Source organism: Phascolarctos cinereus, unplaced genomic scaffold, assembly GCF_003287225.1.
Source record: "Phascolarctos cinereus isolate Bilbo 61053 unplaced genomic scaffold, phaCin_HiC Scaffold_9;HRSCAF=440, whole genome shotgun sequence".
Lineage (NCBI taxonomy): Eukaryota > Metazoa > Chordata > Mammalia > Diprotodontia > Phascolarctidae > Phascolarctos > Phascolarctos cinereus.
This window is the reverse complement of record NW_027556402.1, coordinates 75,116,074-75,188,162: the sequence shown is the minus strand read 5'-3', so window position 1 is coordinate 75,188,162 and position 72,089 is coordinate 75,116,074. Positions and strand designations below refer to the sequence as shown.

The 72,089-nt window shown below is 36.4% G+C and overlaps 1 long non-coding RNA gene across 1 annotated transcript; it reads left to right on the top strand.

The window, feature by feature from the left end:
• Window positions 1-27,150: 27,150 nt before the first annotated feature.
• Window positions 27,151-60,271, top strand: LOC110215968 (uncharacterized). The gene is made up of 2 exons (XR_002326657.2): window positions 27,151-27,300; window positions 60,081-60,271. It is a non-coding gene; the product is annotated as an uncharacterized LOC110215968 (long non-coding RNA).
• The last annotated feature ends 11,818 nt before the right edge of the window (window positions 60,272-72,089 follow it).

Below are 72,089 nucleotides of genomic sequence, written 5' to 3'. Positions count from 1 at the left end.
TAAAGTGCTCCAAGTCTGGCTTTCTTTCCACTATGCTATGCTGCCTATTAAGATAAGCAAATTGGATCAGATGATCTCTAAGGTCCCTTCCAGCTTAAAAATTCTGTGCCATTTTAGATAAAGGCTATTTTGGTAGAAAGAAAACTCTTTATTTAGACCTTTTTCTAAAAGTATGAAGGTTGTCTTGCTGCCTTTTGACTTAATATCACAGTAATTTCTGGACACAGAATTCCCTCTACCCCACAAAAAAAAATAACCATGTCCATTTCTAAGGAGTATATGTCCAAGATCACATCTTAAACAACTGTGGAATTTTTCACTATAAATATAAATAATTTTCATTGTTAATTTCTGAATATGTCACCCAGGCATCTCCCATAGAAATGGAATAGACTGTGGCACATAAAGGGAAGGATATAAACATTTATTAAGTAGCTACAATTTGATCCTTGCAATAATCCTGTGAGGTAGGTGCTATTATTATCCCCATTTTACATTTGAGGAAACTGAGGCAAACAGGTTAAATGAGTTGCCTGGAGTCAACCAACTAGTAAGTGTCTGAGGCCAGAATTAACTCAAGGCTTCCCCCCTCCAGCCCAGAGCCCTATCCACAGTGCCCCTAGTTGCCTCTAGAAAGATCACATAGCCACCACAGTGGGACATATGGAGCCCTGGATGTGGAGTAAAGATATTTAGGATTGAATCTTGCCGTAGGTATTAGTTGTGTGACCATGGAAAAGTCACTTTACTCTTCATACTCTGTTTCTTCATCTGTGAAATAAGTATCATACTTGTATTATTTATCTGATCCTGGTTGTTGTGGAGAAAGGCATTCTGCAAACCTTAAAGGTCTCCAAAAAATACAAGTTCTTATTGTCATGTGGTATGATTTCAGGGATTCTGAGATGGACTTCTCTTCCTATCCAAGAAAATACTCCCTTACTTGTTCACCAATGCTTGAAAAATCCCTTTCAAAGGAAGATGAAAACTTTACATGTATAACTTTAAATACATATATATAGAGAGAGAGAGACACATGTATACGTGTCTATATATACATATATAGACACACATAGACATGTATATATATACATAGACACACATATATGTGTGTGTGTCTATATATATGTATATAATGTATATATATATACGTATATATAAAGAGAGGGGGAGAGAGAGAGCTGACAGTTTGATTCATATTCATACTTAAGGTATAAATGATTGATATCAGACATGGCTAGGCAATTTGTAACTTACTAGATACCTGAAACATGTGCATGTATGTATGGGGCAGGGGGGAAGTTAAGGGGTCACAATAGGGAGTGGAAAAAGGAAATATATGGAGAGAGACATGCAAAAAAGAGCATTTCATCATTTTATATTTTGACCTAGGGCTAGCAAGTCTGAGCACTCTCAATTACAAATGTCAGATTTTCACTTGCAAAGGATTTTCAGAGTGATATTGAAAAAAATTTCTAAGTCTTCTTTCTTTATTCTACTTCTTAGATTAATGGGCATTTTCACTTCATGATTTACAAAGTTTGCTAGCTACAATTTTAAAAGACCTAGTCAAACTTCTCAATCTCTCAAAACACTTTTTTTGAATGGCTTTATTTAAAAATTAATCTTCATCATTCCTCTACACTTTGGTTTTTGACAACATAAACATGATGTTATAAATAATAAACTGTGGTATAAGGAATCAGAAATGTGTATATAAACAGAATTTTCTTTGAAATGTCTAAATCAAATATATGTTGTATAAATAAGTGTTATGGTTCTATACCCATCGAACAATAAAAAAATTATCATTAGGTATCCATTAGAAAAAAATTGAAAATAAAGCTATAAAATAAATCAAACAACAAAATGAATAGAGTACAAAAAATACACTATAGTTCAGAAATGACAAAAGTAAATTTAGTTATTTTGAATCAGAGACCCACAGAATGTCTCACTTTGGCACTTTGTTACAGTTATTAGGCACTGAATTCTTTTGAGAGGAAGTAAGAATGCAGCTAGGCAAAGATGCTCTTAGAAGGAGAATGTGTTTAGAAGTAGCAGTGTGCACATGAGAGACTAAGATTACATTCCACATACTTTTCGTATTGCTCAAGTATTTACTAAGAGTTTAGGGGGATATTTACCAATTGTTGCCTGTCTATGTCTTAGCCTGGCTGACTCAAGTGACATAAAACATAACAAGGAATAGAAAAATGGGATACAAAGAAGCTTTTCAGTGTAAATTCTCAGGCTCCAGAGTTCTTGGGGAAAGATATATTTACCTAAATGGCACCTAAAGGGAGAGGAAATAGAGAAGAATTAATGAACACAAAATGACCTCAAGGCCATAGGGGTTAATTTGGTTCCATGGTGGAGATTTGAGGGAGGGGATGGGAAAGCATACAACTAAACCACTGAGGACCCAGAGTTTGAGAGCAGAACACTGGTGCCTGTGGGAAGTCTAGCTCAATCCCATTTCCCAGTTATTCTGGAGTAAGATGTGGCAGTTCCCTAAGGTAGTGAATCGAACCAAACATACAGGACTAAACTCTTGGGTTAACTATAAGTTAATTATAATTATTCCTGGTGTCCTTCAAGACTCAGTTTGAATCATCCCTTCTACAAGAGGCCTGTGCTTATCTCAGTCCCAATTTCCCCCTCCTATACACACGTACTCCCCCACCATCTGTGCCTTTTCTCCTTCAATTTATCTTCAATCCATCTTGGATGGACACAGGTCTTCACTTTGTGCCTTCTCTGAGTTCCTTGAGATCAAGAACTATATTTCCCTTTCTTTATGTCCAGTACATAGCACTGTGATTGGCACATAGTAGGGCACTTGCTAAATGCTTCTTGACTTGATGAGATTTTTAAATTTTTTAAGGCCATTAAAAATATCACAGTCTCATTAGTACGTCATTAAAAACACCATCATTCACCCTGTTCTATCTGATGAAGGTGAAGTTTGTTGTTCTGTTGTTACTCTTGTTAGGGATTTTTGTTTGTTTTTAGCAGCTACATATTGGAATGAGTGAGGTGAAGGTGCAGCGACATTGGACCTTTTGCCAAAATTTTGTGTTCAGTGTACTTAACCTATTTTTCCTATTCTACTGAGTATTGTCATTATCTGTGTGCCTTATGTATAAGCCCCATGAAGATAAGGACTATATCTTAGCAAATTTTTTTTATCTCCCCTAGTACCTGGTACAGTGTACTGCACACAAATGGCATCTAATGTTTATTGGATTAAAAAAAAAGAGAAGCTTCAAGTAATGGACAATATGGATGAGACTGGACTCTAAGTCTTACATAAGATTAGCAAGGAAACAAATTTCTGCTGGCTCCCCATAAGGACTTGCTTTGGTAAAATGTATTCGCTGCCAAAATACCAAGCTAACTATTTCCGTATTAATTGGTATAGCCCATTCCTCCACTTCCTAGAACATGAGCCTCTGAAAGTTACATCCAATTTCCAGGCACATTGGGTCAGCATCTACTCAAAACCATAGCTCATGAGGACTCACTCAATTTTTTTTAATGAGACAAAACCAGAGCATGCATTAGTTCAAAAGATAGTTATTTAATTAAGCAGAAGATTCAAAAATTTAAATGCATCTATAATCTCCTTGACTTGGGAAGTTTTCTACAATGATGTAGTTCACAACCCATCCATGCCTGTCCCATCCTGGGTAACTCTTATCCATATCCTCACATAAGTTTGAGACAGGCTGACAACCCCAAATCCTGGGGTCTTTCTTACTTTCTATACAATGTTCAGAGCCTCCAAAGAGAGACAGATCAGACAGGTATAGGTTTGGGTTCCAGCCTTTTCCTTCACTTACTCAGCCACAGCAGTCTAGAGCCAATCCAGATTGATTTGACTGCTTGTGCAGCTTGGATGAAATGGAAGTCACCCATTTTATTTTTTCCTGTGAGATAGAGGACCATCAATCCATACACACTGACTCTATCGTGTGCAAGCCCCAGCACTGTAATCTGACTTACTAATTCAATAGTCTTGAGTCTTGAGCCTTGCCTTCCACCCCTCTCATGCAACTTCAGGACTTCAGAGTTCATTTGCCGCTACAATTGAACTTTCTTTTATGTGCTACCTCCGCAATCTCACTGTGGGTTCCTTGAGAGTGGAGACCAGTGTGCTATACCCAGATTGTTCAATGTTCAGTGTGAACATTTGTACTCCAGAAATCAGAAAGCCCTATAAATCAGGGTTTGATTTATTGCTTTGTTGATGATCTATATTTAAGAAAGTGATAGAGAAAATTAATAATGTAGAATAAACTTACAAGTGTGTTACTTTTTTTTCTTCAGAGAGCCAATTGTTAAAAATTTACTAACACACCATTGTCAGGAACTATATTGTTTTATATGGCTCCTCAACACAGCACACAGTAGGCACTTTAAAAACCGCTATTTTTCTAAGGCAGCTAGGTGGCACAGTGGACAGAGTACCAGCCCTGAAGTCATGAGGACCTGAGTTCAAATCTGATGTCAGACCAAACACTTGACATTTACTAGCTGTGTGACCCAGGGAAAGTCACTTAACCCCAATTGCCTAAAAAAAAAACAAAAACAAACCCCGGCTCCCACTATTTTCCATTCATTCATTCAAACCAGAAACAAGCAGGGGATAGTATTTTAACCGAGTGACTAGAAATGCAGTCTAAATATATACAACAAGAGAGTGGACCCACACAACATCTCAGCCATGGTGTCACTTCATCTCAGGACAGTGGAAATCTGCTCATGGTCCTGGTTTAGGTAGCCTCCTCAGTATGGGAAGATAGGGACTATATCACAACGCTCATCAGAGTGAGCAGAGTGAATCAAGGATCTGTAGGTGCTGTTGATTGTAGCAAAGGTCAAGATCCTCTGGGAAGCCTTCACAGTTCTTACTCTTGTCCTCTGTCCCAAGTTATTATCCACCCCGGACAGTGCACATGAAAAAATGTCACCCCTAATCTGGTTAGAACAGTTGCCTTGCCTTAAGACATTCTTCCTGAATTCCATGGCTTTGCCTAGTGAGGAGGTACATTTTCTTGTTCCTCTTATTTTGCCTTTCTTTGCATCCTCAGTATTGGGGGGCACAGATCCTGGCACATAGTAGGCACTTAACCAATGTTGTTTGACTTGATGACATCTTTCTCTTTAAAGATTTTCGGAATAAACACACTTTTCTAGAAGACAATCCAGATTTTTTTATGGAGGGAATCCTGGTACAATGAACAGTGATCCTATAGGGGAAAGCACACCACAGATTATTAATGTGGGTCAAAAATATGCATTTCTTAGCGATTTTGCATCCGATCCATTCACAACATCTAAAAAAAGTAGTTTGCTCCATGAAAACATTGTTGGCTCTTACATAAAAACCGATAAATCCAAAACACTATGCTGTCAGTATGTTTGATAAGATGTTCTACCCTTTTTCTTTCTTTTGCAAGAGAGAAGCAGTGTGTCAAATATTTCTTTGAATTCCAAAGGATGTTGCACAATACCAGATACCCTGAGCTTACTCCAAGCTTGATTGGAAATGATGTCTGGAATTCAGGGTCCCGCCAGTTTTTCACATCTTGAAGCAATATGGAACATAGCAGCAGAGAGATTATCTATCACAATATTCAAGTGGCAATTCAGCATATGAAGGAGGGTGGTTTTAAGACCTTCTTCCTACTTGCAGATTTAACATAATTTGACAATCATGTATGCTATTGAGAGAATATAGCATAATGGATAGAGTGCCAAACTCAGATTTGGAGTTAGAAAGAGCTGGCTTCAACTACTTCTGCAGCAGACATACATCCCAAGGAAGTCAAAGAGAGAGGGAAAGGTCCCATAGATAGAAATATATGCATGTGTATATCTATATGCATACACATGTGTACATATACGTATATAAATTCATAGCAACAGTTTTGTGGTAGAAAAGCACTAGGAACAAGGTGGATGCCTATCAATTGGGGAATTATTGAACAGACTGAGATATATCAACATGATTATATTGGAAGAAATTACAAAAATAAAGAATTCGGGAAACATAAGAGATCTTATATGAATGAACAGATGTAGAGTGAAGGAAACAAAGCTAGTAGAAGAGTTAACACAGTGATTACTGTAATATAAAAGAAAACATAATTCAAAGATATCAGAATGCTGAGTAATGCAGAAGCTAATCGTGACTCAAGTGAACTGTGAGTGAAATACACCAAATGCTACCTCTTAACAGAAAGGTAGAGTGCAGGTGTGGAATGAGATAGACTTTTTTCAGACAGGGCCAGTATGGTGCACCCTACTTGTTTGTACATCTTTCTTTTAAGAAAGGGTTTTATTGGGGCAGCTGGGTGGTACAGTGGATAGAGCACCGGCCCTGGATTCAGGAGGACCTGAGTTCAAATCCGGCCTCAGACACATAACACTTACTAGTTTGTGTGACCCTGGGCAAGTCACTTAACCCCATTGCCTAGCCCCAAAAAAAAAAGGGGGGTTATTAGAAAAGGATTCATTGGTAAATAATATCAATGTTTTAAGAACCCTATGCCATTTATTTAACTTTTTAAAAAAATATTTAGCTGTATAGATTAAAATTCTACTTCTGACACTATGTGTGTGGCCCTGGGCAAGTCTGCATCTCTCCAACAACTCCCTAGGATTTATCTGTTAATCTTAGATAATTGTAACTGAATCAGTGGAAAGAGTTTCCTCACTGAGAGTTCTTCACACTGGAGAAATCATAGATTAGAATACATGTCATAGAATGATAGAGCCAGAAGATATTGAAAGTTGCTAGATTCCACCATAATGTACTGCCTATCCAGTGGGTAGCCTATTGTCCTAAGGAACTGTAAAATATACAGAAAACACATTTTCTTATGTGTTTGGTTTTATTGTTTTGGCATATAATATATATAGGGCTTTTTTGTTTGTTTTGTTTTTACCAGACTTGGGATTTTATTTGTTTAGAGAACTTCCGAAGAGGAAACCCTGCCCATCATACAAATCTACACCTGTTCTGAAGCTTAAAATCTTGTAGAATTTCATCTGCACTAAGAAATTAAATGGCTTGTCCAAGTCAAAGAGAGGACTTGTACCCTGGTTTCCTTGACTAAAAAGGTTTCCCTCTATCTATTGTGTCATACTGCCTCTTTATGGTACATTATTACATCCATGAACATAAGGTGTCTCATTTAAAAGAGGCCTTTTTAAAGTCATTCTGCATGAAGTAACCTGGTTTGGGAGAAGAAAAAGTTGGAAGAGTGCCTTTCAAAAACTGTTGGTCCATTATTTTAGAAGATAGACACTACTATAGAACACTAACGAAGAACGGTAATAAGAATAATCAAAGTTCACTTCTACTTTTGGATAAAAGAGTTTGAACTGGAAGGAACCTCAGAGACTACCTAGTTCAACCACCTAATTTTACAAAAGAAGAAACTGAGACTAGTAAAGTGCCTTGCCCAAGATCACATAGATAGTGTCAGATTTGCGGTCAGGTCCTCTGACTCCAAAGTTAGCATTCTTTCCCGTGTGCTCCTATGTATGTGTAATTTGTCAGAACATTCAATTTCACCAGCCTCAGTATTAACAAAAATAAGTACAGTAATGAACTGGAGGCAACTTTCATTTGAAAACTCTTTTTTTCACCACGTTCAAACTTGCCTAAAACTTTCCTTTGTGGAAAAGGGTATTCCCATGTTGGGTTTTAGCCCCTAAGTGCATTTTCCTGGAAAGTTCAACAGCTTTTTCCAACTGTTTGTGAGATATAATCACAAGAAAAATTGTTGACATTTGTGACAATTTGCCATTTTGGGTAGCTTGAGAGAAGGCCAAAAAAAGCTGAAGTCACTTCCAGTTAAGGGTCTCCATTGAGAATTAGAGTAAGCTAAGAATCCAGAAAGATGTTTTTTTATGAGTTAATATGTGCTAATTTTCAGAAAAAAAAACCGTGAAGATTTAGTATCTTGTGTGTGACGAGACTAGGAAGCCATGAACATCCTTCATGCTTTAGATTTCAGCTGAGGCCATGTGCACAGTGAGGATTACAAATAAAATGGAGAGCATTTATAGAATGGACAAATGTATCCAGAAATTGGAGTGTCTAAGATAGTTTTCAGCTTATCCCCTTTATCCTCTTGCAGAAGAAAAAGGATCAAGCGAACATCACCTGCTACAGGCAACTTTTCCTACCAAAATGATCTGATCTGCTCCAGTAGAGGGAATTTCCACACCAAGAGTTCTCCACATAGATGAAATCATAGATTCGATCTAAAGGACTAAAATAATCAAGGAACATGGCAGTAGCAAAAGTTTTACTATTGTTGGATTTTTTATTCAAGGAAAAGTTTGGAAAGATCTCCTTTTGAAACAGCCTTATGTTCAAATCTTTATTTTGGATTCAGCTAACCGCTAGGGATTAGAGTGGGAAATATTTCATTTCCACAATCGGAATGAACCAGAGAGTTGGAGATACTATTCTGTTTAATTAATAGGGGAAACAATTTGGCCTTTCCCTAAACTGCACTCTTCTCACTAATAATAACTCACATTTCTATAGGACTTTTAAGGTTTCCCAGGTGCTTTCCTTACAATAACTCAATGAGGTAGAATAGGCAAGTATTATTATTTCCATTTTATGGATGACAAAACTGAGGTTCAGGAAGATTACCATATTGTTTAGAGTTGGAAATTGAATCAGGAATCATCTAGTCCAACCCACTCATTTTTCAGGTGAGGAAATGGAGAATTAACCAAGTTCATAAAGCTAGTAAACATGAAAGGCAGAGATTCAAAAATAGGTCTGCTGACTTCAGAAACAGCCTTCTTCCCATTATACCACTGTTGCCTCTCTTCTTAAGCAGGATAGCTGTCTATGTAGTCAAATGTTCTCCCCTCTACCTTACTACTAAACTCTGCCGAATAAGATAATGTATATAAATCACCTTTTAAACCTCAATGTGCTACATACATTCAGATATCAGTATTGTCATTTTGTCATTGCTCCTGTTATTCCATATACGATGCTACTTCCACTAGCTCTCCCATCACTCTACATATTTTAGAGATTTTGAGAGTGTTTACTGACAGAGAGATGGAGACTCAGGCATTAGCCTTTATAGAGGAACAGAGTCGAGCAAACATCAATTCAATATGGCAATTCAACAGTGCTTCCAGCACTGTGCTAAGCACCACAGAGGCGCTATGATTTCTTCCTAACCTCAAGTTGCTTACAAAGACAATTTGTCCTCTCTCCCATCCTAATCCTCAGAATAAGGAGCTCCCATAGCTTTTTAGTTCCCAGCCTGCTTACTATTCCACCCTCCCTCACCTCAACTCAATAAACTCCTGAATCAAATACAAAATCCTCTGTTTGGCATTAAAAACCCTTCATAACCTGACCCCTTCCTATCTTACCTATGCCAAGCACTATGCTAAGTGCAGGGGATATTTAAAAAAGAAAAAGGAGGCAAAAGACAGTCTTTGCTCTCAAAGAGTTCACAATCTAATGGGCAAGACAGGAAGAAAACAAATACATACAAACAAAACTATGTATGGGATAAGTAGAAAATAACTGAGGGAAGGCATTAGAATTGAGAGGGGTAGGAAAATGCCTCCTGTAGATAGTGGTATTTTAGCTTGGACTCGAAGGAAGGCAGAAAAATCCGGAGGTAGACATGAGAAGGGAAATCATTCCAGGCATGGAGGACAGACAGAGAAAATACTCAGAGCCAAGAGATGGAGTGTCTTATTTGGTACAGCGAGGAGGGTAGAGTCACCTCATTGAACAGTATGTAGCAAAGTAGGCACTCAATAAATGCTTATGGACTGACTGATTGCCCCATTTCATTTTGCTTAAAGAATCTAATTTGGTCTGAAATCAAACAAGATCAGTAGCAGAACCCAATTATCTTCAGATTTTCTTCTGAGAAGACCTGAGAAGCTTTCAGAATCTTCTAAAGCTCCAGTAGAAAATAATTGTTATCATAATGAATGATTTTATTGTTTATGTTCTTGTCATAATTTCCATCACAAAGAGATCAATGCTATAGCTTTCTAAAATTTCCCAGTATTGGTTATGAAGATTACATTATCTTTTCTCCTAGTTAAATTTAAATATATAACATTCCTCACAGTCTAATTTTGGATTATTTTTACTTGAAATTCTCCTTATTTTATCATGAGATAGATAAAAGTCCTACAATGGATCTACCTAGAACTATAGGATAAAAGTCAAATCAAGTCAACAAACTTTTATTAAAAACATCTGCTGTTTGCCAGACTATGGTAAGTACTAAGAATATGATAAAAGTCAAACAATACACAAATAGTTCTGTATAAGTATATACAGCATAATTTGGAGATATTCTCAAGAAGGACGGCACTAAGATTAAGGGAAACCATCAAAGCTTCTTGCAGAAGGTAAAACTTTAAAAAAGGCTCAGAGGAAGCCAGAAGATGGAGATGAGGAGGGAAAGAGTTTCAAGCACGGGGGAAAGCCAGAGAAAATATCAGAGTCAAGACATGGAGCACCATGTGCAAGGAATAGCAATATTGTCCAACAGCAATAGCAGCAGTGAAACTTATTCCATTGATTACCATCTTTTCCTACCATGCTCATTAAATACAAGGATCTTTTTTTTCCCATTTTTCAATTCTTAGTCACTCAAGCAAGTCATCGTGGAAAGTGTGCATAGAGTCTGAAAAGTTGCTAGTTTTGCGCTCACTATTGTGTATCCTTAGGAGAGTTACCCTTAAAGCCTTGGTTTCTCTATTTGTAAAATTAAGGGATATGGGGTAGGTGAGGTCTACATCTTTTCTAACTTCAAGCCTATGAGTCCAAGAAATTACATATTACCTATTTCTTGCATTTTTAAAGTATTTTTAATGAATCTTACCACTCACTCCCTTTTAGTTTTCTCTGTAATACGGTAGAAATCATACTTGTACTATCTTTGTCAGAGGGTTACAGTGAGGATCAATTGAAACAAGGTGTGTAAAAGGCTTCATAAAGTAAAGCCAAAATGTGAGCTGTTATCATTATTGTATTTAAAAGTAGAAGAGTCATGAAAAACACTTATTATGGCTGACTTTGCAGAGCACTGTATCACAACTTGATTAATGTACCTAGTTAACATCCGGCCCTGTCTTAAGATAAATATTTTCCTTGTTTACTGCCCGCATGCCCCTAGCCCCCAGATTCATTTATTTGAGTGCCAAAAACTCCCACAGACATCATTGCTAATGCCTGAAAATTCTTGTTTCTGTTCACAAAGCACAATGAACATTTTAATGTGATATGTACGCTGTGTAGAAGCATTGCAGCAGTTTTCTTAGCTTTGCAAAACAAAACAAAAAAATAACTAAAGCTGATTCTATTGTGGTGGTTTCAACAGCACAAAAATCTAGGTTTAATTAATAAGAAGGAGCTGTTCTTACAGTGATTAAGTGCAAGGGTTCTATTTAAGACCAGCCTAGCAAAGGAAATTGGGTTTTTAATTGTTATTCAGGATGGGTGTGTAGATCCCTAATGACTTCATTTTATTGTCGATAAGAAAATTATACTAAAAGTTATTATCTGAGTGACTTGCTTTCTATGACAGATGAATCATTAAAAAATAAAATTAAATTAATCAGATTTCATGGTAACTGGTGCTCTGTGAAATGTGATCTATAGTGAGTAGGGTTATGTGAGTAGAAGGTTTTTGCTGGTGCCTTTATAGTGATGTTGCCCAGATTCAATTTTGTTTGTGTTTAAGAATGCATGAAAAGCTCCTAGCTCAATGTAAAAAAAGGTTTATTGGAAATAAAACCAAGATTTAAAAAAATAGAAACATTGTAGAGCAGAATTTAAGACTATCTCCATGACAAATTTTAATTCCAGTCATGACATTTGCTATGATTTCCCCTCAAGTCATCATCTGATGCCTGTGGTATGGAAATGACTCAAAGGCCTCTTGCAAGTCTTATTATACAAATAATCAACAAATACTTACAAAGTACCTACTTTTGCCAGGCACTGAGGATACCAAGGTATAAGTGAAACAATCCCTCCTTTTGAGGAGCTTGGAATCTCTCTGGGGGGAAACAACATTTACACATACAATTTAAACACATAAACAAAACTTACACATCTATAAAAAAGATACAGGCTAATTTGGGGTAGAAGGCAGTAACATCTGAGGGGATCAGAAGAGGTTTCTTACAGAAATGTCAAACAAAGGAATTTATATTTGATCCTATAGGTAATCAGGAGCCACCTGAGTTTATTGAGTATGAGAGTGACAATGGTCAGATCTGTGCTTTTGGAAAATCACTTTGACAGCTACCACATGATGTTTGGAACAGAGATAAAATTGAGATAGAGAATCCAAATTAAGATACCATTGCACTGCTCAAATAGAACTTTAAAAGAGGGTCTTGGCAGTTAATTCTACATCAGTCATCTGAGGACCAGTCTATCTAAGTTTGGATATTCTCAGTATTAAATTAAATACTAAGTGATGCATTTTTCACCCATCACAACTTATGAAGACCCATACCAAAGCATAATGGGCTTAGGATATTCGTGATTGAAGGGAGCTCCACATTAATGGAATGATGAACCTTCAAAGTACTGGAAAAAGAATTATATTTGTCATAAAACTCTTCTTTTCTTGTAAAGATACTTCAGTTATAAAATACATCCTCTTGTGGGGAGTCGGGATAGATCTTGATTCTTAAATATACATATACATGCTAATTTATTCTGCATATCAATAGGTACAAATCAATTCAACAAATAGCTTTTAGTATATGCTATTGGGAAGGCATCTCTTTCTGTTTCTCAAATTACTAACCAACATAGGGATCATCCACTTTGGTATAGCATCCTTCTTTGAAGAAGAAGATATCATTAGAGTCACATGAGTCAAAAGAAAAATAAATTCCCAAAGGGCTAACTTTAAAGAAAAAAAAATAGAATGGACATCATATTGAAGAAAGCAGAGAGACATCTCTACCAGTACAAGGAATATGTGGATGGACAAATATGACACAGAGGGGAAAAGAAGGATAAGAATCCCTGATCCACTTAAGTCATATAAAAGTTGTACTTTTTCCAAAAAGGATAGATCTTGATCTATCAGAAAAGAAATAACATTGGATTATTCAACCTAGAGTTTGTGATAAAGAGGAAACTTATGGAAATACCATGGCAAATATCCAAGATTTTTTGGGTGATTGGGTTGAAATTAGCATTTTCCTTATGGCTGACTGCTAAAAGGGAAATTGGCTCAGGTAGCGCAAAACCAAAATTTTGACAACATGATTCTAAGAGATCTGTAGCAATCTATAAACAAGGAGATCTATAAAGATAGCAATGTCATAGTGTAGGAGGTGCCAACAATGAATTTAGATTTAAAGAAAAAATGTACAAATTATGGAAGAGAGATCATGAAACAGAAGATGAATATTAAAGAAATAATAAGACTCTGTAAGAACTGTCCCAGAGACTGAGGTCTAGAAGTACACCAAGGTTTGAGAAGAATGCCGAGGACAATAAGAAAGTGGCTTTAAAGTGCTAGTGGGCAAAGACAAGAAAAAGGAAGAAATAGAGCCACCGTTTCTATTTGAGGTAAAAGGAAAGATAATTAGCAAGACTACTTGGTGTACATTATTTTGATTCTCATTTTCTTTCTTTAATATATATTAGTGTTCAGACTGAGTTGGATAGAAAAAATTATTAAGAAACAATTAAAACTCAAGATAAACTAGCTGCATGACCCTGGGCAACTCATTTAACCCCAATTATCTAAAAAAAAACACTCAAGTTAAGTAAGGAACTGATAAGAAAGGATATACCTGTACTTAGCGAGTTAAAGTCACCAGGACCTGAACTAATTGTGTCCTACACAGCAGATATGATTAATGACTATGAGCTAGAATTTGTTGTTGTTGTTTTTTTTAAAAATGTGCAGTATTTATTATGTAAATTTTCTTTAAATGGAAATTTATTTTTTAATTAATTTATTTTGATTTATCAACAATCACTTCCATAAGCCTTTGAGTTTTAAATTTTTCTCCCCCTCCCTCTCCACCTCCTTCCCCAAAATGGCACACAATCTGATATAGGCTATACATATACATTCCTATTAAACATATTTTCATATTTGTGATATTGTAAGTAAGAATTAGAACTATTAGGAGGAACCACCAGAAAGAGGAAACAAAACATAACAGAAGAAAAAAATAGCAAATAGTATGCTTCAATCTGCATTCAAACTACATAGTTCTTTCTCTGGATGCGGATAGCATTTTCCATCATGAGGCCTTGGGAGATCCTTGTATTGCTGAGAAGGGTTAAGTCTATCAATATTAGTACCCAACTAATTATGTTATTCCCTTCTTGAGCCAAATCTGATGAGAGTAAAGTTCAAACAATGTTATGAGCTAGAATTTGTAAATAAAAAACAAGAAATACTTAGATTTGTTTTTATCTGTGTAACTATTACACTGCCCCAGCAAAATGTAAGTTTCTTGAGGACAGGGAATATTGCATTTTTGTTCTGGTAGCCCTAGTGCCTAGCATAATTATTTATCTATATAGAAAATGCTTGTCAAATTGAATTAGTATCTTCTTTGACAAGATATAGAGAAATACCAAGGATGAGAATAAAGATATGTGCATTCAGAACTGAGTGGCCATACTCCAAAATTACTGATTAATGTGTTGGTGTCAGTGTGGGACATGGTTTTCAATAGTGCATTGCAGGCCTCATTCCTTAGGCCTTTTTCTATCCAAAATTTAAATTAATCACTTGCATAAGGCAAGTGATGCAAAGATTAGAAAGACAGCTAATATGCAGAATGAAAGAACTGTGATCCAAGAAGAATCCAACCAACTTTAGTAATGGGGCAAAATGAATAAAATAAAATTTAATAAGGACAAATGTAAAGTCTTACATTTAGGTTTAAAAAATAAACTCTACATATACAGGATGAGAGAGACTTAGTTCCAGTAGTGATGGGGAACTTCATCTGCACAAGCATGTGCTAGAGTTCTATTTCTGCCAAAAGCAGAGTAGATGATAAATTTTTGACTTGCCTTAATGATAAATTCATTCATCAAAAGGTAGAGGAATAAGGAGAGATGCTTTTCTGAACCTGATTCTAATCAATAAGAGAAAAATGCATGCTGAAGTGGACATCATGGAAACCTTAAAAGGAAGTAGCCAATCCACCTTAGCATGCATGAAAGTGGTAAAGAAAGTTAGATATAGTTTTACACAGCCCTACAACTGGGTACAGCAAGTTTCAAAGATCACAGAAAAATGGATAGGCAGGTTACCATAATAAAAAATTCTATCGGAAAATCATGGGGATGGGAACATTCACTAGCAATGTTGTAGAGATAAAACACAAATAATTCCCATGAAAGAGGGAACTATCTAAACTATATGCTTAAGCAAACACATCAAACAATTTGTATTTTTGTGGGGGTTTTTTGGTTTATTTTTTAATTTTTTAAATTTTTTTTTTTAGGCAATTGGGGTTAAGGGACTTGCCCAGGGTCACACAGCTAGTAAGTGTGAAGTGTTTGGTCTGAGGCCAGATTTGAACTCAGGTCCTCCTGACTTCAGGGCCGGTTGTCCACTGTGCCACCTAGCTGCCCCAAACAACTTGTATTTTTGAAAGATGTGCAAAAGATAGAATTCAGAGCATAAGCTCTGAATGAAATGAAAGTGTCAGTCCTACAACAATAGTGGCAGACACAATAAAGTTCAGAATGAGTTGATGCTGGTATGAATGCTAAGAATAAAAAGGGCATTTTCAACTATAATAGTGGAATAGGAAGGATCAAAAAAAGAGATTATACAACAACTTAGGGAGTATGGGAAAAGGATTAAGAAAAGATGAAGGGAATGCAAAACTAATGAATTATATTTTTTGTATGTGTTTTCTATATCATGGAGAATGAACTTTTGACTGGCAGGATATTAACAAGGCAAATAAAGAATTGAGAGCCAATATGGTAAGATAATACCTACCTTTCCTCAATGAAGTCAAAATGCCATGCTCAGATGGGCCACACTTCAATGTACTAAAAGAACTTTAGGACCCAAATGCCAAGTCACTGTCAGTGATCACACAATGCTGTGAGATTGGTGTTATTACTGTCTTCAGTTTTCAGATCTGGGTCACCTACCTGGTGTCTGACACTTGATTCAGACATAAGTTTTCTTAACTCTACGTTTAGTACTCTTGTCAACGGAATGAAGAAAGAAATAAGTTATGGTGTTGTTGTTGTTGTTGTTTTTAATGTGAATTGGGTAGAATATGTAAGCTATAGAAGTGTAAGTTTGACTTCAATTCCTGAAAGAATTTGAAGAGTTTGAAAAAGATACTTTGTGGCCACTGGGACAAGGAAATTGTATTTACTAAGAGGTGGTATAGGGGCAGCTAGGAGGCGCAGTGGATACAGCACTGAGTTCAAATCAGACCTCAGACCAAACACTTGACACTTACTAGCTGTGTGACCCTGGGCAAGTCACTTAACCCCAATTGCCTAAAAAAAAAAAGCTTCGTTAAGAAAAGGTCTTTCAAGTAATAATTCAGAAACAAATACAAAAGAAGAAATTCTGAAAGAGAAAAAAGAATAACTTGAAAATAAAGACAACTGATAAAGGAAAAACTGAGTCAGTTTGTTCAAAGGGAGAAAATCAAATTACTCAAATGAATAGAGGAAATAAAAACAATTATCAGAAATTATTATGCACAATTATTGCTTAAAAAGAATTTAAGAGAAATAGATGAGAATCTACAAAGATACAAAACACCCCAGTTAACAAAACAAGAAATATAAATCTTAATTAATCCAGGCTCAGAAAATGCTAATCAAACTACAAATGAACAGCTAAAGAGGTGAAAAAATAATACCTGTTCTACAAAAATTATTCTCAAAATTGGAAACATTCTATGAAACTCCTTTAATGAGGTAGATGATCCTGACACCTAAACAAAAGAGAGGCAAACAAAAGAAAGAAAATACAGACCAAGTTCATTGAGGAATATTGATGCAAAAATTCTAAATAAAATCCTTGCAAGGAAAAATAAAAATTATTTTATTAAGATCAAATTGGATTTACAACAGAGATACAAGGATGGTTCACCATCAGGAAAACAATTGTCATAATTAACTATATAAAGGACAAAAATTATATGATTATTTCAATAGATGCAAGGAAAGCATTTGACCAAAAAAAAAGCACATTCATTTAGTTTTAAAATTCTAAAAAGCATTGAAAGGCTTTTCATTAGTATGATCAATAGTATAAATACAAAATGAAGAGCTAACTTTTTCCTCCAGTGGAGATACGGCAAAAATTTTCTAGTATAAACAAAGTTGAAGTAAGATGTTCCTTTACCACACCATTATTTGAAAGAGATCTAGAAATTCTAGCTATAGCAATATGAGAAAAATCACAAAATTAAATTTCTAAAAATTAGCAAAAATGAGACACAATTATCTATATTTTCTGGTGGCATGGTGATATACTTAGAAAAACCCCAGAAAACCAGTGAAGGAATTGAGGTAATCAATGGCATCAGTAAATTATTAGAATATAAATTAAATCCATGAAATTATCAGTATTTCCATGTAGTACTACAAAAAAGAAATAAACAAGAAAAAGAAAAATTCCATATAATACTATGTTAGTTGTGGTACTATTATAGTACTAAATTTCCATATAATGCTACACAAAAGAAATAAACAGGAAAAAGAAAAATTCCATTCAAAATAACTTACAAAAGGTATTAAATTTATCAGAGTTAACCTAGGAAGGTAAGGAAGGCTTAAATAATTGAAGAGATATGCAGTGATCAAGAGTGGGCCATGCCAATATAATGTAAATGATGATATTACCTAAATTGATTTATTGACTTATCACAGTGATATTTTATAGAACTAGACAAAGTAACAAAATTCATCCAAAACACCAATAGGTGTTTTCAAAAGAAAGAGGATAAAAAGTACGAATGAAGGCTTAATAACATTTCTAAACCTCGAACTATGTTTGGTACTTGTTTAAAATGTATAAACACGCACACTAAGGAAGAGAAAACATATCCCATTAAGAACAAAAATTCAGTATTTGATAAACACAAGAATATAAATTACTGTAAGAAAGATGCCCTGCTGGAGAAACTAAAATGAAATTTGGCAGAAATTAGTTTTAGATAAACAACTTATACCATATACCACTTTAGTTTAAAAAAAAAAGATATCAACCTGAATATAAGGTCAAATTGTAGAAAAATTAAAGGAAAATGGAATTAAGAACTTTCATAAGTATGACTAGCAGAACAATTCAAAACCAAGAAAGCATAGAGAAGTTCCCAAAAGACTAAAAAAAGAAAAAGGGCAATTTCAATTGAGCAAAATTTTAAAGTTTCTGCATGAACACTATCAACGAGACTAGAATGAGAGAAATACTTAAGTGGAAAATTTTTGCATATGAATATCAATGATAAAAATCTGATAGCCAAAATACAAAGGAAATTGACACAAATATATAACAGTAACAGCTATAGCCATTCCCCAACAGATGAGTGTTCAAAGTGTTTGAACAAACTATTTTCAATAGAAGGCAGCTAGGTGGTGCAGTGGATAGAGTGCTGGGCCTAGAGTTAGGAAGACTCATCTTCCAGAGTTCAAATCTGGCCTCAGATATTACTAACTGCGTGATCCTGGGCAAGTCACTTAACTCTATTTGCCTCAGTTCCTCATCTATAAAATGATCTGGAGAAGGAATGGCAAACTACTCCAGTATCTCTGCCAAGAAAACCCCAAATGGGGTCACAAAGAGTTGGACAAGACTGAAAAACAGCTGAACAACAACAATTTCCAAAAGAATAATCATAGACTATAAATGATCATTTGAAAAGAAACTGAGGGTATTTGTCCTGGACAAAAGGAAGCAGGGTAGTTGTCTTCAAGTATGTTGTGGGCTGTCTGGTGGAAAATGGATTAGACTCGATCTGCTTTACTCTGGAAGGCAGGGCTAGAAATAATGTGCAGAAGTTGCAGAGAGAGATCTAAGCTCAGTGGGAGGGAAACTCCCTAACAATTAGAACTGTTCAAAAAGGAGGACATGGTTTACCCCTAATCATTAAGTTTAGACTGGATGACCCCTTGACGATAGTAATGATGATGATGATAATGGCGATAATTTTTTTTATCCTTGCAAAAACCCTGGGAGGTAGTTTTTATTATTATCCCCATTATACAATTGAAAAAACTGAGACAGGTTAAATTACTTCCCCAAGGTCACACAAGTAGATAGTCTGAACTGGATTTGAACTCAGGTCTTCCTCATGCCTTACTTCCTTACCCCAGATGACACAGAAGGGGCTGCTGTTTAGTTAGACTAAATGGATTCTGCAGTTTTTTCCAGTTCCGTGATTTTACTATTTTCTGAACTTATCCTCCAACCAAGAGTTGCCCTCTGATGTCCCCTCTCGATCTAAAATTCTATGAGTCTCCTTATTTTACTTCAGAAACTCTGGTACAGGCCCTTCCATATAGCATCAATTAAGATGTTCTTTGCTGATATTGTGTAGGTGTTTGTGAATATGTTTTATAAATTATGAGCTTCCATAATTTAACTATGTACAGATTCCTCCAATAATTAATTTTTCTAAAGCCTATTATCTTAAAAGAATTCTAGAAAAATAAAATTATATTCAAGCTGTAATAGAATTAATATAACTTCTTAGGTGATAAAAAAAATGATGCAACATATTACACAGCACATCTTGAATTTTCAATTCACCCAATTTTGATGAAGAATAAGTAATTTTTGTTAGCCAATTTATATGATAATAAGGAACTTTGATCTGTGCAGTTAATCTGCGTACAATGTATTTACAGGTCAAGCAATTATCATATTAAATTTAATTGTACCACAATAAATTTGACATTTTAATCATTTATCTTCCCATTTTAATTTTATTTATATAATCATATTTTTAATTTTGTAACCATGAGCGTAGAGATGACAAAGTTAATTGTGGATTTGTTTTTTACAGTGACAATCTAATTTTGCATTGTTTGCAGAGTAAACGTCATCTTTCCAGGAAGAAAACTTTTCAGTGACTATATATGAACAGAATCGTGCATTTGAATGAATTGTCGATATCTTTGAGGGTGTATTCTGCGATATATATGACTCTTTACAGTTGGTTTCCATAAAATCTATGAACTCTTCCTGAGCAACCCTCCATCTACTCCTCCCCAAAATCACAAAGTCAGAGAATGTAAAAGCTGAAAATTATTTCAGTGGGCATCTAATAACAGTCATTACCTGAGCAAGAATCCCTTCTTTACTATCTCTTAAAGTGTCCACTCAGCCTCCGCTAGAAAACCTCTAATGGAGAATCCAGATGATCCTATTACACTTTTGGACAGTGATGATTTTAAAGAAGCTACTTCACACTTGAATCTTGACTGCAGCCATAGCTTAAATGGGACTTTCTTTAGCTTTCCCATACAATTCTTCAGTAAGAGACAGAACCCTATATTACTTCTGTGGTTTTACCAAGGAAGTTTAGCATAGTGAAAAAAAAAATCTGACTTGTTTAGTGACATTTCCTATAGTGAGCAACTCATTTAACTTCTCAAAGCCTCACTTTCCTCATGTGCAAAATAGGCTTACTAATATTACATTTCCTATTTAACAATGTTGGGAAGAAGGTGCTTTATTAACCTCAAAGCCTCCTGTATTCCAATACTAAGTGCTGGAAATATAAAGACAATAATGAAGCAACTGTCCCTTTCTCTCAAGAAGCTTACCTTTTATCAGAGAGAGGAAATATGTGCTCATAAAAATATATACGAAATAATTTTGGATGACTCAACTTAGGATGGGAGAAGATAATAACAAGATGCTTCATGTAGGGGATATCACTTGAAATGAACTTTGAAGAAAGTGTCACCTGGACCAAACCAGCCTCTAACTTGTGGATGGCCAGAGCCAGAGCAGGCTAGAGACAGGCGAGTCAGGAATCAAACAGAAGTTTAATTTCAAAGTGAGGGAAATGGCTTGCCACCAAGGACACGTGTGCTGGGGCCCCTCCTCTAATAGATGAACCCTCCTTAGTGTAGGCAAATCTCAATACTTATAATTTTGGCTATGCAGTGAGCTATAGCCCTAACAATGAGGGGAAACAGTAACAATGAGACAAATTTGATTCACAGCAGAATTTCGTGGCTGCTTGTCTGACATTGTCCAGTGCTTGTCCAAAATCAGGAACACCTAGCGCTGGTCAAAGCAAGACAAGAAATACGTGATTTTGCCAGAGGGTGAGATCATCCAGAGGGTGAGTACAAAGGATTGTTGTTATGCCAAGCTCAGGACACAGCCCATTTATTTGTTGGGCCTTAGCTCTGGAAAACAGAGTGTCTCCAAATATCTTAATATTTTCCCCTTTTGCCCAAAGGGAGGGGTCTAAAAGAATCCCTACCCTCTAGCCAATAAAAGAGAGGTATGTATAAGCCAAGATACCATGAGAGGCCATCTGGGCCAGGAGGAGATGTTGCCCTGTGGGGTTAGTTCCTCGATGGGACCTACCAGGAAGTGTGTCCCAGGCATCATTGCTAGCCATTGTTTTCTTGCAATCAGAAAAGAGAGGGGGACCACGGATGTAGAGGGAGAAAATGCCAACATACACTTAAATCACAGCCTTGGTGGTTGGGCATACAACAAAAAAAAAAAAATTAAGATAGTATACTTAGCTCTCATCCAGAATCTTGGGACAGTTGTCTCGCCTGGATGCTGGCTGCTTCTGGGTCTATACTAGATGAACCTTAAGTTCCCCAGAGGGTTCTGCAATCCACTCAGGAGCAGAGGCTTTCTTCAGGTGATCCAGGAGTACACACCCACAAGTTTGACGGCTGTGGGAGTAGGCAGAAGGACCTGGTAGGGGCCCTTAGAAGATACGTGGGTTGAAAATTGTGAGAAAACTCTTTGTATCGATCTTTGGATCTGAGTTTCTGGTCAGCATAACATAGGCCCTTGGTTAAGGATCTCTAAACAGCACGTAGAGATGGCCCAGTTTCCCAGCCATGTAGGGCTAAGTTCAAACAATGCAATAAAGTTTTCTCAAAATTCCCATAATTACATTGTCAAATACAAGTCAAACTACTTAGAGGGCTCACAGTGGACTAGTTTTGAGAAAAGAGATTTACATGTCACCAAGGTAACCAAGAAAACTTAAACATAAACCATGCAAAGCAGTATAATAATTATCACCAATGTTAACTAACATCAAGTGTTCTTGTATCCTAGTAATCCATTCTCAATATCCATTTAATTAGCACATTTTGAGTTCCAGACATCTCAGGTAATTATCTGGTCCTTAGATATCTTTTCATGGACAACAGGCTTTATTCTCGGGACAGCTTTAAAGGGAGTTTTCCTTCTTTGGTTCCAAATCTAGAGGTTCTTAGATAATTCTAACTTAATATAATTCAATATGATCACTTAAATCTGGTTCTTCAATCTCAAAACTTCAGAGGCTTTCAGTTTATATACCGTTTGCTGTTTCTATCCTTACCTGAATATTGTATCTGATACAAGAATCTTTTAAAAATTTACTAGAGTCCAGCTGCAAAATGAACTCTTCTGCCCTCTAAGATGATCAAATCCCTTAAAAATGGGAAAATAATTTCATTTCTTTTTACCATTATCAACACAACTTATGTATAAAATCCTTAATCCAATTTTGAGAATTTATTACTAAAACATTCTCAAAGCCTGAATTTCCATGATAGACAAATTTTGAAAGCCAATCATATATATCTCTATATACTTCCTAGAGAAAACAATTTAACTCTGCTGCTCTTCTCCAAATTTACTATTCCATTTATTTAGAAAACTTGTTACATTATACCTTTGTCATCTTATTACATCTAATCATTTCCCCCTTAGGAGGATATCATTCCTATATTATTATTATTTGATCACAAATACAGGTTAAAATTGTAAAATGTTCTTCTTTGCATTTTATTATAGTAACTTAGAGATGTTCCAGTATCAATCTATTATTTAATATATTTAGTACAGTACTTAATAAAACTTCTTGATTATAAAAATTTGCTATAAAAGGAAAAAAGAGGAACAAAGTTATAACAATGTTATATATCACAACAGAGGAAAAAACTCCCTTAGCTCTGTTCAGTTCCAGTCATGAGTCATATCTGACAGCCAGTCATGTAGTCACAGGATTAACCAGGTGGGGAAATTTCTTTTTCAGAAAGGTAATATCACAATGGGGAAATAAAGTCATGAGGATCCTATGTTGGGCCATGCCAAAGTTTTCCGCAAAACTTTTCCCAGGCACATCCACCTTTACCAGTTCCCAGAGTGCAGCACATGTCATTTTCTACTATTGACTTCATGACAATTCAGACAACTGTAATCATAGCTAAAAAAAATAGAAAATTACAGTCCCAGCAAGTTTTAACTTAAATAGCAGGGCTTGAATATCTTTCCTGATATTTCCCTAACAGTTAACATTTCATTTATCCTTTACTTATAAATTAAAACTACCCATATTCTGGGGCTTCAGACATACAGCAAATCCCTGATAGTTGACTCACCATTGATGTGTTGAAACTACATCTTTAAACCACCATATATACTTTCATAATAGCCAAAACTTTCAAATGATCATTTGCTATTATACTTAACTTATAATTATTATTATTATATTGTCTGCTTTACAACAAAATATGCCTCATTAAATATTTAACAATTTTCAAATATTTATTTATTATCACATCCTTTTTAAAAGCCTAATTCATATGTAACAGCACCCAAATTAAAAAGTTGTTTTGACTAACAACATTTCTGTTACAATGGTCTCTCAAATTTCACAATATAAGAGAATTTATAAATACAATAAACACAAACAATATCATGTATTTAAAATATGAAACAAAACTTCAGATAACATCAACTACATTTCCAAATTACCCCATATAAAAATCATTAATCTTATTATGTTTGGCATTTTAAAACCATTTTAAAGTTATCAGTTATGGAACAATTACATTAAATTAAAGAAATAATAATAATGTAGTGCTTAGCATATGCCAGTCACTGTGTTAAGCACTTTTCAGTAATTATATTATTTTGTTCTCACAACAGCTCTTGGAGGTGGGTGCCATAATTATTTTTTTCTCTTTACAGATCATGAAACTGGGGCAAACAGAGATAAGATAATTTGCATAAGATTACACAACTAATACATTTCTGCAACTGGAATGCAATTCAAGTTTCACTATATTTTTCCAGCACTTTTTTTTCAGCACTTGCATTTGGGAATCTGATTTGAGATGAGAGGAATTAATAGGGAGGGGAAGAGGGTCTCTGACAAAAAGAAATCTTTGTCAGCATTTCTATATATTACCAACAAAGCCCAACAGCAAGAGATAGAAAGAGAAATCCCATTTAAACTTACTATAGACATTATAAAATATTTTTGGAGTCTACCTCCTGAAACAAACCCAGGAACTCTAGGAACACAATTACAAAACACTTTTCACACAAATAAAATCAGATCTAAATAATTGGAAAAACATCAGTTGCTCATGGGTAGGCCGAGCTAATATAATAAAAATGACAATCCTACTTAAGCTAATTTACTTATTCAGTGCCATACCAATCAAACTACCAAGAAATTATTTTATAGAGTTAGAAAAAATAATAACAAGATTCATTTGGAAAAACAAAAGGCCCAGAATATCAAAGGAAATAATGAAAAGAAATGCAGGGGAAGGTGGCCTAGCAATTCCAGATCTTAAACTGTATTATAAAGCAGCAGTCATCAAAACTGGGTTGGTACTGGCTAAGAAATAGGGAGGTGGATCAGTGGAATAGGTTAAATATGCAAGATACAGTAGTCAATGACTATAGTAATCTATTATTTGATAAACCCAAAGACCCCAGCTTCTGGGATAAGAACCACTCTTTGAAAAAAACTGCTGGGAAAACTGGAAAAGAGTATGGCAGAAACTAGGCATAGACCCAAATCTCACACCATATACCAAAATAAAGTCAAAATGGGTTCAGGACTTAGATATAAAGGCTGATACCATAAGTAAACTGGGAGAACAAGGAATAGTTTACCTATCAGATCTATGGAGAACAGAAGAATTCATGACCAAACAGGAGATAGAGAACATTATGAAAAGCAAAATGGATAATTTTGATTACATTAAATTGAAAAGTTTTTGCACAAACAAAGCCAATGCAACTAAGATTAGAAGGAAGGTAGAAAATTGGGAAAGAATTTTTACAACCAGTCTTCTGATAAAGGCCTCATTTCTAAAATATATAGAGAATTAAGACAAATTTATAAGAACACAAGCCATTCCCCAATTGATAAATGGCTAAAGGAATTGAACAGCAGTTCTCAGATGAAGACATTAAAGCCATCTATAGTCATATGAAAAAATGCTCTAAATCATTATTGATTAGAGAAATGCAAATCAAAACAACTATGAGGTACCACATCACATCTATCAGATTGGCCAACATGACAAAACAAGAAAATGATAAATGTTGGAGAGGATGTGGGAAAATTGGAACACTAATACATTGTTGGTGGAGTTGTGAAATGATCCAACCATTTTGGAGAACAATTTGGAACTATGCCCAAAGGGCTACAAAAATGTGCATACCCTTTGATCCAGCAATAGCACTTCTAGGGCTATATCCCAAAGAGATCAAACAAATGGGAAAAGGACCCACATGTACAAAAATATTCATAGCAGCTCTTTTTGTGGTGGCAAAGAATTGGAAATTGAGAGGATGCCCATCAATTGGGAATGGCTGAGCAAGTTGTGGTATATGAATGTAATGGAATACTATTGTTCTATAAGAAATGATGACCAGGCTGACTTCAGAAAAACCTGGGAAGACTTATATGGTCTGATGCTGAGTGAAGTGAGCAGAACCAAGAGGACTAGCAGCCACATTATGCAATGACTAAAAATGTTAAACTGAACTCTTCTCAGCATTACAAGGATCTAAGACATCTCCGGAGGCCTCAGGATGGAAAATGCTGTCCACATCCAAAGAAAGAACTATGGAAGTCGAATCGCTCTCACTTATTTTTACCTTCAGTTGAGTTTTGTTTCATCTTTCTGATGGTTCCTCCTATTGGTTTTAATTTTTACTTATAGCTTCACTAATGTGAAAATATGTTTAATGGGCATGTAAATGTAAAGCCTATGTCAGATTGTGCGCCGTCTAGGGGAGGGTGGGGGGGAGAAAAAGGGAGAAAAAATTTTCAACTCAAAAGCATGTGGAAAAAAAAATTTTTTAAAAAAAAGAAATCTTTGGCTTAAACATTCTTTTTTCTTGATTAGACATGTCAAGAAAGGGTTAACAAGAGGTTGCTATAAGGTACAAACCATTTACCTATGTTTATTTCTTTCTTCACTCTGGGATTACTTCCAAATTAGCTGTCTTCCTTTATTGCCCTAGAACAATGAAGCTATTAATCTTGCAATTTACATTTAAGGCTTTTATAAAAATGTAATCCTTATTTTTTTCTCAAAATGAATTCTACAGAGTGGTACCCCAAAACTTACTAAGATATTTCAGAAAGAAGTGAGTTGGAATTACCCAATATCTCAGAAGTTCACTGTAATCCTAAAAAATTATAAATTTTCAAACTCTTTAGTGATTAATCTTCAAACCCTCCAGAACTTGCTAAGATGTTTTCAGCAGTTCTACAAATTTTGATTATCTGACTTTTTTTCTTTTTACCTAATCTCCCATGGAAAGCCTAAAGTGGGAGTTAGCACTGCTTACTGGGACAATTGCTTCAAGTATGAAAGTTCATTAATCTTTCCTGGTGTTCTAAACTCTTTGGCTATAGTCCTCATAAGTTTTTCTAGCTGGTTGCACTGTAAATCTTTCAAGGTAACAGAATCTAGTTTGCAACACAAACATGACACAGACATTTGACATTTTACACAGACACAAACACAGACAAAATGACAAGACAGATAAAAATAGACACAAACAGTTTTGACAAAGCATGCAATTACAATTCTAATTTTAACTAGTTGGGCAGAAGCACACAGTTACCAAGGCATGCAGTATAAAAACAGCAGAGGCATGAAGAGAGGCCAGTTAAGAGAGGTGTGCAGTTTAAGAAAGGATATTATGACCAGAGAGATCCAAGATGAGCTGGATCACCAGAGAGGTCCCGAAATTTTCCTCCCAAAGAATGGTAAGTTTGACCAATGCAGGAGCTCAGAGATTGGAGCAGGGACAAGGGCAGAGGCTCACCAGATGAGGGGGTACCAGACTCAGGAGAAATAAATCTCCAATGGCACCTGGTCTATTCCTGCTGGTACTGGAGAATTCAATGGCCCAGTTCCATGTCCAGTCTCATTTCTGATGTCAATTAATGTCAACAGGCCTGAACCAGCCTCTAACCTGTGGATGGCCAGACCCAAACAGAGCAGGCTGGAGACAGGAGAGTCAGGAACCAAACAGAAGTTTAATTTCAAAGTGAAAGGAACAGCTTGCAACCAAAGACACATGTCCTGGGACCACTCACCTAGTGGGGGAGCCCACTATAGTGTGGGTAGATCTCAATACTTATACTTTCGGCTGTGCAGTGAGCTGTAGCCCTGACAATGACGGGTAATAACAACAATGAGACAAGTTTGATTCATAGCAGGGCTTCATGACCAGAACATAGGTACTTGTCCATCTTGTCTGGTGCTTTTCTGAGCTCTGAGAACACCTGGTGCTGGTCAGAGCAAGACAATAGTTATATGATTTTTGCCAGAGGGTGAGATCATCCAGAAAGTGACCATGAAGTATTGTTGTTATGCCAAGCTCAGGGCACAGCTTGCTTGGCCTTAGCTCTGGAAAACAGTGTGTCTTTTAATAACTTGACAGAAGTGAGGAATTCTAAAATGCAGAAGAGAAAAAGGAATGAATTCCAGGAATGTGCTATGGAAGACAGGAGATGGAATGTTGTCTATGAGGAAGAGTAAGAAAACCAGATTAGATAGGGAAGTGCATAGCGAAGGAGAATTATACAATAAATCAGAAAGGGAGGTTGAAGAAGGATCATAAAGGGCCCCAAATAGCAAACAATAAAGTTTCTATTTGATTCCATAAATAATAACAGGTAAACCACCCTGGGTATAATTGAGCAGAGGAATGACATTGCCATAACTGTGCTTTGAGAATATCTGTTATAACTTGAATATGGTTTTGAAAACCCTTTAATTGTCCTTAGCATTTTTCAAAGGCTTCACCCTATTTGGTGCTTTAGCCTTTCCTGAAACTATGCTTACAAGTTCATGCAACTAGTTTGCATTGTTTCCTGATTATGTGTCTTTGTTCCCATATTTTGCACATGCCTTTTTACAATTTCAGTTCATCAGAAAATTCCCTGTGACTACATTAGTGTATTTCAATATCATTCCCCCACCCCCACCCCAGTAAGTTCTTCATCCACATTTCCTTCCTTATCAGGCTTGCTTGTGATTATATTCGCAGTTTAGTTTCTTAGAACCTCCCAGCCATCTAGTCTTGGACTTGAATGCTGGACCCATTGCTTACTTACTACATGTATAACCTTGGGCAAGTAATTTCTTGTCTAAAATCTTCCATCTTGTAATTCGTAAAATGAGGGTTGGGCCAAAAGATCTCTAAGGTTTCTCCCATCTATAAAATCTATACATATTCCAGATGCCAAGGCATTTATCATGAGCTGTATTCTGAGAGGAATGATTATTTCTCTTATATTAGCAACCAATTATTGAATTAGGACTAAAGTTTTTCCCCTTCCTATTTCCTCATTCAGAAATCAGCCTCTTAGAGGTTATTCAGCACTGGAAAGACATAGCTGATGATAAACTTGGATTAACTTTCTCCTCAATCTTGTTCAGACCCCACCCAAGTGGGAAAGCCCATTATATTCTACTAAGGCTTGTGGGGGGGGGTAGATTCTCTGTCTAGATTGCTGGGGGAGAGGGGGGAGAGGTGCTGGGGGAGATCTGGGAATAAGAATGATATAATCAAAGTCTCCCAGTCCCTCATTAGAATAGGTCCAATTCTCATTATAATATTGGTTGTCTCATTAGTTGTTGGCCATTCACAGTTGATTGCCTCCTGTAATACCGACTCTTCCAAGAGCATGTAAGCATCAATAGGCCACCATGATCCATCTTTGGTTTACAAGAGACAGCTAAATGACCATTCTTTTATTATTTGCTAGCCATAATTAATAAAATGATTAATTACTCAGAAATTATATTTCTCAAACTTTTCAAACATCACAATTCCATGTTATTTATATATGGCCTTGGCATTATGCCTATGCTTGTACTACAATATAAAGACCCATTCATGTATCAAAGAGCATACATCCTTTCTTACCAGAACTACCTGCTCCTATTTTAGAAGCTCTCTAAATTTATCCCACCTCCTTCTCCATTCTTTACCTGACACTGTGAACTGAATATCAATAATGATGCCAAGGTGAAGAGGAGGAGAAGGTTTTCACTAGTCAAGAAAAAGAAAATAGTTTGTTACTGTTGTTGTCCGATCATTTCAGGCGTGGTGGACTGATGCCCAATTTGAAGTTTTCTTGGCAAAAATACTTGAGTGGTTTGCCATTTCCTTCCCTAACTTATTTTATAGATGGGGAAACTGAGGCAAACAGGGTTAAGTGACTTCCCCAGGGTCACAAAGCTAGTAACTCTCTGAGGCCAGATTTGACCTCAGGGAGATGAGTCTTCCTGACTCTAGGCCTGGCAATATGCCACCTAACAGCCCCAAACCACTGGTAGAGGACAGTTACACTATAATATTTTAAGATTAATAACTATACTCCCCTTTAAAGGAACCTTTGGAAACAATATGTAGGAAAACAGTGAAGAAAAGGAGAGTGGGAAAATGCCACATGAATTAATTTCTAAGTCTTTCCAATCCCTGAAAAAGCAATAGATTCAATGATCTGCCTTAATATTCATACACTCACTACTCCTTTACCATTTATTCTTCTAATTGGAAAGTATTTCTGTTTGGTATTAAAGCTCTTCTGGTTAAGGGCCTAGTTGTAGCCATTTGATGATATGAGCCCATCAGTGGAAACTGTTTAAACTATTTGTAGAAGACCACTAACTGTTCTCCTTGTCTCTAGTTCATAACCAGTCCAGTCTATTCTATGTACTCCTTAATGAAGTGTATGGGGTGTTCAAGGAGGACTGCTTGAAGTGTGAGGGCTTGTGGAGTCTTTTTCAGGGCTGCTCATCCACCTTTGGTGTCCACTTGGCCCTCACTTCTCGCCTGTAGCTCCAAAAAGCTGTAGCATGTGTAGCAGTTACAGCATAGTACACTGTCTCAACAAACAGGCTAAACCAGGTTGAGGGTAACTGATGGACCTCAAGCCAACTATGAATTAGGGGGATGTTTACCCTGAGTATGTGAAGACTTTCCTTGGTGAGAATGCGCGGATAAAAACAATTTGTTCCAATGGCCATGAAGACCACTGAAGTAGGTGCTATGAAGTGCTTAGAGCTTGGTCAGACATCAAAGATGCCAATGTCATACACTGCATCCTGGCCCATCCCCAGTCATGTTGACTTTTGTCCTGCCACTGGACTTCAATGACTCCAGAAGAGAGAGTGAGGCTGACAGCTTTGTGCAACTCTACCTCAGTTAAATCCAATTCATGCATGAGTCAATACATCACCCTGCAATGTCACTGGTCCTCTGAAAACAAAGGACAAACAACTCCCTAACGCACAACTATCATTCTCCTGCTCAAGTTTTCAGTGGCTCCTCACTGCCACCAGATCAAGTCCAGACACCTTAATATGGTATTCAAGTCCTTCCACAGGCTCAAACCTATCTTTCTCGCCATAATTCAGATAATCCCACTTCACATACTGAACATAATAGTGTTACTCCAAACTGGAGTAATTGAAATAGCCTAGATAAGCCTATGTTTTTCCTGACTGTGTAGTTTGATTATGCCATTCTCTATGCCTAAAATCCCTTCTCCACCTCTACCATTATCTCTCACCACAAACCCTTCCCTCTTCCAAACCTGCCTATTGCTGTCAAGGGCAATACCATCTTCCCAGTCCTCCAGATTCACAACTTAGTTATCATTCTCAGCTATCAAAATGATTTTCCTAAAGCATCGTACTATCCCCACCTTCATCCCCAACCCCTACTCAGCAAACACCAGTGACTCCGTATCAAGGATCAAATATAAAATCCTCTGTTTTGTATTCAAAGTCCTTCATAACCTAGCCACCACCACTTCTCCTCTACCTTTCCAATCTTTTTACATTTGATGGTGTCCCCCATGTCCCAACATGGACTTTTCAATCCAGCAACACTATTTGCCTTGCTGTTCCTTGAATACGATACTACATCTCTCAGCTCTGAGCATGTCCCTATACATGGAATGCTTTTCCTCCTCAGCTCCCTCTCTTGGCTTCCCTGCCTTCCTTCAAGTCCTAGATAAAATCTCACTTTTTACAGAAAAACTTTCCCAAACCATCTTATTTCTAGTGCCTTACCTCTATTAATTATTACTGATTTATCTCACATAGCTTGTTTGTATATATTTACTTGTTGTCTTCCCTAGTCGATTATGAGCTCCTTGAGAGTAGGGACTGGTTTTTTGTTTTGCTTTGTTTTGTTTTTTGCCTTTCTTTGTATCTCCATTGCTTAACATGGTGACTGGTATATAGTAGGTGCTTAATAAATGATTATTTACTGACTGACAACCAAAAAAATCTGATCTATTTTTTTAAGGGCCAGCTCAAATGACAATCATTTTCATAAAATCTTCTGTGATAAGCACACTGTTGTACAATATACAATAGTTCATGGCTGAATTGGGCCAGCAATTACAAGAAAAATTATAATTGTAATGCAATGAAACTACTACTAAATCTATACCCCTAGGGAAATCAAAGACAGAGGGAAAGGTCACATGTATACATACACACAAAAAAATTCATAATAGCATTTTTGTGTTATCAGAGTACCGAAAATAAATAGTGCCTATTAATTGGGGAATGGTTAAAGAGATTGTGGCATATGAGTATAATCAAATATTATTACACCCTAAGAAATGATGACTATGAGCACTGAAGCTTGAACAATATACCTGTGCCTAAAACTAAATAGGAAAATAGATGGAATAACATTTGGGCAATTGTTTCATTTCCTAGTGTTTCAAAGAGCATGTCCTTTCTTATCGAGTAGTTTTATGGCATTGAATACTATTTTTTATACCTGAAATAAACATCATAGGACTTAAAGCTGGAAGAAACGTCACATTTATAATAATATATATTAACATATTAATTTTAATATATTATATTAATATATAATAATATAATAATAATAAAATACCTTTTTATATAATATTTACTATGTGCCAGGCACCGTGCTAAGTGCTTTATAAATATTATCTGACGCAATCCTCACAATAATACTGGGAGGTTAGAGATACTGCTATCTCCATTTTTTTTTACAGATGAGAAAACTGAGGCAAACAGAGGTTAAGTGATTTGTCCAAGGTCATACAGCTAGAGTCTGAGGCCTAATTTGAACTCAGGTCTTTCCGACTTTACGCTATGGAAAACAGGTAGAATTTAGAATCAAAGGATCTGGGTTCAAATCCTACCTCTGCCACTACCAACCTATGTGACCTTTTGTCTATCATTTAACCTCTCTAGGACTCAGTCTCCTCATCCTGTGAGATGTAGTTAGTCCATATGAACTTAAATCATTTCAACATTTCTACCTCTGTCCCTAAGAGGAGCAGATCCCTAAGTCCTATGCAGTCTAGCTGTCAATGGAGTCAATCATCTCTCAATTCCTCATTATCTCCTATAGGCTTTCTGCATGGTACATTGGGTAAGTATGAGAAGGCATATAGTCAGTGGTGTTGTTCTAAGACCCCAAAGAGTCTTAAAGTGGCAGCAGTTGGGTTATATTTATAGAATTCAGAAATCTTTGAAGAACTTTCCACACATTTTACAGCTTTTCACCCTTCAGAAAGTTGGACTAACTTGAAGTTACTTTCTGAGATCTTTTCCCAAAGCCCTAAATTTTAAGATAAATCACACTTTGATCATTTTTATTGCTTATTTCCAGTTTTCTTTATCTTCTCTTTTTATTACATTTTGCACCTCTGTTTGGTCTCTGGGATATTGATTGGAAAGAATAAGTAAACAAAAACTAATTCTGCTGCTAGCAGAATCTTTATTGGCCTGCAGTCTTAGGGCTTTCTAGCTGCTTTATTATCTCTTTTGTAAATGATCCTAATATTTCTTCCACCTTTTTTAGGTTTAGCTAATTCAACACTTTTCATTTCTCTGAACTGGAAAATTCTCATTATTGGTTTTCTGAGATTTGCATTTTCAGTATATTCAGTATATTATTTTACAAAGAGAATACTTATTATTGATTTTTCTTTCTCTTTCTTAAAAAAAATCTGGTCTCAAATAGCGAATTTTCTTGTCTCCATTTCATCACAATACAACTATTTCTCTCCATCAAGAACTTCAGAGAAGTCATTGCTAACAGAATAGTGTCACATTTTAGGTGAATATGAGATGGGATGTATTAATGCATGACATGTTCTCTTTCAAAATTTTATCAACTTAATAATCACCCACAAACACAACCATTTCAAGATACAAAGAAGAATAAGGAAGAACATTATGTAATTGGGCAGCTAGGTAGCACAATGGATAGAGTGAGGGCCTTGGAGTCAGGAGAACCTAATTTCAAATCGAACTGAGACACTTAGTAACAGTGTGACCCTGGGCAAGACCGTTAGCCTCTGTTTGCCTTAGTTTCCTCATCTATAAAATGGGAATGATAATAGTGCCAACCTCCCAGTGTTATTGTGAGGATCAAATGCAATAATAATTGTAAAGCACTTAGAATGGCACTTGGCCTGTTAGTAGGTGCTATATGTGTTAGTTGTTATGATAAGGATGTAATAAATTATGAACTTGTATAACATGTTTACTAAGAAATATACACACACACACACACACACATATATATATATATATATATATATTATATATATATATATATGTATATATATGTATAGGGGGCAGCTAGGTGGCTCAATGGATAGAACACTGGCCCTGAAGTCAGGAGGACCTGAGTTCAAATCTGGCCTCAGACACATGACACTTACTACCTGTGTGACCCTGGGCAAGTCACTTAACCCCAATTGCCTCACCAAAAAAAAATATGCTTATGTGTGTGTGTGTGTGTGTATAATTTGATAAGGCATTTGTACCCCTTTTGCATTTCTTTATGCATTTTAAAAAATATTTTATTTCTCCATCAATATCCAGTAGCCCACACCCACCCATCACCCTAAATAGAAGCTCATTCCTATAGCTAATATAGTCCCATAGAACAAATTAACATGTTGGTCATATCTAAGAACGTATAGCTCCTTCTGCACATCTAGTCCACTGCCTCTCTATCAAGAGATGAGATGTACGGTTCATCATCATTCTTTTGAAGTTTAATTTTCCTAGATTTCATCAGAGTTTTGATTTTTTTAAAGTTGTTTTCCTTTACATTATTCTTATTGTCATCACATAAATTGTTCTTCTGATTCTGCACATTTCAGTCTTCATTAAGTCATACAAGTTTTCCTATGATTCTTGTTCTATTTATTTGTCATCTTGTATGAGCCAATGAAAGTCCATTATATTCACACAACACACTTTATTCAGCTATCCACAACTGCAGAACGCCTACGTTGTTTCCAGTTATTTGCTGTTACAGAAACAACAACTAATCCTTGCTTTTTCTGTCTTGTATATATGGGTCTTTTCCTTGTGCCACGATCTCTTCCAAGCCATGCCAGCAGCCTGGAAGAGATGCACTCGGCTTTGATGATGAAGTCTTCTTGGTCTCTGTTTTCCAAACGAAATTTTTAGAACTCTAATTATTCCCCATGGTGCTCCCCACCCAGGAGAGGTGAATATCATTCAACCTCACTACTCCACTTTCTTAGAAGCTTAATTCTGAAAAAAAAAAAGTAGACTATTTTGAAGTATTATTTCAGAGACAGCATAATGAGAACTGTTTTCTGACCCAGTTTATAATAATAATAGCTAGCATTTATATAGTATCTACATATGCTAAGCACTTTACAAATACCTCATTTAATCCTCACAATAACCTTGGGAGTAAGGTCCCGTTATTATCTCCATTTTACAGATGAGTGAACTGAGGCAGACAGAGGTTAAGTGACTTGCCCAGGGTCACACAGCCAGTAAAGGTCTGAGGTTGGATTTGAACTCAAGTATTTCTGAATCCAAATCCAGTGTTCCATCCACTAGTTCTCATAGTTACATCCCATTATACCTACTGAGAAAGATTCAAGTCCCTTTTCCTAACATGAAGACTGTACTTGATTCATCTTTAAAATCAAGGATTTTTAATGTGAATTAAAAGAACACTATGAGGAATTTAAATTCTAAGTACTTAGAGTAACCAGTCTTGGTTCAGAAGAATAGAAGATGAAGCATGTCTATTCCTTCTTGGCAGAAAAGTAAGAGACTATGGAAGCAAAATGGTGCTTGCATTACTATAAGTTGTTTTTGTTCAACTCTTTTTCTTTGTTGTAAAAGAAGGTACAGGTCCAGGGGTGAGGGGCAGAAAATGGTTGTGATTTTTAAAAAAGCAATAACAAAATTTATTTTAAATAAAGGATTTTAAAACTCTATTAATTTTCTACTTTTACACATCTATGACCTTATCAGTCATAGATTCTGTCCAATTCAAAGCTAGAGATTAAAGAAAGCTCTTAAAACTAGGATGGGTTGAACTTCCGCTTTCGGAGCCAAGATAGCAGAGTAAGAGGTGAGTCTCTCTTACCCTCCCTTATTAACCCCTCAAAGTCCAGAAAATATCACCCCAGGAAAAACCTTGAACAGCTGAACCAGAAGAAAGATGGGTTGCAGAAGTCCAGTAGCCCAAGGTAGCTTGAGGGATTAACTGGAAAGGCCCCTCTGACCCTGGGGGAAGGGGAGCAGTACAGAATGGGAGGCATCCCGGCAAGCTAGTGGAAAGCCCCACCTCAGCATTACCCAGAGGAGATCCTGAAGCCCAGGTGGTGGAACAAGCAAACACCAACACCTGGATTCGTGCCTCATTGAGGATAGGGGAACTGGTGGAAACCAGCTCAGAAAACCACCAGGTGACTTGGCATTCTATAGCAACCGGCTTTCCCAGTGCCTCAGCAAAACTAAGGGAAGTAGCGCTCCAAGAGGCCCCAGCCAGATAAACACCCTACAACATCCATCTGAAAAGAGCTGAAGAAAGTAAAAGGAAGGAAAGGCCCAGATGAGCAGGAAATCTCCAGGAGACACACTACTCAATCCTACCCCTAGAGTTCCAGGATTGTTGTTTCCAGCCCAACACCAGGTAAGCTGCCAGAATCCTACAGCCTCCAACTGCCAACATTGGAGGCCCCAGAACACAAAACCATCAACCAGGTCCCAGCCCAACACAAGAAGCTTGGGTCTGTGCCCTCTGCTCCCCAGCAGGAGAGCCCAATCTCTTTAAAGGCCAGGAAGTATGAGCAAAAAGAAACGTATGATAGATTCTTATTATGGGAAGAGTGACGGTCAAGGCAGAAATTCTGAAGAGGACAATATTGTCAACAAACCCACATCTGGAACCTCAAAAGGGAATATGAACTCGTCTGAAGCCCAAAAAGCCTTCTTAGAAGAGCTCAAGAAGGATTTTAAAAGTCAAATGAGAGAGGGAGAAGAAAAAATGGGAAAAGAAATGAGAGGTATACAAGAGAGAGCCAATAGCTTGGAAAAGGAAGGACAAAAATTAACTGTAGAAAACAAGTCCTTAAAAAATACAATTGGCCAACTGGAAAAAAAATACACTGAAGAAAACAAGTCCCTAAAAAATACAATTGGCCACATGGGGAAGGAGGTACAAAATTTAATAGAAGAAAACAATTTGTTAAAAATTAGAATTGAACAAATGTAAGCTAATGACTTTATGAGAGAGCGAGAATCATTCAAATGAAAACAAAAGAATGAAAAAATATATGAAAATGTAAAATACATCATTGGTAAAACAACTGACCTGGAAAATAGATCCAGGAGAGACAATTTAAAAATTATTGTCTACTTGAAAATCATGATGAAAAAAAAAAAGAGCCTGGACAGTATCTTTCAGGAAATCATAAAGGAAAACTGCCCTGAGGTCCTAGAACCAGAGGGTAAAATAGCCATAGAAAGAATCCACTGATCACCTCCTTAAAGAGATCCCAAATTGAAAACACCAAGGAACGTAATAGCCAAATTCCAAAATTACCAGGTCAAAGAGAAAATACTGCAAGCAGCCAGAAAGAAACAATTTAAATGTCATGGAACCACAGTCAGGATTACACAGAACCTTGCAGCTTCTATATTAAAAGATCGTAAGGCGTGGAATATGATATTCAGTAAGGCAATGGAGCTTGGATTACAACCAAGGATCAACTACCCAGCAAAAATGAGCATGATTTTTCAGGGGGAGGAGATGTATATTCAACGAAATAGGAGACTTCCTTGCCTTCCTGATAAAAAGACCAGAGCTCAACAGAAAATTCGATCTTCAAATACAAGATTCAAGAGAGACATAAAAAGGCAAATGGGACAGAAAGAAACAACATGCTATTAATGAGGGCAAACTCTTTACATTCCTACAAGGAAAGATGACACTTGTAACTCTTGAGAACTGTATTGTTATTATACCATGTTAAAGGGGCATACATAAAGGGGGTGGGTATAAATTGACTTTGATGTAATGATGAAAAAAAATTTAATCAAGTGGGTTAAATGGATCCAAATAAGTGAATTAATCTTATCTGACTACAAAAATGTAGAGAGAAAAGGAAAGGAGGAAACAGCCAAGGGTAAATTACATCGCAGGAAAAGGCACAAAAATCTATTGCAGCAGAGGGAAAGAAGGGAGGGAGATAGCACTGTTAGAACCTTACTCTCATCAGATTTGGCTTAAGGAGGAAATAACATAATCAGGTATAGAAATCTAACATGCCCTATAGGCAGAAGGGAAAAGGGGAAAGAAGAGGAAGGGGTCTAATAGAAGGGAGAAAAGAGAAAGAAAAGCATCAACAGGGGTGGGAGGATGGAGAGAAAGACACAGATAGTAATCACAATTGTGAATGTGATATATGAATGTAATGGAATACTATCGTGCTATAAGAAATGATGAACAGGTAGACTTCAGATAAACCTGGAAAGACTTGTATGGTTTGAAGAGAGCAGAACCAGGAGAACATTGTACACAGTAGCAGCCACATTGAGTGATGACTTGACTTGGATAGACTTAACCCCTCTCAGCAATACAAGGATCTAAGACAGCTCCAAAAGCCTCATGATAGAAAATGCTATCCACATCCAAAGAAAGAACTATGGAGTTTGAATAATGATCAAAGCATATTATTCGCTATTTTTTTCTTCTGTTGTGTTTTGTTTCCTCTTTCTGGTGGTTCCTCCTATTAGTTCTAATTCTTATTTACAACATCACTAATGTGAAAATATGTTTAATAAGAATGTATACATATAGCTATATTAGATTGCGTGCCATCTTGGGGAGAGAGGTAGGGAGGGAGGGGGAAAAATTTAAAACTCAAAAGCTTGTGGAAGTGATTGTTGATAAATCAAAATAAACTAATAAAAAAAAATTTAAAATAAGCCAAAAAAAAAGACTAGGATGATCATTCCATCTCCATATTATTTATTTTTCAGGATAATAATAATGGCTAGAATTTATAGAGTACTTTATGATTCTCAGAGTCCTTTATAAATATTATCTCATTTGATCCTCACAACAACCCTTGGAGAAAGGTATTACTATATTCTACATTTTACAGGTGAGGAAACTGAGGCAGATAGTGGTTAAGTAATTTACCTCAGATTGTTGTTATTGTTGTTCCAGTCATGTCCAATTCTTTGTGACCCTATTTGGAATTTTCTTGGCAGAGATGCTGCAGTGGTTTGCCATTCCATTCTCAACCTCATGTGGAACTGAGGCAAACAGGGTTAAGTGACTTGCCCAGGGTCACAAAGCTGGTAAATGTCTTCCTGATTCCAGGCCCAGTGCCCTACCCACTGTGCCACCTAGCTGCCCCTCACCCCACATCACACAACTAATAATCGTCAAAGAATAAATTTGAACTCAGTTCTTCCCAGCTCTAATTCCAGCACTCTATCCACAGGACCACCTAACAAAATTTTTAGCACTCAATGAATAATAAGCTCACCTAAGAGAATAGAACTACACATGTGCCCACTACAATTTTTTAAATTACTTATATTTCATAGTGCTTCATGTTTTACAAAATATTTTCTCCTTTTAGTTTACTTTCCTATACTCTATTTTACAGGTGTCCAGATTATTATCCTTGTTACCTCTCTCGTTAGAATGTACTCTCCTTGCGCATAGGGCCTTGTTTTTCCCCATATTCCCAGCACTTAGCACAGAGCTTGGTCCATAGTAAGTAATTAATTAATGCTTGTTGACTAACTTTCCTCACAATAATCTTGTAAAGTAGATAATAGCAGTGTTTTGATCCCCACATTGCAGCTAAGGAAATTGACCCCACAAAGGATGATTGAAACTTAGAGTTGAAATGGATTTCACAAACCATGTAATTCAGAGGTTTTTAACATTTTTTGTGTTGTGGACCACTTTGGCAGTCTTGTGAGGCCTAGTGACCATTTGTCAGAATCATGTTCTTAAGTGCATAAAATAAAATACACAGGATTACAAGGGAAATCAATTATATTGGTATACAGATATTAAAATATTCTTCTTTTCTTTTTCTTTTTTTTAGGCAGTTGGGGTTAAGTGACTTGCCCAGGGTCACACAGCTAGTAGGTGTTAAATGTTTGTCTGAGGCCGGATTTGAACTCAGGTCCTCCTGACTTCAGGGCCACTGCTCTATCCACTGCATCACCTAGCTGTCCAGATATTAAAATATTCTTAAACAAATTCATGTATCCCAGGTTAAGAAACTTTAATTAGCCTAACTTTTACGTAGACTAGAATCTTCTCTACAACATAAATGACTGGTGGTCCTGCTTGAAGATCATTTCACTCCCTCCCATTGGTAGCCTGCTATAGTTTAAGGCAGCTCTCATTTTTAGGAAACTGTTCATTATATAAAGTTTAAATTTACTTTCCCCAATAGTTCCAGAAAAAACTGGGAAGATGCATATAAATTGATGCAAAGTAAAGTAAGTAGAACATTGTATAGAGTAACAGTAACATTGGAATGACGATCAATTGTAAAAGATTTAACTACTCTGATTAATACAATATCCAAGACAATTCTAAAAGACTCCTGTTGAAAAATGCTATTCACTTCCAGAGGGAGAACTAATGAACTCAGTGTAAAGTGAAGCATACTTTTTTATTTCCTTTTTCTTGTTTTTTTTTTCTTTTTGTCAACATGGCTAATATGGAAATATGTTTTGCATGATTTCACATATATAATTGATAAAATATTGCCTGCCTTCTCAATGAGAGTGGGGAGGGGCTGAAGGGAAGGTGAGAATTTAGAATTCAAAATTTTTTTAAATGAATGTTAAGAGTAATTTAAAAAAAAAACTAATGAAACAAAAATGTAGCTGGGAAATTTTTAACAAAAGAAATGAAAATATAATACAATACTAAAAAAAGAAATTTGCCTCCCCCACCTAATCCTACCTTCTATGACTAATTAAAAGAAGTCTAATTACATTTTCACATGAAACTTGACCCTCTGTCAGTTCAGAGGTAGCATTCAAGTAAAGAGATATTTCCAGCACGATACATAGCATCTCCTACTAATACTAATGGGGGCTGGGATATTTCATTCCTTTTTTATGACTCCACTATTTTCTTGTTTTGCAATTTCTAAATATTCATAGTTTTTGATGAAGTGTTCTGTCAAAATGTATCCTCTAAGTAGAGACGTGAATATTTAAAAATGTACAACTAAAAGGAAAATATGAGTGACTGTGATACTGTGTGGAAAAAAAAAAGTGAAGTTAATAAAAAATCCATTTCTGAGGCAAACAGCTGAAATTAAATTATAAAAATGAAAACTAATTTCAAAGAGAAAGTAATAATCCTAAAAATCCATATTGATCATTTTTATCACAAAGAAGTTTGTTAATATAACTTTTTCTCTCTTCCCTTTTCTTTCTTCCTTTCTCTCTTCCTTCTCCTTAATCCTTTCCTTCTCCCCTTTCTTCTGACTTCTTCCTTCCTTCTTTCCCTTTCCCTTTTTTCTTTACCTTTCCCTCTCCTCCTTTTTTCTCACTTCTACCTTCTTTCTTCCCCCCTTTACCTTTTCCCTTCTTTCTTTGCCCTGCTTTCTTTTCCATGTCTTTTTCTCTCTTGCCTCTTTCTCCTTCCCTTTCCACTTCCTCCCTTACCCTTTCCCCTATTCCATTATCTATACTGCTTTTAAATTCAACAAATATTGAAGTGCCCATTAGACACAAGGGGAGATACAAAATTTAAAATGACAAGGTATCTGCCCTCGTGTAGCTTTGCACACTAGAAATGAAATATAGTAAATACCACAAAAAAAATGTAATTCCATAAGAGAAATACAAAATTCAACAGAAGGTCTGGAGAAGAGAAGATAATTTCCCACTTTGATAGATTTAGCTTTTCTCAGCAATGCAAGGATCTAGGACAGTTCCAAAAGACTTATGATGGAAAGTGCTATCCACATACAGAGAAAGAAATCTGGAGTCTGAAGGCAGATGGAAGCATACTATTTGCTCTCTTTTTTTCTTATTTGGTTTTGTTTCTTCTTTTTCATGTCATCCCATTAGCTCTAATTCTTCTTTACAATGCGACTAATGTGAAAATATGTTTAATATGAATGTATATGTAGAGCCTATTGCATGCTGTCTTAGGGAGGGAACAGGGGACAGAGGGGGAGAAAATTTAGAATTCAAAATCTTATGGAAGTGAATGTTGAAAACTAAAAATAAATTGATTTTTAAAAAGCTAAAAAATTTAAAAATAATTGAAAAATAAAAAAATAAAAATTTATCTTGAAGGCCTCATAAGTAGGAGGAGCACGACAGATTAAGATTTGGCAGTTAAACATACTAGGAATGGAATGATCAAAGGTTCAAAGGTATAGGGGAAAAGGCAAAACATAGTATAGTTTTTTTCTTAATCATGGAGTATTTAGTCGATAGTAGCATAAGGCTGAATGAGTAGGGTAGGAGCAGATTATGGCATGCCTTGAATGCCTAAATAAAGAGTAAGCTTTATAGGCAATGGAGAACTATTGAACTGTCTTAAGAAACAACATGAGCATTAAAAAACAAAAAGCAGGTGATGGATAGTTTGAAGTAAAGAGAATACGGAGTCAGAAAAATCAAGACAAGAGCTATTTCAATACTACAGTTGGGAGACAAAGACAACAGAAAGGGGGGGTGGATGCTGGAGCTTCTTTGGAGTCAGAATCAACAAGTTTGAAAAGTGGGATAATGGTGAATAAGGGGTAGCTATGTGGTGAAGTGGATAAGCACTGACCCTGGAGTCAGGAGGACCCGAGTTCAAATCTGGCCTCAGACACTTACTAGCTGTGTGACCCTGGGCAAGTTATTTAACCCACATTGCCCTCCTCAAAAAAAGAGTGATTGAATGTAGGAGGAGCTAAGAAAGAGGGTAGAACACCAACAATTTGAATATGAGTGAGTGAGTGTAATTTGACAGAAATAGATGAGTTGTAAGGGAAAGATTTGGAATGAAAAGTGATGAATTTGGTTGAAGATATATGAAACTTCATTTACCCTTCAACTAAAGTGAATGCAGTTTCCTTGGCAGTGATCTCTTTTGTTGTCTAAGTGAACCATTTGTTATCCTAACTTGATGAGAGAATTTGGGAGAGTGGATTTTGTATGTTCTGCCCTAGGAGCATGTTACATACAAATTTCTGAAGATGAAAAGAACAGACAAACGTAGTGGAATAAGCTGACTTCTAAGGGTACACACAGGCCATGGCACATAGTAAGTACTTAATAAATGCTTTATGTAAGTATCCATCCATTTCTGTGCTGTTAAATCTAACTATAGTTTAAAAGTAGTATGATAGAATGTCAAAAGTATTTGATGTTGACCCAAATTCCAGGTGGATTACAGTTTTCAAGCAAATGGATATGAAATCTGAAAAGAATGTCCCGGGTAAAACACTCAACCAAGTAAGATATGAAATATAATTTTAAATGGAAACAAGATTCTAGGGAAAAAAAAGACATTTTATTTAATATGATTTAATGATTTGAGTCATGGTGGGGTGGGATAATTCAGAATTTGGAGCTGGATGTAACCTGAGAGTCTGAACAAAGAATATTTGCTGCTGGGACCTTTGTTGGGTAGGCACAGCAGAAAACTCAGAGCAAAAAAAAGAAAATTTAAAATGAAATACTTCAAAAAAGATGTGTTAATTCTGTTTAGAGCCAAATTTGATAACCATAATATAAATAGGGAAAAAATCACAGATTTTCCACAAAGAAACTATCCCTGGGAACATTGCCAACAACCTTAATTTTCATGGGGCTCAGAAAGAAAGATGTGAAAAGATTTCTTCTTTCATCAAGTAAATACAAATATATTTTCAACTACTTGATTAAAAAAAAGTCCTTTCTTTCTACTGTCTAAAAGCCTCAAGGAACAGAAGCAAAGAAAAACATTCACTAAAAAGTGAGGGGAAATGTCCCAGAAACACTTGAAAGAAATGTTGGTGAGAAGGCAAAGGAGGGAGGCCAGTAAGATGGCCTATGGCCAAGGGGGAAAAGCATACAAGGCAGATGTTAATAGAAGAGACTTCTTCAAGAACCTGTACCAGATGAAAGATAATGCTAAAAAATGAAAATACATATATTAAAATAATATATTAAAAGATGATATATAATATATTAAAAGATGATACATGATGTTTTGGTTATAAAATACTTATGTGGACTAGTGCATTCCGATAGATTTATGGGTATTGTTGTTAATGTAGCCAGCCTCCTCAGATGAAAAAAAGGAGCCAAAAGTTCTCTGACAGTGAGTGATTTGGTGCCGTCTATCTTCCGCAGGGCTCCCTCCTTCCTTTCCAGTCTTCTTACATCTTAGTCCCCAACACATTTTTTTAATCCAGCAATACTGACCTACTGGCTATTCCATAGACAAGGCACTCCATCTCTCAGCTTCTTGCATTTTCTCTGGCTGCCCCCCAATTCTAGGTAATGGAAATACAAAACTACACAATAGAACTTAATTTAATTTTGTATACGTATGGTTTTACACTTTGATGCATCTGTGATTCCATTGATGTGACTATTTTCTTATATAAATCACAACAATTCCATGCCTACTATATCTTTTTATCCACATTTCCATAAATACTTGATAGAGGACCTATCCAACACAATGGAGGCCATCCTCTGGTTTTGGTTCAGTTTTGCTTTTTAATATTTCACAGACAAAAGTGTAGCAATTGGGTAGGTCATTTCTGACTCTCAGATATCACTATCATTATTATCACCATCATCATCATCGTCAACATAGTTAACATGTATATAGAATTTTAAGGTTTACAAAACACTTTAAAACTGTTATTTCATTTTATCCTTGACAAAAATCCCTTGCAGAATGATTATCTTCCTTCCTCCCCTTTCCTTTTTCCAGCTCCCCTTTATATGTTGCTTTCCTCTATTAAAATGTAAAGCTTTTTAAGAGTAGGAACCATGTTGTTGTTGGTTTTATATCCACATTCCAAAGGGCTTAGCGTAGTGCCTTCCACTCACACTCAATAAATGCTCTATTAGAGCAAAGGTGCGGGTGAGAGGAAAAAAAAAAGTTGAACAGCCCCTAAGCCTTGATACCTTAAGTCCCAGCTACTGAAGTCAGCCAGAGTATGCAGCAAGAAGGAATGGTAGAGTCTCTTGGTCACTTGATTCTAAGAGAGGATAGAGCCATATAATCTTAAAAAGATAAGGGGAGAGCCCCTGGATCCTGAAGACCCAAGAAGAGGCACTGGAGTAATTTATGAGAGATTAAACTGTGAAGAGGGGATCTATGTGGTATAGACACCCCATTACTTTCACCCTATGGCTGCATGAGTGAGAGTAATAGTAACTGCAGTAAAAGCAATGTCCTTTCCTGGATCTGCTCTCTGGGGGCTGAAATAAATATTTTTGTGCATATTGATATTTTTCTTCTTTATTTGGGGGGAACAGACCTGGTAGCAGTAGCATCACTGATTCAAAGGGCATATACAGTTTTAGTAACTTTTTGGGCATAGTTCCAAATTGTTTTGCAGAATAAGTATCGGTAATTGACAGCTCTATCAACAGTTCATCAATGTACCTGCTTTTCCACAGCCCCTTTACCATTTGATATTCATTCTACCCCACACATAGATCTGAAAAGTAATTTCTTCTTTGTTCTTCTAATTTATAATAAGACCTTTTTATATGTAGATCATGAAACCATTTGGAGCTTTCCCTGACGTATGGTAATAGGTTTTGGCATAAACCTAGTTTCCATCAGAAAGCTGTCCAGTTTTCCCAGTAGTTTTTATCAAATAAGTTCTTATCCTAGTCACTGAGTTTTCTTAGTTTATCAAACCCTAGGCTACTAGATTCACCTTCTTCTATATGGTGTATACTTAATCTGTTTTGCTGCACAGTCTGTTTTTTTTTTAACCAGTACCAAATTCTTTTGTTAGTGTTTCATAGTATAGTTTCAGACCTGGTACAATTAGACTCCTTTTCTTTAATTATGTGTGTGTGTGTGTGTGTGTGTGTGTGTGTGTGTGTGTGCGCGCACGCGCATGAGTGTATGTATATACACACATATACATACATATATACATATACATATATGTGTATATACATATATACACATGCACACACATATATAATATACACATATGTACATATATTCATTATTTCTTTTGAGATTAACTTTTGTTCCTTTAAACAAATTCTTATATTATTTTTATAGTTCTATAAAGTAATCCTTCAATGGTTTGATTGATATATCAATTAATAAGTAAATTCATTTAGGTAGTATTGTCATTTTTATAATATTGGTGCTTCTTACCCATGAGCAATTAATATTTCTCTAATTATTTAGGTCTGCCTTTATTTCCATAAACAGTGTTTTAGAGTTGTATTCTGTGTGTACCTTGGTAGGTAAACTCCCAATTATTTTATACATTCAATAATTATTTTAAGTTGAATTTCTCTTTCTAACTCTTCCAGATAGATTTTATTGGTAATGTAAAAATATTGATGATTTACATGAATTTATTTTATATTATGCAACTTTGCTGAAGTTAATAATGTCAATTCACTTTAGTTGAGTGCCTAAGGTTCTCTAAGTACAGCACTATATCATGTTCAAAATGCAATAGTTTAGCTTTTTCTTTGTGCTTCCCTCAATTTCTTTTTCTTGTCTTATTGCTAATGCTAGTATTCTAGAGCTATATTAAATAATAATGGTGGAAATGGCCATTCTTGTTTTGACCTTATTGGAAAGACCTTTAATTTATTCCCTTTGCATATAATGCTGGCCCTTAGTTTTAGATACATGCTATTTACCATGGTAAGGAAAGGCCCGTTTATTTCTGTTTTCTACAGAAATGGGTGTTGTATTTTATTTCTTTTTCTGCTTCTACTGATATAATCATATTATTTTTGTCATTCTTGTTGTTTATATGGCCAATTATGTTTGCCCACAGTTTTCCTAATATTAAAAGAGCACCAGTATATATCCAACCTGATTATAGTCTTTATATGTTGCTATAATCTCTTGCTATTAAATTGTCTGCACCAATGTTCATTAGGAATATTGGTGGATGGTTTTCTTTCTCTGTTTTGACTCTTCCTGGTTTTGTTATCAAGAGCATATTTTTATAATAATTTATCTATCATAGTTTAGCTTTCAAGACCATGTTTTGTCATAGAAGTAATTTGTGAAGAAAGACCCATGTTCAAACATCATCATACCCATGCGTAGAGCCAGTACTGGGGGCACCCAAGAATGCTGGAATACTCTGGAATGAGAAGGTCCAAGTCCAAAGGATCCAGGTTCAAATTCCAAATCTGCAGCTTACTAGTTGGATGAGCTTGGGCAAGTTGAAACCTCCTCAACCCTCAATTTCTTCATCCACAAAACAACAGGAGGAGCTGAGGCTAAATGCTCTCTCAGTTCCCTCTGAGCTCTGAATCTAGGGCATCTAATATAATTGTCCAAAGGCCAGGAGAGTACTTTGATAATTTTGCAGATGTTTATTCCCTTTTCTTTGCCATGTCACAGCTTGTGTGCTCTTTCCACACTTGTGACCCCAATTATAGAATAAAAGATGAATATAGAAAAGAAGGCACAAGATCCATTTTGTGTGTATATATATTTGTTTCACCTTTACACCCTGCTTTGGAAAACATCACAACACAGAAATTGGCAGACATGTGATACTTTTCTATGACTACGCTTTGCATCATGGATGTGGTTACAAGTGTGCCAACATTTTGAGCCTCGCCAAGTATCATAAGGCTGCAGGTGCAAATGTAATTTTCTTGAAGTAAATAACTGTGGGAAATGTTTTTAAATCAATATCTAGTATTCAAACATACATAATGATGAGTCCTTCTGTTTCACTTACCAAATAATATTGATCCTCCTGGTATAGTACAAGCCTCCTGCCCTCCAATTCATTCAGTTCATCACTAGCTGATAGAAATTAGCTTAATAATGTTTTAAGCCTTCTGAATTTCAAAAAAGGTATATCATAGCTGGTAGAACATTAAATCCAAGTTATAACCTAACTATTTTCCATTGTTCTTCCTTGTCCTGGTTAAAACGAAAACCAGTATTTCAGTCAAATGAATTTGTGACAAGAAATCGGTGATCACTCTCTGACTTTAGAAATGGAAAAAAAAAACACATCTCTGTAATCTTTCCAGAGCCTAACTTTTTCCTCAGATTTTCTTTTTAATGCAAACCATTAAACAAATAAAAAAGGTCTGTCAACTGATTCTAAGAGTGACTTTTGAAAAACAGATGAGGATGTAGGCTGCCTAGGACATAGAACCATTATACATTTTCCGAAATGTCATCCATCTTCAGATAACACTCACCTAAATCTGCAAACATGTTATTAGGTAATAGTCACACACATCTTTTTTATGATTCACAGCAACTTAAAGCTTTAGAAGACTTTAAGGCTTTAAAAGCATTTAAAATAGCATATTGATCCAAAGTGCTGCCTTGGAAGGCCTTATTTGTGCTTCCCTGCTATGATCAAATTGCCTGCAGTAATCTCCACCCATCTAAAGGTTTGACAGCCTTTTCTACCATATTTAATATCTTTCCTTATTCTACTGTTTCAGTTCTTTTCTTTCACAGTTTCGAGAGTCGGAAGCAAGAATGAAAGCCAGAAGTGAACTGTGTCCAGAGAGATAATGATCTAATTCTTAATTTTAACTCTGATGGATGATGCAAAGTACCTTTCCCAACAGTGAGTCAATAAAAAGCCTTCAATAGACTGTAACTAATCAAGCTTTGCTAATACCTCAACAGCTATTCGACACCGAGACTGGCTTCTGATATGGAACTGAGTTTGCATAAATTATCTTATTACAAAGAAATCAGATGATGAAAGACTAATTGCACTTCATTACTAGGAGAAAGTAGAGAAATGACAAGGCATAACTTAGGGCCCTTTGATTCTACCCCAAGGGAAACTTTAGACCTTGTGGTTGTATTAGTCAATGTTTAAAGTACTCTTCAAGTATTATATGCTTGCAGAAAGCCAAGAATTCCCACTTCCACACAAATATTTGAAAATTTATTTGGTTGTCACCCTGAAAGTTTCTGCATGTCCCACAGGGGCAGAAGTTGTGAGTGCTCAGCTGATGCTAGGTACTCTACAGATAACAGGGACTCTAAAATGCTCTGTCCCTCAACTTTTATTACCTCTGTGCACTCATAGTCCAGAAGTATGGGGATTAGTGAATATCCCCAGTATGTGGGAATCTACTCAATAGTGGGATTGAGCCCATGAGTGACCACTGTACTTTCAGCCTACCTGAGATAAGAAGATCTAGCCTCAAAAAAAAAAATCATAGCTCCAAATCCTTTCTCAATAGCCTACTCTGCCTCCTTTTGGATGTGATTTATTTTAATGAACTGGTCACATGATCTTGCCAAGACACTGGTTTCCCACAAAAGCAGACCCATCCACCTATAAACAGTCTTGTTACTTAGCATAGAATCAATCAACAAAACTGCTCAACAACTCAGAAGTCCCTTAGACATAGTAACATCTGTACCTAAGAGTTTTAACACAAACATAATTAAGATCTCCCATTAGCAACAAATTAGAATTAACAATTGAGTACCACGTGAAGTTCAATTTACATTTCCAATAGGACTCGTCATCAGATAGAAACACAGAAACACTAACATCAAGGTGACAGTTCGTTCATGGCACAAGAAATGGAATGTAGGTTCTGGTGGGGACTGGTACTCAAGTGAGTTGATCGTCCCCTCTCTTTGTCGGTGTGGTGAAAATGAGAACCTCTGATGTCATCTGACCATGTTTAACTATCACAGAGAAGGATGAATGAGATCAGCCACCAGCATGTAGGGTAAGGTAGCCAACCAGTACAGTGGGATAGAGTGCTGGACCTGGAGTCAGAAAGACCTGTGTTCAAATCCTGCCTCAGACACTTACTGACTGTGCTAAGTCATTTCTATAAGGAAAGAGAGCATGTCTTTAAGGTGTCATTTAAAGTATAGGTATTATTTTTTTTGGCTATGCAATAGAGTTAAGTGACTTGCCCAGGGTCGCACAGCTAGTAAGTGTTATGTTTCTGAAGCCAGATTTGAGTGTAGGTCGTCCTGAATCCAGGGCCAGTGCTCTATCCACTGTGCCACCTAGCTGCCCCAGTATAGCTATTACTATTATCATTTCCCACTTCCATTTCATTCTGATCTTGACATGTCTGCTGCCATAGCGTCATACCTCTCTTCCTCTCTTTATGTCTTTACCCCAAACCCTGGCACTCTGGGCATGACGGGAAGGAGGCAGCAGAAGGAGGGGATACTACATAGGTTTTCATGTCTCTGGGTACTGTAAAATATGAAAACAAGGGAAAAGATGTCAGACACATAGCACTGTCCTGCTATGTCAGGTACCAAGATGAATCAGTAGAAATACAGACCTCACATAAACAATGTACATTATAATAACCTTATTCTATGATTTTCTATTTACATATTTATTCTTTTATCTCATAGTTTGCCATGGCCATAGAATCTATCACTAAGTGGCCAGCCTATCGTTAATGAGTCTTTTTTGATATTCTCTGAACTGATCCGCAGAAAAAAAAAAATTCCCTGGACTATTTTTAAAGCCTTTCCATCATGGTTTTTGTTGTTGTTCACTCTTCAGTCATATCCAACTCTTCGTGAACCCACAGACCACAGCATACCAGTACTGTCCATGAGGTTTTCTTGGCAAAAACAGGGGAGTGGTTTTCCATTTCCTTCTCTGGTAGATTAAGGCAAACAGAGACTTGCTCAGATTCATATAGCTAGCAGCAAATGTCTGAGGTCAGACTTAAACTGAGGCCTTCCTGACTCCAGTTCCACCACTCTACCCACTGAGCCACCTAGTTGCCTCCTTCCATCATGGCAGAACCTGCCAAAACCTGTATTTCACAGACATAGACTTGGTTAACACATGGAATGCAATCTGCATTGATGGAAAGAATTAGCATATCTTTGAGATCACAGACTCATTAGAGTCTTAGAATGTTGGAACATTTATTTCTTTAAATGATTTTTATTATTTATTCATTTTTAATATTGATTATTTAAAATTTTTAGTTCTAAACTCTCTCCCTCCCTCCAGCTCCTCCACCACTCATTGAGAAGGCAAGCGATATTAATTATACATATGAAGTCATGCAAAACATATCTCCATATAAATCATATTGAAAAAAAGGGAGAAAAATAAGGTGAAAAAGTATGCTTCAATCTGCATTCAGAGTTCATCAATTCTCTCTTTGGAGGTAGATAACATTTTTCATCATGAATCCTTTGGAATTATCTTGGACCATTGTATAGCTTAGAATAACTAAGTTTCCACAGTTGATCATTGCTACAATACTGTTGTTACCATGTACAGTGTCCTCCTGGTCCTACTCTCTTCACTTTGCATCAGTTCATATAAGTTTTCCTAGGTTTTAACCATTCTCCTTGTAAATGATATATTTTTTATTTTACAAAACCATGATAAGCTTAGCTATGGGAGTCAAGCTTTCATTGATAATAAAAAGCTAGACATTCAACTTTGGTGCTTTTTTAGTCTTCTAGCTACCAGACTACTCCTGTATTGTTGAGAAATTTTTTTTATGTATTTTTCCCACAAACAAGAATTTATTAAGCACCTACTATATGTTGGACCCTATACAAAGCAGTAGGCATAAAAAGATGAAAATGAAACCGTCATGCCTTCAAGGAGTTCTATTCACTGAGGAAAACAACATGTACATATATAGTCATATACAAAATAATCATATACAGAATGAAATTAGGTAATCTTGGGAGAAGGAGTATGAAGACACTTTGGAAGAGAACTCAGAGATCATCTAGTCTAACCCTATACCTCCATATATGTGGACACCAAGCATAGTATGATGAATAGAATTTTCAAAGGTGACACAGTGAATTAGTGACATTAGTTGTAGTATGAGCCCTTCTCTGGGCCTCAGTTTCAAGGGAAATTTTAAAATACTATTGTCATAAAAAATAATGTTGTACAAATTGACCAACTGCTGATAATTCAAGCTCTCTGATGAAGAAAAGAGAACTGATATTATTGATCTGATTTTGATAGATGAAGAGGTTCTGGCTGGTGAGACTGAAATGAATGAAACTATGAAGAGAGTGTGGCATCTTAGAATTCATGAGAGATAAGAAGAACACAGGGCCTATTTGGTTTATGTAAACATTAGAGAACAGATTTCAAACAGCTTGGAGAAAAAAAAAATGGGTACAATCCAATGGCCTAAAATTCTTAAAGGAAGTCAGTTCAAGAGGAAAGAAATGTTCTCAAGGATGAAATTCCCAAAAAAGGAATCATTAATGATTTCATGTCATTGATGTATATTTGTATGTAACCATCAATGGTTCTGTATTTGTAGTCTCTGGCTTTGCAGGTATATGAGGGTAGTTTTCCTTCTCTTTCCATTTTCCATTTTTTTCCTTTCCATTTTTAATTCAAAAACTTCCTTATCAGATTCAGGGGTCTTCAGGACCATATATTTTTAATCACTATATATTTGATGTATTCTATATGTATTCCCTCCCAAAAGTCTTTCATTCCTAGATCTTAAATCATGGTCTAGAATTCCAAATTCAATTCTCACATGTGATTTTTTTTTTTTGGTGAGGCAATTGGGGTTAAGTGACTTGCCCAGAGTCACACAGCTAGTGAGTGTTATGTGTCTGAGGCTGGATTTGAACTCAGGTCCTCCTGACTTCAGGGCCTCCTGACTTCCATTCACTGCACCACCTAGCTGCCCCTCACACATGATTTTCTTAAGCAATTGTTAACTTCCTAGGTCCATCTTTGGAAGCAACTAGGTGGCACAGTAAATACAGCACTGGGCCTGCAGTCATGAAGACCTGAGTTCAAATATGACCTTAGACAAGTATCGGTTGTGTGACCCTACACAGGTTATGTAACTTCTGTTTGCCTTGGTTTCTTCATCTGCAGAATGGGGATAATAATAGCACCTCCCTCTTATGGTTGTTATGAAAATCAAACAAGATATTAATTGTAAGGTGCTTATCATAGTGCCTGGAATATAGGAATTGCTATATAAATATTTTATCATCATCATCATCATTATTCTCCACTGAAAACACCACTTGTGGCCTCTAAAATGTCCAGTTTCTTTCCCAGGCTTCCAGACTTGGGATAAAGGTAAGGGTCCTCTCAATCTCTTCATTTTCCGTTTGAAGCCCTTCTTTCATTCTTTCAAAGAACACTTTATCTTCTCTGTTGAACTGCAGGTGTCCTCCAAAGCTTTCATCTTCTCTAATAGAAATACCTACCTTTATTTTGTGTATTTATAACAAGTACTTGGCACTGGTAGGCAAACAGAACAACCTCTCTCTATGACCCTGAACAATCCTGCTTGCTCTCTGTACTCACTGGAGCTGAGATTCTTAGTTCTCTGTATTTATTGTAGCTAACATACTAGGGTAACCACTGTGGCAAACTGCCTATTTGCCATATCAAATCACTGAATCAGTGTTTAGTCACTTGGGACTTCCTAACAACACTTTACATGTAAAACACTTTCCTGACTTTCCAGGGCTTTCTCAATTTTTTTCCCCTGACGTCATGTTAGCTTGCTCATTGCTTTTGATTCATAATTCCCACCAAAGCTCTAATGCAGTAATAGGCAGAGGTAGGAGGGTAAGAATTTTAACTGTTGGAAAGAATATAAGGAATGCTATGGGGATAACAAAGGATGGGACATTCTATAGAAGGAAAAGTAGGAGAAAGCCAGTGAAGTCAGGTGTCATAATTCAAGGGAAGAAAAACATAATGATTAAAAAGAGGATGGTCAGATAGTACAGAGAAAGCAAAGAAGAAATGTCCACTGTTACTAAGGGATAGATAAACTGTGAAATAGCAGTGCCAAGACCCATGGTGGGAGTAACTAGTGGAAAGGATAAAAAGCCATTTCTATTGCCTTTTTTCTGGTTCTTTTTGTTCTAGTAAAACAGTTGTACATTGAATATTTATGAGTGTAAGTACCATCAAGTGGAGAAGGGCCCTTAGAGACACAAGTCAATTTCAGAGAGTCATTATTGTGCAGTTTTGAAAGCTTGACCCAATCCACGTGAGTTCAGATCAGATAGCCTGAGCCATAGGTTTTCATATTTTGGAGAACATTCAATGATTAATTCTGTACCATAAAGAAGCCAAGATTTTGTTCATGTAATCACTTTTAATGAATTTCCAATGACTGCCCACCTTGACCAAATACTTTAGGCATGAGAACCACAAACAGAAAAAACAGATAAGCCTCTTGTGTGTGCCTACCCAGGATCACAGCTTTCTTCTTTATAAAACTTTTTAGACTGTTTACTGCACTCTATGGTTACATATAGCACAATCTAAGAGGCACTACCTGTAAGTATAGATATCAACATAAAAAAGAGATGCAGACTAAAAGAGGCGTAGACATGAACACAGACATAGCCAATACCATGCAGGTTTTTAGTTCGTTGTGATTTCGTTGTGTTACATAGTGTCATATTGTTATAGTTAAAAACGCATTTAAGGAGGAAAGGAAAAAAGTCATCGTAATGAGAACCATTCATACTTATTAATGATTTCTTGACAGAAATTGTATTTTCCTACTGGAACTTTTACAAATATGGTGATAAATTCTATTTCATGAAATTTAGAGACTATTGAGAAACTGGACCCAAAAAGGACAATCCTGTTACATTTGTTGTTGTTCAGTCCTTTCAGTTGCACCTGACTCTTTGTGACTCCATTTGGGGTTTTCTTGGTAAAGATACTGGAGTGGTTTGCCATTTCCTTCTCCAGTTCATTTTACAGATGAGGAAACTGAGGCAGACAGGGTTAAATGACTTGACCAGGGTCATATAGATAGTAAGCGTCTGAGGCCAGAATTGAACTCCTGCCTAGCTGCCGATTCTGTCACTATGCTCTCCTACAACTTACAATGCCATATGACACCCAATTTGTGCTCACTGGAGATTTTAGTTTTGTCAGTTCTCTGCTAAATTGCAAACTGTGCAGGTTAAAGGGAATTGGAAGACTTCCAGATCTGTTGGCCAGCTCTCAAGTATAAAGTGACTTTTATATATCTAATAACTAGCACTATTTCTGTTGTTCAGTTGTTTCAGTCATATTTGACTCTTTGTGACCCCATTTGGGGTTTTCTTGGCAAAGATATTTGAGTGGTTTGCCATTTCCTTCTCCAACTCATATCCTAGATAAGGAAACTGAGGCAAGCAGTATTAAGTGTCACATAGCTAGTAAGTGTCCAAGGCCAGATTGGAACTCGTGAAGATGTTTTCCGCATTCCAGGGCTGGCTGTGCCACTATTTAATACACAATAATGTATAAACAATGGTTTATAGCATTCTGGCAATATTCTTTGGTCTGGTGAACGTGTGATGAAAATGAACAAGAAGATTGTTATGTCACTGGATTTAGTGTGTACTATTTGCAGCAGATTTAGAAATTTATATTTTTACTGAACTTTAGCAGTATGTATAACTTATATAACTTATAGGTCTGGAGTTGTTAGAACCTAAAAATGCTACTGTGGTTCAAAATTATATTGGTACATAATTTTTCTCATTAGTTTTTTTTTTCTGGTTCTTCTTAAGGGGGTAGTTTAGCTATGATAGCTCACTTTTCATTTCCCTTGGTTCACATTTTCTGTACATTAAATGGAGGTATCCATGCTCACCAAGGCTGTAAATTCAGCCAACTCTCAATTACTTAAAGACTAATTAACTTGTTTTGGATTATCCAACATAATCCTTCTCCTTAATTCCTGTTGGTCTCCTTTGGTAACAAATATCTTCTATTTAGTACTTGCCCTGATGGGTTCAGGAGTATATGTGGAAAGAGGGAGAAGTCAAATTCTAATCAATGGTTTTTACTAATTGCTAGAATTAGTGGCTAATATGTATTTTTAAAGTATAATTAGCTACTAGACCTAAAATAATACTCTATCACAGTGTATATTCTCAAAGGTATGCATACTCTAATAGATCCTACCAAACTGCAAGGGCTTCATGTATGGTTGTGGTGATGAATTGTTTCTTGAAAACTACCCTAAATATGGAACAGTTCATCATAGGCCACTGCAACTCATGAAACTTTCAACCAAGGTATGGTTAGGTTATGATTTGTGTTGGTGGAAAGAGAATCTACATGAATAAAATCACATATCCTTTGATGTACGAAAGAGTCATTATCCATAGGTATCAATTATTCATATCACTGTCTCTCCTAATGTCATTAATATAATTATTAATCAAGCCCTTTCTATGCTCTTTGAAAAGTGTACAAAATGAAAAACACAACTATATTAAATGCTAGTGTATTTTATCTTTATTTTTGGGGAAAAAATGCAATTAAAAAAACGAAATAGCCCAAATTGTAATAATATAGACCTGATCCCTCTCAAGTTCCCCACATGATTCTTCAATACCTCACTAATCAATTAATCAACAAGCATATATTAAACACTAACTGTATGCCAGGCACCATGCTAATCATTGATGATATAAAGGGGAAAAAAAAGAGTCCCTGCCCTCAAGGAGTTTATATTCCAGTGAGGGAGACAACATGCACATAAATAGGTACATACAGAAAACCAATCCATAAATGGATCATAGGCTTGGGACAGGGGGTGGGGGGAGATATTAGCAGCTGAGGAGGACTACAGAAAGTAGTAGTTGAGCTGAGTTTTGAAGGAAGACAGGGATTCTAAGAGTCTCCTCCCCAGGTTGAGTGTACCATTTTGGGTCATCTGAACTATGATCTAAGCCTCTATCCATGCCCGTCTCTATGTCAGACTATACAAAACTTGTGAATTCAAGAGCAAAAGTATATTTAAATAAAATAGAATAGGAAGATAAATGACAGGGAATTAAATGAATAGTAATCATTATCCATACCCATAAAAATGGATTCCATCTTTCACCATCACAGGATAATAAAATCCCCTCTTGACACAACATAATTGGAAGGACACAGTTTAGAATCATGACATCCATCTCTTGAGTTTCCTTTCCTCCAGGTGCCTTCAGCAAGGCAGATGCTTTCCGACCCACTTCTCTGTAGCTGTAGAATCATCACTGTATGCTGTATTGCCCTATGCAGACTCCTCTGTTTCTTGTGACTCTTTAGCTGCGTGGCCAGATTCTTCCATCTCTTAGTGACCGCTAGTCTTGTGCTGCTTAGCTCTGGTTTTCTCTGCTTTTGAGCTCTCTCTCTGTCTCCATCTGATTGTCCTCCTCCTGTTCCATCAGAGAGTCTTGTGTGCTCTTTAATTGTTGCTTCCAATGATTATTCTGCTTTTTATCTAAGTCCATTCCACCTCCTCCCCCTTCTCTTCTCATGCGATTGCTCCTTCTTGTGTGCTTTCTCTCTTCTTCCCATGGTTACTGTCTTGTTCCCTGTCTGTGCTTACATTACACAATCTCAATTTCAAGAGGAAAGTACCCTGGGAGATTTCTATCCCAGACCCTTCTCCTATGTAGTGACATATACACATACGTATCTATAATACATGTGTATATGTATACAAATATGTATGCAGACATACAAATACATATATATGTGTATACGTAGATACATAATGAAAGAGATATAGATGGTAGAGAAAGAGAGTGAGAGAGACAGAGAGGAAGAGAGTGAGAGGAAGAGAGGAAGAGAATGAGAAGAAGAAGAAGAAGAAGAAGAAGAAGAAGAAGAAGAAGAAGAAGAAGAGAAGAAGAAGAAGAAGAAGAAGAAGAAGAAGAAGAAGAAGAGAAACTTCAGAGATTTCCAGAAGCCACTACCACCCTCCCCTGCTCTCTGATAAAGGTACACTAGTCGCTTAGGTTGTGTTGTCTCTCCCATTGGAATACAAGATCTTTGGGGCAAGAACTGTTTCACTTTAGTCTTTATATCCTCAGTACTAAGCACAGTGCTAGCACACAGCAGGTGCTTCATAAATAATTTTTAATTGAATGATTCATTTGAAGGAGATTTACTATGAAGCATTATGAAGGAAATATAATTGGGAAGAAAAGACAAAATGGCATAAAAATGATGTAAAAAAAATTGCAGCACTCTCCAGTAGCATTTTTTGATTCATGCTTTTATCTTACAATTTCCCATGGAAAGCCTACCTAAAACAGAGAAAGAAGTAAGCTCTTAAAATATTTAGAGTTGGTCGACACATTCTTTAGTAGTTCTACAATATTTGAGGCTACAGATCTTTTTATCCTCATTGGTAAAAGTTCTAAAGACAATCTACCAATTACTAAGCATTTATCAGTCAAATTATACTGAGTAGGATTTAATATCAAAGTTCTTGTGTTTATTCCAACAACCAGCTTTTAAAGTCCTTCCATGTGCAAAGCACTGTATTGGAGGGAGATATAAAGGTAATTCCCCTGCCTCCTTGGAGCTTAAGAGGTTAAAATAAATTAGCTGTAGATCAGAATTGCCAATTTTATGTAGCTATACCTTATGACCAGTTTGTACTATTTGATAAGGAGATTAAAAAACATTCTAAAAAAAAATTCTGAAAGTTTGCTTTAGCAATTGTATCCAAAAATGGAAAGAGTGGGTTTGGTGTAGTGCGTAGAGAGCTGGCCTCAAAGCCAGGAAGAATTGAGTTCAAGCGCTTTCTCTAATGTTTACTGGCTGTATTGGCCTGGGCAAATCATTTAACCTTTCAGCATTCTAGGCAACTCTAGTCTAAGACTAAATTACAGAGAAGGTTCCAACCTGCGTTAGAAGAGAGAATTTTGTCACCTGGAAGTTCCTTATGAAAATAAAATGACAGATAAGGTCCTTATCCAAAAGAGTGGACCAAACACATGGCTAATGAAGCATTTCAACCAGAAATAATAGACTGTAAAATTACATCGCATTTAAAGCATTCTCGTAAAGAATTTTTTCATATTCATTAAGCTCACTCAGATTTAATTTGGTTCACAGAATTTACACACCCACACATCACAGTTACAAAAGGTAAGCCTCCTTCTTTAGCCTTTCCTATTTCTTTCAATAATTCCACATCTCACTTGGCTGAGAAATCTAAACATCTGGCTGTGGCAAATACATGCATTAATTCTCCCTCAAATATGAAAATAAAACACGGAGGAAGGAGAGTTAGAGCACACTAAGCATCTTTAAGAACCATATGATGTCTTTTCAATTACAACTTGATTTCCACTAGGCTTTGGGCCTTGGTTATAGGCATAGGAAGTTAATATAATTTTCAGCATCACTTAGAGAAGATCTAGATTTGCACATTTGACCAATTAGTGACCGCTTTAATAGCTGGGAGCACCATTTTGGGCAGCAGGGAATTGCTATTGCTAATAAATCCACAGAAGGATCCAGCCATCTCATTCAACTCTAAAAAATGTACTCCCTATTGGTTAGATGGTTTAAGATATATTTGCTATAATTAGCTATTCATTTGAATTTACATGATCTTATTAATCTGACATTTAAGATCCCCAACAATTTGGCTCCACCATTATCTCAATGTATTGGACTCCTGGCTATTTGCTAAAAGAAAAAAAAAAACTGCTTTGGGGCAGCTAGGTGGCGCAGTGGATAGAGCACTGGCCCTGAAGTCAGGAGGACCTGAGTTCAAACTCGGTCTCAGACTAAACACTTCATACTTACTAGCTGTGTGACTCTGGGCAAGTCACTTAATCCCAATTGCCTAAAAAAAAAAAGTTTAAAAAACTGCTTCATGATTCTATGTATCCCTGAAACTTCCTCACCCCCTAAGATTGGAAGGAACTTTTCCTCATTTTTGCATTTCAAAACATATCCTTCAAGGCTCAGGTTTGATTTTACCAACTCCTGGAAGTGTTCTCTACCACTTCAAATTTTCCCAGAGTATTTTGCTTTGAGGTTGTCTTTGCCCCCATCACACTTTACCCTACATTATACTTATTTGTATATATGTCATTCCTCCTGGTACAATGGAAACCTCTTGTGGTCCCTGGCAGAAGGCATGACTCCCAACTGGCTGAGAGACTTTTGAACTCTTGATTTTGCATACTTTAAATGATAACCATGAATGACTTCTTGACTATGTAATATTTTTTATTTTTTTCTCTCCCCAGGGCCTAACTGAGAGTATTGGGAAGAAGAATAAGATGAAAGAAGAGATAGGACTGATAATGGAAAAATGATGACTGATAAAAAAAAAAAAGACAGAGCTTCTTAGTTTTTACTTTGTTTCTCTTTTCTTTACCTGTGGAGATCTGTGAATTGGAAAGGACAAAATAAAAAATGACTGATTGGTGGTTGATAACCAAAATAAGTAAGGAGAGAGCAAAAGCCTGGTGAGGAGCCCTTGATGAATTTAAGTCTCCTGTCCTAAATCGATTACGTCTTAGGATGCCACTATTTGTTCATAAGATCATAGATTCAAACTAGAAGAGACTTTCTAGTAGAGGCTATCTAGTCCTATCCTTTCACATTACCCATGAAGAAACTGAGGCCCAAAGTGGTTAATTAGATTACCCATCATCATTCAGGGAGTGACAATGAGGATTTGAACCTATATCTTCTGACTTCAAATCCAGCACTCTTTCCGCTATGCCATGCTTTCATCCCTATTGTACTTCATGCCCCAAAATAAATAACTTGCAAGAATCACGTAGAATGGGGCAGCTAGGTGGCACAGTGGATAGAGCACCAGCCCTGAATTCAGAAGGACCTGAGTTCAAATCTGGCCTCAGACACATAGCACTTACTAGCTGTGTGACCCTGGGCAAGTCGCTTAACCCCATTGCCTAGCCAAAAAAAAAAAAAAAGAATCATGTAGAGTGTTTGTCTTTGTTGCCCACATAGATTATATGAACATGTACATGAGTTGTCTAAATTTGACTCACTGGGAAGCATGAATAGGTATCTCTGGAATCTTGGGCTCCCCTCTCCAAGACAGACTTCTAATTCCTGCCTGGAAGAGGGTAGAAGATTGAGACTACTACACAAGCTATTTTGCTCTCCTAAGGGAGGAGGTACCAGACTAAAATTACATCTATCTGTATTCACAAATATTAGGGAAATTTTTTTTTAGATTCTAGCTGCTCCCCTGGTAGCTAATCCTTTATAGAAAGAGTACACTTCTTGGTTCCTTCCTACCAAATGCTAGTTACACAAAAGACTATCCCAATTAGCAAAAGGCAAATAAACCCATTTATCCAAGTAAAGAGCAAACAAAAATCAGAGAAGTTATACAGATCAGTACTTTCCAGAAAATATAGAGTGAATGAGCCTAGGGATCCACTGGGATCTAGGTATCTCAGTTCAATTAATTGCTGGGTTTCTCTCCAAAGCAGGTCTGATTCCTCATATATCCTCTCAAAAGCAGGAAGCAAGAAGAAAGATCTCTCTTTTCCTGAACTCTAGTCTCAACATTACCCCTCATTCAGGCATGCAGCATTGAGAAGTCATTCTCTCAGCCACTGAAGAGAGGCTCATACAAATGACCCAAGCCTAAACCCAGATTTAAAATATTTTCATCAGATAATACCCAATGTAAAATTATGCATAATACCTTTAAGCACCAAGTTTGTATAGCTAGGAAAACTAGTAACTAGAAATTCTTTAATGAGTGCTGAAACTACTCATTAGTGACATTTCAGTGGATTAGACTTCTGAAGGGTTTCACTTTTAATAACCTATCGTACCTATGAACCTTGGGTCTCTAAAAGGCATGCTCTTTTGGGACTAGTATATAGAAGAAGATTACAGATATGAGTCATAATTAAAATGAGCTTTTCTAAAACTAAATGGCTTGAGAAAATGCAAATAACCTGCCTTTGGCATGCTTTATACCCCATAGTGACTATGTAGTTCATTAAGCAAATATAAATAGTAAACTGGACAGCTAGGTGGCACAGCAGATAGAGCAATGGGCTTGGAATCAAGAAAACTCATCTTCCTGAGTTCAAATCTGACCTCAGACACTTACTGATTGTGTGACCCTGGGTAAGTTGCTTAATCCTGTTTGCCTCAGTTTCCTCTTCTGTAAAATGAGCTGGAGAAGGAAATAGTAAAACACTCCAGCATCTTTTCCAAGAAAACCCCAAATGGGGTCACAAAGAGCTGGACATGACTGAACAACAAAAACTGAGGAAGCTCCAATTATTTTAAAACTATAGGAGATTCAATTTTCTATTCAATCCAAGAATTAGACTCTATTCATAAATATATCAGAACCTAAAAACGGGCCCACTGAAAGATTCCAACCTGCAAGTGAGGCATCGAAATCCGTGGTTCTAAAGTCATCACTTGGGGAGGCAAACCAGATTCTTTCTCTTTTTCCTTCCTTATTTCTTTCTTTTCTTTTTTCTTTTTTTTTTCTTTTCGGCATCTGCTTTGATCTAGAAGATTTACACGTTCTCATTATCTTTGAAAGCTCAGGAGGAAGCAAATATTCCCAGAAGTTTACATGAGGAAAAGGCTTCTGTCTAGCATAATGATTTTTTAAATAACAGCTTTTAAATCCTATGTTAAAAAGAGCAAGTTGGCTTCATGCAAAAATCCTTTCCAACCAGCTGTATGTGGTTCAGTTGCTGCTGTTTAACCAAGCTCAGAGGCTGGTGTAATTAGACTGCAGGGACTATGGGTCATGCAGAACAATTAACCCAGCTGGTAGAGCTGACACATCCAATGTTCTCTCACTCAATTGCCTCAATTGCTCTCTCTCTCTCTCTCTCTCTCTGTATGTGTGTGTGTCTCTCTCTGTCTCTTTCCCTCCCTCTCTGTCTCTTTCTCTCTGTCTCTCTCTCTTTCTCCCTTCCTCTCTCCCTCTTCATCCCCATGTCATGTCACTAATTTCTACTAATCACTTGTTACAGTGAGGATTTGGCAATTTAACCGGCTATTTGCTACCCCCATGTTTGTTGTGGTGGTCGTTGTTATTCAGTCGTTTTCAGACATGTCAGACTCTTCTTGACTTCATTTGGGATTTTCTTGGCAAAGATCCTAGACTGGTTTACCATTTCCTTCTCTAGCTCATTTTACAAATGAGAAAACTAAGGCGAACAGACTTGTCCATGGTCACACAGCTAGTAAGAGTCTAAAGCCAGATTTGAACTCATGAAGATGATTCTTCCTGACTCCAGGCCTAGCATGCTATCTACTGTGCCACCAAGCTGCACATGTATTTATCTCTATTCAAAAACAAATATTCCAAAAACCCTATTTTTAATCTTGAGGATTTCATTGTTATCTTTATAGAAACACACAAAATAAATACGTGACGCTAATGAAGCAATACAGGATGTGGGTGAACCACCACAGCAAAAACTGGTTTATAGCAACGATGAGCTGATTGAAAAGAATCTACTTGTTTTCTTTTGCCTGGGACAAGTGTGCAAAAAGTCAGTGGGTAAACATTCTCTCTTTGATAACTAAACCCATAGTTCATATCTCCTATAGCATGTGAATATCAATGACTGTTGTTTTGTTGTAAAGCTTAACCTAATAATGCCTATCTCTCTCTCTTTTGTTTCTTTCTGTCTATCTCTATCTCCTTTGCCTCTGTCTCTCTCTTCTTTCTCTTTCCTTCTCCCAAAAGAAAAGGGAAAAGAGTCAGTAATGAGACAGAAAAGAAATAGAGAGAAAGGTAGAAGGAGAACCAGGAGGATACAGTGCCACGGAAGAAAAAGGATGAAAGTATATTAAGGAGCAGAGAGTAACCACGAGCACCAATTTCTTTTGATCAAAAATATTAACTCAAGGTTTTATGTATCAGCCCTTCAACAAGAAGCATGTGGCAATGGCCAGTTAGTTCTAAGACTCTCACAGGTCATACGATTCATTGTGAGGCAATGGGTTTGAGGGTTTGAAAGCAATTTTGCAATTATCTGTGGTTTGCTCCCTGAGTGTCAGTTTTGTATATTTTCACTTTCCCTTAAAATATGCTTTGCTTGCACAGGGACCATATCAGAATTGTGGCACCACAGGGATATGTTGCTTACATAACTTTTACTGTAATTTGATCCATGTCAGCAAACAGTCTGCCAGAAAGCTATCCCATACAGAAAAAAAAATGACTAATTAGCCACTGTCCATTTATGGTTCACATAAGTAAAGAATCTACCAAAAAAAAAATTTAAAAACAATTGGAAAACAATTTACTTACATAATGTAAAGAGGAAAAAGTCACCAAGAAATGGTTTTCCGAAGATATCCGATTTAAGTGATTTCTAAAAAAGGATCTATCATCAAATCAATCATCACCACTGATTTACACAGAAAAGACATTATTTTATTCCAGAGTCTACCCATTTCGATAATGGGAAATAAGTAGATTAAAAGAATCAAAGTCTTAAAATAGGCAGCATTTTTAAGAGAGTAGCTGAATCAATTAATTAATTTATTATTAATTATTAATATTATTAATTTATTATTATAGCACAATATATTTATTAAATGTCTACTCTATGCTTAACACTTAACAAGGCACCAGAGGGCATAAAAGAAGTATAAACATCTCTAACCATAAGAATCGTACAATCTAGTTGGGCTCATATATGTCTGAATCAGCCTAGCCCTCTCCTTTGAGAACTAGGAGGAAGAGGCTTACTAACCATAGTACCTCCAGTGAATATAAGTCAGAGTAACAGTTGGCCTTGAGGAGAATACTTCAACTGAAGACTGCACCTGAAGCCCAGCAGGCCCCTGAAAGAAAAGTAGCCCTTCCTTCTAAGGGAAATCCACACCACTCTCCATATATAAGATTGAGTCTTTCCCAAATCTTACTTAAAGACCTGCCTCATTGAGTTCAGCTCAAGGGCCTCTACCTTCAGAATGCCTTCTCTGATCCCAGCCAGTTGTTAGGGCTTTCTCCATCCTTGATTCATTACGAATTTGATGCCCTGTGTAAATACTGCAACCTTGTATAAGGTTTATGTAACATCTTGAGGACAAGGACTGTTCCATTTTGGTCGTTGTAACACCAGATTCTAGAATAGAACTTTTAAAATGAGATATATTCATAATTTCATTGACAAAGAAATTTGTCTCTCTTTATCTATTGATAGAACACACTAAAGTAGAAAGGACAATGGGGTGGGACAAAATATTTTTCCTCTTATTTTTCTTACTATTTCAAAGCTTTTTAAAAGTATACTCTAACATCTCTAAAGGTTCTATTTAGCCCTGTCATTCTATATATAATACTAGATTTATCGCCATTGCTTTAGTCAGTCAGTTACTAAGCATTTCTTAAGGATTCACTCTCTTCCAGGCACATTGCTAAGCACTGGGGTTAGCTTAAAAAAAGTGGATTTTACATAAACATCCTATTAGCAATCAATGTTATGCTTGTGAATATATCCAGCTTGATTACTCTTGATTCTAAACTTGAGTTGTCTGAAGCAAAACAACTCCTCCAATTTGCTACCAATAATAGCTGTTTCTGGAAATGATTTAGTAACAAATTCCAGGAGACCAGACTATAAATTAAAAACTTTTCATAGGTAAACAAAATCTTCAGACAGTTTTGTCACTCCCCACATTGATATGCATTTATTTTTGTCAAGTTGTGGGTTGTTATTTTGGCTTTCTCTTGGCATTACTGAAACATTCTTGTGTAATCCAAAGTTTTTAATGAATTTAGCCCAATTAGCACTTTTGAATAAGAATATTCAGTTTCAAATCCAAATTATTGACAAACAGTACCGTAGAAGACCTTGCAATACTTTATTAGACTCATAGTGATTGTGGAATAAATAAATAGCTGTTAGCTACATATTGACAAAATTATAGTATAATATCCCAACTTACATATACATCTTTAAAAATATGTATTCTTTAGGGAGATAAGTAGCAGATAGCATAGAAGACAAATAATAGTGTTGGTTTCTTCATAGTGTTTGTAGAATTGAAGAAACTGTAGCTACATGAAATGTGTCTTTTGACATATTTTATGTTGGCAATCCCAATGTTCATGTCACATCCCCTCAATAGTTGCATGTGTCAGGAAAAAAAAAAGTTGATTTTTTTCATATAAGAACTATATTAAAACATCATCACTGAAAATTAAATAAGAAACTCTCTACTTTAGGATTTAAGAACACTGCTGATGTGAAGAAATGTGTAAAAGAACTGCAAGTCAGCTTTAATGGCTAGCTTAATATGAAAATTTCCTTCCCAGAATAGAACTTAGATTCAAGAGTATGTCTTGTATTCCCATAGTTCATGCAATATCTAATGTAGACATCATATGGTTTTAATAGTTACTCTCAATGGTGTTGTAAAACACTCAGGAGGTTGCCAGAAAACTCTAGAATTAGAGATAAAGAGACATCCAAAAGATGCAGTGCTAAGAGAGCAGTAGCTCCATGCTCCAGAATTCTCCTAACTACATCAGATGTTCAGGTCTAGGGGAAGCAAAGATGGCTAATCTTATGCCCCTCCCCCCAATATTGTACCTGATTTGTATACATCGAACATGAGTGTGAGTAATCTTATCAAACTGATATGTTCAGGTCTGCATGAGCTTTACGAATACAGATCCTAGCCCTTAGAGACCAGATTTATAATAATGGATGGAGAAGTCAAGTGATTTGCCTAGGGTCACTTAATATTATTATTATTATTTCTAAGTTCCATGAGTTAGGTAATATAAATATTGTTATCCCCATTTTATGAATGGCAAACTAAGGGTCAGGGAGATTAAGTGGCTAGGATACAGTGCCAAAGTAACATACCACAATTCACCTAAATGGATAACATCTAGATAATATTGTAAACGTAGAGTACAGTTAATACTATAATTTTGTCGATAAATAACTAATGACTATTTACTTATTCCACAATCACTATGAGTCTAATAAAGTATTGCAAGGTCTTCTAAGGTACCATTTGTCAGTAATTTGGATTTGAAACTGAATATTCTTATTCAAAAGTGCTAATTGGGCCATTGTGTTAATGAAACAGAAGCATATTTCGTAAAAAAAAAAAAAGGAGGAGCATAAATGGTCCTTATTAGCTCTAAACAAAGAACTGGAAAAGACAGGCAAAGCAAAATATTAATTTGGATTTTTTTCTCTAAGGTTTAAGAAAACCTTAGCAGCATTGTCAATAAATACACATCCACTGCTATTTTCTCTCAGATAAGTCTTTCTACCCACAGCCACTCAGTGGAGATTTGCAAGCAGCAAAGTTGCTCTTAACATTTACACTTGCTTGATGAGATGTTGAAATGCTCACAAGGACACTTATTAAAGAATAAGAATGTCATTGCACGTCAGCTGTTTCCAAACAGTGGAACAGGAGGCAAATGCTTTCAAAATGCATGTAAAAGAGAGGAAAATAAATCCAGGCCTTTGGAATTTCGTTGTCATTCTACTTTATAATATAGATAAAGATACATACACATACATATGTATATATGTATATACCATAGATAGCTAGATACAGATATAGATATAGATGGATATGGATAAACAGATAAGTATGGATATGTATATAGTTATTTAACCATCAAAAATATGTAAAAGGGAAAGCTATGGTCAGAAGGCAATTAAGATTAATTTGAATTTATTAAATCTTTGCAGCAAGAAGATTTAAGGCTCATGCCATTAGCCTCTGAAATCTATGATTCTATGATTGTATTAGTCATTCTGAAGCATGCATCTCTGGTGATGAGTAAAGTCAGCAATCTGTTCAGGGTTTTTTATCTTCTAAATGAGGATAGGAGAGGATTGGAATTAGATTACAAATTTGTTTGGGCTTATTCACTTCTTCTAAGTATAATTGTTCCCCTCTACTTCCACTTCCCTCAAAACCTACTTTGGACAAAAGAGAATGACTGGAAAGGAGAAGAAGCAAGTTATTGCTTTCAGTCAATAAGTCCTTATTAAGCTCCTACTATGTGCCAGGTGCTCTAAGTGCTGAGGAGCCTCTTCAGAGGCTCACAATCTAATGGGGGAAGCAATATGCAAACCACTGTATTCAAATAAGCTATATACAGGACAAATTGGAAACAATTAACAGAGGTCAGGCACCAGAATCACAAGGGAACAAAAAAGGTTCACTGTAGAATTTTGTTCAAACTTAGAGGAAGTCTAGAGGCAGAAATGAGAAGGGAGAGCATTCCAGTATATCTAGCTAGTTAGCTATCTAATTAAACACAAACAACATAAAACAATAAAAATAAAGTTTTAAAAAAAGGTATGCTTCAATCTGCATTTAGAAGTCATCAGCTCTTTTCTCTGGAGATCAATAGCATTTCTCATTATGAGTTCTTCAGAATTATCTTAGATCATTCTCTTGATCAGAGTAGCTAAGTCTTTCACAGTTGATCATTCTTACAATATTGCTGTTACAGTATACAACGTTCACTTGGTTCTGCTCACTTCACTTTGCATGAGTTCATATAAATCTTCACAGAATTTTTTAAACTATCAAAAAAAAAAAAAATATTTCGAACTATCCTGCTTGTCATTTCTTATAACACAATAGTATTACATCACAATCATATACCACAATTTATTCAGCCATTTCCCAATTAATGGGTATGCCCTCAATTATCAATTCTTTGCCGCTGTAAAAAGAGCTGCTATAAATATTTTTGTACAAATAAGTACTTTAGTACTTTTCCCTCTTCTTTGATCCCTTTGGGATACAGATCTAGTAGTGATATTGTTGTTGTCTTGGGCTGGAAGAACATCTCACTTTGAGCTTTTGTTGACTGTAACACTCCAAAATTTGATTTGATGCATTATTTTGAAATTGTTCACAGTGGAATGTTGGGAGAGCTTCTCTACTCCACCAGCATGGCTCTTGGCTTGCTGTCTTTCACTGAGGATTTCCTCCCATGGCTCATCATGGTGGGGAGGTGACCTGGGCTTCTCAAAGGCTGCACCATTGGAGGGCAGGTCCAATTGCAGGTTCTCCCAAGCTGGAAAGACTTTGAGCATAGGCCTTGCAATCATTTACATGTCTGTCATAAGGAAAGACCAACATAGCAATGAAATGAAATTGGCAATATCTGAAATCAATTCCCACTTCAGAAACAACAGCATCATTCTATTCAATAAGCATTGATTAAGTGCCTATTGTGCTAAGCAAGGGGGATACAAATAAAAGCAAAAAAAAATGGTCCCTTCAAGGAACCCACATTCTAACTAATGCTAAAAATACCTCCGTAATCCAGCCACAGACATTGCACACATGTCTACGGAAGCATCGTTGAGTCTATAGGTAAGTGAAAGCTAAGCAACTCAATTCAAGAATCAAAAAAAAAAATTCTCTTATGTTGGCTACACAAGATCTGGGAATTTTCCCTGGCTGTCCCCCATGACTAGAATGTTCTTCCTCCTCTGCTCTAGCCACTGACCTCTCTGGTTTCCTTTAAGTCCTGACTAAAATCCCACCTTCTGTGGGCAGCCTTCCCCAGCTCCTCTTCATCCTAGTGCCTTCTCCCTGTTAACTATTTCCTATTTGTCTTGTATATAGCTTGCTTTGTATGTATTTGTTTACATGTTGTGTCACCTGTCAGACTGCAAGGTCCTTGAGGGCAGGGACCATCTTTTGCCTCTTTTTGTATTCCCAGCACTTAGCACAGTGCCTGGCACATAGTAAGTGCTTCATAAATATTTACTGATGGAGTAATGTCTTTTTACCAATGAGAAAACTAAAGCTATATGAGTTTAAATGACATGCCTAAATCTATGTAAGTGGTAAATGTAAGAGCTGAGACTTGAACCCAAGTTTTCAGCTTTCTAATCCTGTACACTTTCTACCTCACTATGCTGCCTCATCAAGAAGCTATGGAAACATGGTTATGTCCCACCATCTTTTTTCAGAAAGAAAATGAATATTTTTTAAATTTTTTTTCAGATTTTGTTAATTTATTTATTTTTAGTTTTCAACATTCACTTTCACAAGATTTTGAGTTCCAAATTTTCTCCCCATCTTGTCCCTCCTCCCACCCCAAGATGGCATGTATTCTGAATACCCCTTCCCCTAATCTGCCCTCCCTTCTATCTCCCCTCACACTTCTCTTACCCCTTTCCCCTTCAATTTTCCTGTAGGGCAGGATAGATTTCCATATACCCCATTTTGTGCTTATCTTATTTCCCAGTTACACGGGAAAACAATTTTTAACATTTGTTTTTAAAACTTTGAGTTCCAAATTTTCTCCCTTCCGCCCTCCCCACCCACCCTCATTAAGAAGGCAAGCAACTCAATACTGGTTATACATGTATAATCATGCAAAACACTTCCATAGTGGTCATGTTGTGAAAAACTAAGTATTTTCCCTTGATTGTATCCCACCCCACCCCCATTTATTCTATTCTCTCTTTTGACCCTGTCCCTCCTTAGAATTGTTTGCTTCTCATTACCCCCTCCCCCAGTCTGCCCTCCCCTCTATCATCCCCCTGCTGAAAGGAAATGAATATTACAAAATACACAAAGTCCCTTTAAAATTGTTTAATATTAAAAGTGTTGGCCTTACTTTGAGGTAATTGATCTGTTATGTAGGTGGAGGGGGAAAACAACCTCTTTCATTTTAAGGATTTTTATTATGATACCCATGAGGTGTAAATTGATCAGCTATAACCAAAGTCCAACTCTTTCAAATACAGGGCTCTGATGGAGCTGTCTACTGATTAGATCACTGAATGCATGAAAATACATAGCACGAAAAAGTCAGCATCTGAATAGTGACATCACATGGAAGTCCAGCGATTTCTCTGACAAGAATTTAACATCTATTTGTAGTACAGACTTATTTTAATATCAGTATTTCACTTGGATTAACTATTGTATTTTTTCTCAGTATATAAATTTATTTATTTTTACCACAAGATATTGAATTCCATATTTTCACCCCATCTTGCCCCTCCCCCCACCCCAAGATGGCATGCATTCTGAATACCCCTTCCCCTAGTCTGCCCTGCCTTCTATCCCTCCCCACCATTCTCTTATCCCCTTTCCTTTCTATTTTCCTGTAGGGCAGGACAGATTTCTGTACCTCATTTCCTGTATTTCTTATTTCCCAGTTGCATGTGGAAACATTTTTTTTAAAACATGTGTTTTTAAAACTTTGGGTTCCAAATTTTCTCCCTCCCCACCCACCCACCCACCCTTATTGAAAAGGCAAGCAAGTCAATACAGGCCATACATGTGCAGTTATGCAAAATGCTTCCATAGTAGACATGTTGTGAAAAACTAATTCTATTTCCCTTAATCCTATCCTGCCCCCACCCATTTAATCTATGCTTTCTTTTGACCCTGTCCCTCCTCAGAAGTACTTCCTTCTGATTACCCCTTTCACAATCTCCCCTCCTCTCTATCATCCCCCTGCTCTCTTGTCCCCTTCCTCCCCTATTTTCCTGTAGGGTAAGACAGATTTCCATACCCAATTTAGTGTGTATGTTATTCCCTCCTTAAGCCAAATCCTATGAGAATAAGATTTCCTCTCACCTTCTCCTGTTTCCCCACCACTGTAAGAACATTTTCTTGTCTGTTTTGTGCAAGATAATGTACCCTATTCTACCTCTCCCTTTCTCTCTCTCACTCCTTAATTTTATTCTCCAGATATCACTCCTTCATCTTCAACTTACCCTGAGCCCTCTGTCTATCTATCTATCAATCTATCTATCTATCTATCTATCTATCTATATATATATATATATACATATAATTTTCCCCTCCCACTACCCTAATACTGACAAAGGTCTCATGAGTTGTAAATATCATCTTTCCATGCAGGAATGTAAACAGTTCAGCCTTAATAAGTCTCCTATGATTTCTCTTTCCTGTTTACCTCTTCATGTTCCACTTGAGTCTTGTACTTGAAAGTCAAATTTTCTATTCAGCTCTGGTCTTTTCATCAAGAATGCTTGAAAGTCCTCTATTTCACTGAATAACCACCTTTTCCCCTGAAGGATTATATTCAGTTTTGCTGGGTAGGTGATTCTTGGTTGTAATCCTATCTCCTTTGCCCTCCGGAATATTATATTCCATGCCCTCTGGTCCCTTAATGTAGCCTTGACCTGGGAACTCTGGAATTTGGCTACAATATTCCTAGGAGTTTTCCTTTGGGGATCTCTTTCAGGGGGAGATTGGTAGATTCTTTCAATTTCTATTTTGCCCTC